This window comes from Dreissena polymorpha, chromosome 7 (genome assembly GCF_020536995.1).
Source record: "Dreissena polymorpha isolate Duluth1 chromosome 7, UMN_Dpol_1.0, whole genome shotgun sequence".
NCBI classification, from domain to species: domain Eukaryota; kingdom Metazoa; phylum Mollusca; class Bivalvia; order Myida; family Dreissenidae; genus Dreissena; species Dreissena polymorpha.
Genome location: NC_068361.1, coordinates 58,074,538 through 58,146,626, shown reverse-complemented (window position 1 = coordinate 58,146,626; position 72,089 = coordinate 58,074,538). Strand labels below are relative to the sequence as shown.

General features: G+C 33.1%; 2 protein-coding genes and 2 long non-coding RNA genes across 4 annotated transcripts in view; all 4 read right to left on the bottom strand.

The window, feature by feature from the left end:
• Positions 1-3,518, bottom strand: part of LOC127839734 (neuropeptide Y receptor type 2-like) — a 15,603-nt gene extending 12,085 nt beyond the window's left edge. Inside the window, exon 1 of the mRNA XM_052368121.1 lies at positions 3,185-3,518. Coding sequence (XP_052224081.1) covers positions 3,185-3,518 — 334 coding nt within the window. The remainder of the gene's footprint in view (positions 1-3,184) is intronic.
• Positions 3,519-16,748: 13,230 nt separating this feature from the next.
• On the bottom strand, positions 16,749-21,512 carry LOC127839733 (uncharacterized). Its single transcript, XM_052368120.1, has 7 exons — positions 21,402-21,512; positions 20,697-21,065; positions 20,237-20,284; positions 19,707-19,856; positions 17,186-17,293; positions 16,858-16,908; positions 16,749-16,771 (listed from the first exon to the last, which is right to left on the bottom strand). Exons 1-7 carry the CDS (start codon positions 21,439-21,441, stop codon positions 16,749-16,751), a joined length of 789 nt encoding a protein of 262 aa, XP_052224080.1. The 5' UTR covers positions 21,442-21,512.
• A 17,690-nt stretch (positions 21,513-39,202) lies between these two features.
• On the bottom strand, positions 39,203-43,648 carry LOC127837288 (uncharacterized). Its single transcript, XR_008029217.1, has 3 exons — positions 43,592-43,648; positions 40,684-40,786; positions 39,203-39,726 (listed from the first exon to the last, which is right to left on the bottom strand). It is a non-coding gene; the product is annotated as an uncharacterized LOC127837288 (long non-coding RNA).
• A 373-nt stretch (positions 43,649-44,021) lies between these two features.
• LOC127840145 (uncharacterized) lies at positions 44,022-49,611 on the bottom strand. Its single transcript, XR_008030442.1, has 6 exons — positions 49,530-49,611; positions 47,726-47,805; positions 46,510-46,573; positions 44,587-44,884; positions 44,235-44,267; positions 44,022-44,110 (listed from the first exon to the last, which is right to left on the bottom strand). It is a non-coding gene; the product is annotated as an uncharacterized LOC127840145 (long non-coding RNA).
• Between the last annotated feature and the right edge of the window lie 22,478 nt (positions 49,612-72,089).

Sequence of the window (72,089 nt, the reverse complement as noted above, 5' to 3'; positions counted from 1 at the left end):
ATACACAATTATATGAAACTGTAATGATCGATATTAATTTGAAAATAACGATTAAAACAATAAAAAATATATATATAACAACTCAGACGTTTATAATATTTAAACTCAGTATTTAAATGCGTCTCGTTATAACGTAATATAGCGAGCTTCGCAAATGCTAGTAATGTTATGTACATGTATATGATTTAATCACTCATTACTTCATTAATAACGCGTTTCTTCTTAAATTCAAATTACATTTTATATTGCCCTTCTTTTAATGAAGTCGTTTTAATCGTTAACGATTCAATTAAGGTATTTCATTAACTTATCATTGGTTTAAGCAGTTAGGCCACTGGTTTATTTACTTTTTTCTCCCACATTGTAAAATTATAGGACATTTTTTGTTCTGAAAGTCATATTTCCTTTTTATACTACATATTTATGTTTATTTCCTATAAATGATTTGTATCGATAGAAATAGAATGAGATTTGGGTATGCTAAATTTCTTTTTCTAAACCTAATGGATTCCAGTTTATTCCATATCATGTTTTGTACCAGAACTCGTTATGATCAGTTTTACTTACACATGATTTAAATATTGAAATAATATATAGACCGATAAAACGTATTATAAATCACTGAAAATATGACATGTTTGTGGAACGCTTATCATTTTGTCATACCCAACCCCGAGAACGGTCAGTACTAAGCAATTTGATTTTAAAGCTGTTTGAGGCAAGCCAAACATAACACATAGTCCACATTTCAATTAATAACATATCGCATGAACGAATTTAGACTTATTTCACATTTTGAATATTGTTTTAGCTCTGTTAACCTACATTATGTAGGCAGAGGCAGATATATCCACGATTATTTTCTGTGACGGTTCGTGAAAATCTGCATAGCGGTTTAGGAGACGTTGTTGCTGTAGCTTTAAGAGTAAAATGTTGTGGGAAGTTGTTTATATATTGTTTGTAGCTTCGATGACCGACAAGAGGAATGGCGTCTATCGATTTGAACCACTTCGTGAAAATATGCTAATAGGTATTCTACAAATAAAAGAGGAATGCCTGTTTTTTTGTACCAAAGGTGCATGATTTGAACAATTCTTTTGCGTACTTATATCTCATGTCTCATAAAATAGTTACGATCTGAGCCTTGAAGTTTTAGGTTTTTACAGTAATTTCGACATACAATATGTTATTATATCAATCGTGTCACCACCGCGGCCAGTACATTGTAGACGCGAGGGACATGATTCGAACAAACTTTGCATAGACTGATATAAAATATATATTTATGTATATTATATTATATATATTGTATATCTAATATACAAAAGTGAACCTGCTTGTGCAACATCCTTGGAAAAGCCTTATCAAACAAAGTAGTCCTTTATTTATTTATTTATTCACAAACCAAAAACTCAATGAAATGATCCCTGCTGTTTCATATGAGATAGTTTTAAAAGTTGTATTGCTTTAAAGTCAATGTACATCATGCGAACCTCTTCCTTTGGTCAGTTTTTACCCCAGTATAATGATTTTAAAAGAGCAATAAGCAATGCTAAATACAAAATATTAACTCACAGGATATTGTTTCGTCGGAAAAGAAATTGTAATTATTTTGATGTTTAAATCTGTGTACACGAATAAGTCCCTGGGTACCCCGTTTTTACCGCAGCAAAATGATTTGACAAATTGATTTATAAAAGCCATTGACTAAGGTTAATACCTATTATTCCACATCTGCGTCTTAACATTTCAGATGATTTTACTGCTATATAAGAGTGCAATTATTATGTGACATCAATGATTGAATTGAATAAACTTTGAATGAGGACTTCAATTATTATGTTACATATCAAACTAATGTGCTTTTAGAAGAGACTATATTTAGACCATAGATTTTATAACTCCATGAAAAAAATAATCCACGGACCGGAACGATTTGAACATTTTTTACATTGCATCATACAATTGATGTTCATAAGAAGCTTCATCAAAATTATAAGGTGGTTAAGGAAGAGATTCCGTTTAAAGATATTGTTGACGGACGAACGCGTAAACGGTCTAAAGGATGTTCGAACGACGGTCATTAGTTTAACTAGTTATCTAAAATGGCAACTTTTTCCGAATAAAAGATACACCATTCATAGCTAACAAATATATTGAATATAAACATCATTCAAACTATCAATTATTACAAAAAGCGTCTTAGACTCTTTATTCAACGACGTTGTTTCATATGCAATAACTTGTCTAGGCGCACCTAAACTTTTGTTATGTATTACAGTTTGAGTTTTTGATGAGTGTTGCTTCGTTCGATCATAGGCGCAAAATTAGTTTTTACATACAAAGTAGAGCAATTCTGCAAATGGACTAAAAACGATTTCTTTATTTGTATATTCTTATTAAATTGGCAAATTAGTTGTACATAGTAAACAACTAATAACAAAACATGTAGTGGAAACAACTTATTATTTTACCCTCATCATTATAATTACAATTACAATACGCAGTAAGTTTATATCTCCTAGATGTCTTAGTTGTAAATGTGGACGGAATTTTTTGTTAAATTTAACTTTTATTGTTGACATTATAATTAATGAAGATACAATAAATATTACGATTATCTCAGTAAATGTATTCAATGACTTTTTCAAGTACTAAGTCATTTTTTTAACAATCTATAGTTAGGGAAACGATTGTAAAGGTAATTTACATGTAAATTGTATTTGGCTTAATTTACGAATATAGTTTAAACTTTCTGCATCGAATCTTTGATGATTGAAAAATAATTTAAACATTTTCAATCGTTGAAAATTACTCTTTAATACCAAACATAAGATATGTAAAATTATATCCAAAATATCGTTTCTTTCATGGATAGTCGTTGATATAAAAAGCACATACTAAAGCGTTTTTAATGCTTTCCGCGGAATTTAGGGAACCACTCGTGTATATTTGAAGTTCTTTCACACAGTAAAAAATACGATCAAAAACCCTGATGACCGACCTCATGGAAGCGCAATACATATTGCTTTCAAAGATCAGGATTTGAATCCCGGCGCGGGCAATTTGTTAATTCAGCTTTTGTTTTTATTATTTAAGATTTCGCAAAGTATATAAACAACAGTTAATACATGACCATATTCAAAATTTATATTACAATTAAACTAGCTAAGAAATCGTTTACCTTGTGAGAAAGTGTTGAATTTGCAGAAAAATCGCCCAAGCACCCAGTCATTATTGTTGAGGTTATTCACCAAGTGTACCCATGTGCAGAATATAGTCACCAACAGGTCAGCAACCGCCAAGTTGACGATGTAAAAGTTCGTCGTCGTCTGCATTTGTTTTTGACGAATGACAGCCACAATTATAAGCAAATTGCCGACGAGCGCGATGATGATAATCACGGTGAATAGGATGACTTTGAGCACCACCTCATACACGGGCAGGGTGCGCTTCTCTCCTAGGTACGGGATAGTCTCATAATCCAGAAGGTCGCTCACGTTCAGCATCGGATCCATGCTACCGTTATCATAATTGGGACCCATTTTGCCAATTTTGTGTGCATGCGTTGTGACTTTATATTTGCAGAACAGTTTCCATATAGACGTGTAACCGAATATAAATTGTGCGTTTCTGCAACTGATTACTGTCAATTCCAGTAATGTTCAACATGACCTGTCGTTAGCACTTGATGTGTGTGTAGGTGTACATATCGATACTACTGCGTAAACACGGAGGCATTCGAAAACGGATAACATTTGAAATATGCTGATCCGAAACAATTGAATCAAATATGCATTTTAGCTTATGCAAATATTAATTTGATATAACTATTAATTGTTTGTCAAACTATGTAAGTATTGACCATAATACTGTTGTTTTTGCGGACAATAGCGATATTTAAACGTTAAATCACATTTCTCTGTGAAAAAAGTTGTTGTACAAGGCAACTGTGGATCAATGATCATTCGTTAATATATTTAATTCGGAACTCGCGCTGTGGGCTCCGATTTCTGAGCGCATGCGGGAGGTACAAACATTGCCATTAATACAGTAATGACCAGTAAGGTCGATATCCGAATTGCTTCCCATTCACGTGGCTACTAAGTATTTAAACGACAGTAGTGTTTCTTTTAGGAAATGTCAAAATTTAAGTATTGTGTTATTACTATTACAATTATTATTACACATAACATATCTAATACTGATATACCTCTTTGTCAAACGTTTAATACAGGATTAAAGTCTAAATACACCGCTCAGATGTACAGCCGCCTTTACGAATGGATCCAGTAGCTAACATCCTTAAAAGACATGAAACACAGACTTTGTCAGCTGTATGGTAATGAAGGAACCTATACAAACGACTTGACATTTGCAATATTTGTTCTAAAAAACATTATTCATATTCTTGTTTTTTGGGCATGCTTTATAGATATAGCAAATAAAAGTCATGTATGATAAAGCTCGTTAGTGTTGTGCCTTCTAATCTTAAGGTTTTAGTCTTTAGCAAATAATTTTGTTTACTTTTCAGATTAGATTAAAGAAAAGCATCACAATAGAGCTAAATCAATAGACATATAAATATCCAACTGATATGGCACTATATATTAGCTCTGATATTAGACTGAGGATAGTAAGGTTTTTGTTATTTAGTACTTGTCTGTATGACTTTAAATATATTTGAATAGTATAATATATATTCGATGGAGTCAATGTCTTGGTAGTTTCGTTGACAAACTGCCATTAAAACTGTATGCCCAGGCCTACGCACAGTAAATGCAATGGTATAGCCCTATACGTGCCTGAAGCTGTTTACATGAAAATCAGCATTATATCGTGTTACATAGTATTCTTACAAACTAAACACGATCGAGATTAGTTCATCTACAGTAAAATGATTAAAGCATGCTATTTTTATCAAATATAACGAACGTTTGAACAGAAAAAGTGGTGTTTACTATTCAGCGATAAGAGAAATTATTGATTCACTCTCTTTTAAAATATGCTTGTCAGCTTTTGTTTGTTCCTACCGCGCGCGCGCAAATATCGGAAAACCCTAGACTGGAGTTTTCCGAATAACAACTATTATGAGGCCTGTCAAAACCTGAAAATACCATTCAATGCAAGCACGCGTGCTGTATGTGGCTTTAGCAGCAATACAGATATTAGCTATCCCATATAACTACTGAATTTGCATAAGTACAAGAAGGTAATAATTTAAATGTTTAATCTAATATCTAATACGGAAAATAAGACAAATATTTGATCTACAAAGGAAACAGTTATCATAAGCATAACCATAAAAGCAACATCAAATACTTGTCACGGTTTTGCGCTAAAACTGTAAGAAAGTGTAGGTTTACACAAACAAATGAAACCGAGCATTACATTTAATATATAAAATAAAATTCTTGTGAAAAAATGAAAAATACTTGTGATAGTGAAGTCATGATTTACCTAACATGTTTTGTATAAGATTCGGTTCCTTATCATGAACAATCCGAGAACGAACAGGTTATTTGGTTTATTGTACCGTTTTGCGTCGTACGTGCTGATCATATCAACACATTAACAAAAACGCCATAGAGAATCTTTCGTGAAGACATTTAAATGCAAAAACACTTGCTACACTACGAGTATATTCGATTCACTCTTGTTTACTCGCAACACGTTTTAATGTATTCAGTGAGGTATATAGTGCTGTTTTTAAGTTAAGTGTGATTTTAGTATCAAAGCTTTGTTATTAATATAATATATGTGTTAGGCAAATCCCTCACTTCAGATCCGCAAAAAGGTCAAAATAGGAACTTCGTTCGCAAACGAGCCAAACAAACATGAATATTTTGCGTAAACAGCTCTTACCACCTTTGTTTATTTAGAGGCATCAAAAGCTAAACCTTCAAAAAAAATGTCTTCAGCTGATATACAATCAAACATTATTAATCAATGTCTAAGGATTTGCATGAGGTTGCAAATGAAACATCTTTGCCCACTATAATCGTGATTCATTTTCAGTTTATTATTGTACATATTGATAGACACTATGTCTTTTGTTAAACACATATCAGGTTTGAAATGGGGACTGAAAATAGACCGGGTGGCATATTTAAATTTTTGTTATTTTTTTTCAAATCGAAAAGATTGGTTGTCTTTAAAGCCCCATAAACACTAAAATCGATGAATAGTTCGTACAATATTTCATAAAATAAAGTTAACACATAAAAAATCGGTCTTTCTTATTGCAATCGCCACAATTTCAACAAATATGTGATCTGGTAACATAGATTTAACAAAAGATACACAGTTCTAGTTTATAATTTGTGTGTGACAATACATTACATGTGCAATACGTCGTGCTTTCGACGTTCGATCGTAAATGTTCAGATATCGTCGCGGAAAATTCACCTTGAATTAAAGAGTTCCAGTTTTAAACAAAATTAAAAGTAAAGAAAATATTTTGTATCCACACCTGGGCTCGAACCACTGACCATTGGAGTAAAAGTATATCGCTGAAACCACTCGACAAACCTTACTTTATATAAGCAAAATATGCAAAAAGTATAACGATAATCACATAATTTTCTAAATTATTCAATCGTTTTGCGTTTGTGACGCTTTATAATTTTCAAATGTTTAAATTGTAAAATAGTTACGATATTTTAGGGCCTAGTAAATGTTCAGTTTTACTGTTTTCTTGCCAAAAAAACATAACTAAAACGAACATTTGCAAAACTGAGACAATTTGTTTCAATGTTGTCAATTTATCAAAACGTGAAAAGATCCTTTTAAGGTGTAGTGTCCTCTTACAAATATTTGTCTTCGTTTGTTTATTGATAGTAAAACAAATTTTAGAAATTATAAATTTCTTATGTTGAAGGTACAAACTCATTTAAAAGTTGAACAAATAACATAATTTAACGCGTATCAGCCAGTGTCGAGAATCACCATATGGTAGTTAGCACTCATGCAAAACGCGAAGTGTAAAAAGCAAAATGTTCTTTAATACAATTACCACAGCAAGCAAGTCAGACAGATACAGTACTTTTTTTCATATGCTTCTATAGACAACAGTTAATGTCCAATGAATTATTTAAACATTCAGTACCCACACTAAGTAGTATTTAATTCGGAACTCGCGCTGTGGGCTCCGATTTCTGAGCGCATGCGGGAGGTACAAACATTGCCATTAATACAGTAATGACCAGTAAGGTCGATATCCGAATTGCTTCCCATTCACGTGGCTACTAAGTATTTAAACGACAGTAGTGTTTCTTTTAGGAAATGTCAAAATTTAAGTATTTTGTTATTACTATTACAATTATTATTACACATAACATATCTAATACTGATATACCTCTTTGTCAAACGTTTAATACAGGATTAAAGTCTAAATACACCGCTCAGATGTACAGCCGCCTTTACGAATGGATCCAGTAGCTAACATCCTTAAAAGACATGAAACACAGACTTTGTCAGCTGTATGGTAATGAAGGAACCTAAACAAACGACTTGACATTTGCAATATTTGTTCTAAAAAACATTATTCATATTCTTGTTTTTTGGGCATGCTTTATAGATATAGCAAATAAAAGTCATGTATGATAAAGCTCGTTAGTGTTGTGCCTTCTAATCTTAAGGTTTTAGTCTTTAGCGAATAATTTTGTTTACTTTTCAGATTAGATTAAAGAAAAGCATCACAATAGAGCTAAATCAATAGACATATAAATATCCAACTGATATGGCACTATATATTAGCTCTGATATTAGACTGAGGATAGTAAGGTTTTTGTTATTTAGTACTTGTCTGTATGACTTTAAATATATTTGAATAGTATAATATATATTCGATGGAGTCAATGTCTTGGTAGTTTCGTTGACCAACTGCCATTTAAACTGTATGCTCAGGCCTACGCACAGTAAATGCAATGGCATAGCCCTATACGTGCCTGAAGCTGTTTACATGAAAATCAGCATTATATCGTGTTACATAGTATTCTTACAAACGTAACACGATCGAGATTAGTTCATCTACAGTAAAATGATTAAAGCATGCTATTTTTATCAAATATAACGAACGTTTGAAAAGAAAAAGTGGTGTTTACTATTCAGCGATAAGAGAAATTATTGATTCACTCTCTTTTAAAATATGCTTGTCAGCTTTTGTTTGTTCCTAACGCGCGCGCGCAAATATCGGAAAACCCTAGACTGGAGTTTTCCGAATAACAACTAATATGAGGCCTGTCAAAACCTAAAAATACCATTCAATGCAAGCACGCGTGCTGTATGTGGCTTTAGCAGCAATACAGATATTAGCTATCCCATATAACTACTGAATTTGCATAAGTACAAGAAGGCATTAATTTAAATGTTTAATCTAATATCTAATACGGAAAATAAGACAAATATTTGATCTACAAAGGAAACAGTTATCATAAGCATTACCATAAAAGCAACATCAAATACTTGTCACGGTTTCGCGCTAAAACTGTAAGAAAGTGTAGGTTTACACAAACAAATGAAACCGAGCATTACATTTAATATATAAAATAAAATTCTTGTGAAAAAAACGAAAAATACTTGTGATAGTGAAGTCATGATTTACCTAACATGTTTTGTATAAGATTCGGTTCCTTATCATGAACAATCCGAGAACGAACAGGTTATTTGGTTTATTGTACAGTTTTGCGTCGTACGTGCTGATCATATCAACACATTAACAAAAACGCCATAGAGAATCTTTCGTGAAGACATTTAAATGCAAAAACACTTGCTACACTACGAGCATATTCGATTCACTCTTGTTTATTCGCAACACGTTTTAATGTATTCAGTGAGGTATATAGTGCTGTTTTTAAGTTAAGTGTGATTTTAGTATCAAAGCTTTGTTATTAATATAATATATGTGTTAGGCAAATCCCTCACTTCAGATCCGCAAAAAGGTCAAAATAGGAACTTCGTTCGCAAACGAGCCAAACAAACATGAATATTTTGCGTAAACAGCTCTTACCACCTTTGTTTATTTAGAGGCATCAAAAGCTAAACCTTCAAAAAAATGTCTTCAGCTGATATACAATCAAACATTATTAATCAATGTCTAAGGAATTGCATGAGGTTGCAAATGAAACATCTTTGCCCACTATAATCGGGATTCATTTTCAGTTTATTATTGTACATATTGATAGACACTATGTCTTTTGTTAAACACATATCAGGTTTGAAATGGGGACTGAAAATAGACCGGGTGGCATATTTAAATTTGTGTTATTTTTTTCAAATCGAAAATATTGGTTGTCTTTAAAGCCCCATAAACACTAAAATCGATGAATAGTTCGTACAATATTTCATAAAATAAAGTTAACACATAAAAAATCGGTCTTTCTTATTGCAATCGCCACAATTTCAACAAATATGTGTTCTGGTAACATAGATTTAACAAAAGATACAAAGTTTTAGTTTATAATTTGTGTGTGACAATACATTACATGTGCACTACGTCGTGCTTTCGACGTTCGATCGTAAATGTTCAGATATCGTCGCGGAAAATTCACCTTGAATTAAAGAGTTCCAGTTTTAAACAAAATTTAAAGTAAAGAAAATATTTTGTATCCACACCTTGGCTCGAACCACTGACCATTGGAATAAAAGTATATCGCTGAAACCACTCGGCAAACCTTACTTTATATAAGCAAAATATGCAAAAAGTATAACGATAATCACATAATTTTCTAAACTTTTCAATCGTTTTGCGTTTGTGACGCTTTATAATTTTCAGATGTTTAAATTGTAAAATAGTTTCGATATTTTAGGGCCTAGTAAATGTTCAGTTTTACTGTTTTCTTGCCAAAAAAACATAACTATAACGAACATTTGCAAAACTGAGACAATTTGTTTCAATGTTGTCAATTTATCAAAACGTGAAAAGATCCTTTTAAGGTGTAGTGTCCTCTTACAAATATTTGTCTTCGTTTGTTTATTGATAGTAAAACAAATTTTAGAAATTATAAATTTCTTATGTTGAAGGTACAAACTCATTTAAAAGTTGAACAAATAACATAATTTAACGCGTATCATTCAGTGTCGAGAATCACCATATGGTAGTTAGCACTCATGCAAAACGCGAAGTGTAAAAAGCAAAATGTTCTTTAATACAATTACCACAGCAAGCAAGTCAGACAGATACAGTACTTTTTTCCATATGCTTCTATAGACAACAGTTAATGTTCAATGAATTATTTAAACATTTAGTACCCACACTAAGTAGTAGGAACTAGTAGTTTCCCAGATTTGGATGTCAGTGTTAAAATTGTTAAATAAAGCACGAAAGTGCTGTTGATAAAATATTACTTTTTAAAATAAAAGTAAATGAATAATCTAACATCCGGATCATCATTTGAATTAATTCTTTATGTATTGTTCTATGCTATTTAAATAGTTTCTGGGCTCGCACAACATCTTGGGATGTTTATATCATACCCATATTGTAGCAAACACATTCTCGCAAACGTGGTGCTATATTTGACTTAAATAAAACAAGTAAAACATTATGTTCACGTCAAATCGACATTTATTCACGCATCTGCTTACAACATGAAGACAAAATGTTTCACACATAGTTGAAAACGACATGGTATCATTATAAGATAAATTTATTTAAGGATATAAGCGGCTTAATAGGAATGAATAGGTACAAGATGCTTATTAATATAGGTACTTGTATATAATAACAACTTATGCTATATATTGCAGAATCAATAATTAAACGTTATGAATTGATGTTGCTTGAAAGAGCATAGTAGGTTTCAAGACAGCACACCGTATAATTCAATTTATGTTAACAGTCGAACAATTAAACAACGGCATATTAATTCCATGCTTCCGTATATGCCCATGCCACAGCTTCTTAAATGAATTAACATCAAGAGTATGATGTTTTTACCTTCACTTCAAGAATATTTGAATCTATCCATGATAGGGAGAATCACCGTTTTTGATAAGAGCGAATACAGGTAAAAAAGACATTAGATAAATTTCTCTAAAGTCTGAACCTGGCCAACCAAGAATCGTTTAGTATATGGGACATAAAGATAATATTGATAATGCCAGGTAATACGCCCTAAACATTCAATAATGTTTCTACTTTATGATATTTTAGTGAATAGCGATATCTATTCGATGTGTCGTTTCAATAGCTAATGGTGTAATCATACCAACTTTCCCTGAGCATCACTCTGGATTTTAAAGTATTATGTAAACAAATGTACACTATATATTATTCAGTATGTACACATATTCAACCAACAATAAAAATACTCACACTACAACTATAACAATATTTACAAGAAAGAGATTTTCAATTCATAGAATTCCAAACTTTTACATCAATCTACACATATGTTAATATGGCTTATTCCACAACAAACAATATGGTAAATAATGGAATGTGACGCCAAGTTTATTAGACTGCGCACACGTTATTTCCCTTAAAGGGGTTCTACTCCGATTTCCAGTTTTTATTGTTTGCATGATTGTTTGTTCAAAATGTAATCTTTTTAAATAATATAATCACATTATTGCTTTGTAAGTAACTTCCATCATAAGAGCACTATTGTTTCAATAAGAGCGTTAGCGACTATTAACCGTAAATCATGACAACAATTTCATACCAAATATGTACTATTTTGAATAGAGGTCATACCTCTTGTCGATTTCAAAATTCGTGTGAACAGGTTTGTGTCTTGAACACATATCATGGAGTATTGATTTACACGTTTTATGCAACCTAAATTAAGCATTTTCATTGCTTTTTTATTTCCCTGAATTTTTATTTGAGTACAAGAATCTTGTATTTGTTCTTATTTTGCGTTATGACTACTTTTCTGTAAGTAATATATAAGTAACAATTATCGAAATTCAAAATATGTACAACTTTAACTTGTTAATGAATGCCTAGATAATTAAAACAAATATGTATGTATATATCGATATAAAGTCCCAATGAACAGGATCTTGCGTATACGAATGTTTTACAATAAGGGGAAAAAATCATTAAGATAACAATCCAGGTTGTGTTTGTTAAACGGTTTCAATTTAACCGTTAAGTTTGTTGAGCTGCACATACGTTCTGTGCAATTTATTTCTTTTATTATCATTTACACTGTAGTTATAAGGATTACCTCATATTTAGTTTCATGTTTAATTATTACAGAACATGAGGCAGTTGCAAGTACTAATCTGATATGTTCGTGTATGCTTATCACAATGGAATGTCCACCTCCTCTCCTCTTCAACGACTTACATATTTGTTAATGGTTTTAATACCCCATGTGCTGGCATAAGCAAGCGAGATATATCAAGTAAAAGGTAAGGACAATAGATGGAATATACTTTAAATGTAAACACAATGTGAGAGGATAACAAACTTGGACAGACCTGCTCCATGCAGTACCATACTGTATCAAATGCTAGGAAATACCGTGTCCAACGTGCATATAATATTTAATGACAAATGACAATCTTCTTAATGGATGTTGAGTGCATGTTACAAACTTGAATTTTGACTTGATGCCCTTTAAATAAATAGGCGTCTTCCTTTCCTCCTATATATACAGCATACCGATGTGATCGTAGGTGAATCCATTGTCATGCAATCGTGCGAAAACTAAACGGCCGATCACCTTACCATCCGATTGAGCTATCGACCGACCTATAGACAAGGGCAATGCAATTGATACCACCAATTGAAACTCCTTCAACATACCTTTAAGTGTTTAAACTTTCAAATCAAGTACTTTTTCGTTTACACTATACTAAAAAACCAAACCCTGATTATACGACTTCAGCAGAGATTCGACAATTAGTAAAATATTACTAGTTTTTTGTCATACCATAAGTTCAGAGGTCCGTCAACTGACGTTCGCTCAGGCGTAACAAAAAGCAGTTAAGCATGAAAACTAGCGTTGTAGATTGACGCTCGTTCGCGTCAATGCACTTTTTCGCGCCGTACCAAACCCAGTATCTGCTTGTTCGATATCGTCCAGGATTCCGAGATATATTTGCCTTACCCGAGTTTCCATTTGCGGATATATGTGCTGGGAGTCTCTTTGCGTTTCGTTGTCGATTTGCAGAGTGCGCAATTGCTTGGACGGATTTGAAATTTCGAAGTTGTATGTATGTATATATTAATGTCATGGATGAATGGTCACATGAATGAATGAATAAATTTATGGATGAATGGATTTGGGGATGAATCAGTACATCGATGACTGGATCGATATATAGATATGAGGATGAACTGACTGCTGCGTGGATGGATAGACGGATCGATTTATAAACGGATGAATTGATGAATGGATGGATTGTGAGACCATTTAATTTAAATAATTCATTTCATTAATTTTAATGTATATTCCAATCGCCCGACACCACCACTGTGGGGATATGTTTCAGAGCAAATGGACAGATCTAGGTCAGGTGTAATTAATATAGAGATCCAATAGAGTGCCTCTTTGGGATGATGTCCAAATTGTATGAGTCTTGTCTTTTCTCTACAGTTTTATTTCTAAAAAACATTTTTTTGATATTGACTCTTGGCTGCCGATGATGAACATTTTTTGACTGCCAGGCTGCCACATCTTGCTCCACCATCAACCGGAAATTCGTCGACGTACTCGACATTTTCAATGCAGAAGTATTAGCTTTGATAAGAGGACAAGCATAATCCATACTCATGGCCCTGTTTACCCGTGGTAATTTCATCCACTTTCCATCGATTGATGTCGCGATTGGACTGCGGGTCCTCAGGATGGGAAGACTTAGCCTTCGCGACGTAGATGTCCCGATTGTCTCCTGTAAGGGGAATGCTGATAGGCTCATTCTTCGCGAGCTCCATCTACGCATGTCTGTTTTGATTTTCACCATCGCTGCAAGAATAATAGTTTGCATCATTTCTGGAAATGTAGTAACGTCCTCAGTGTCAGAAAAATGAAGTTCACTTATACCGTAATTTATTCAATTACTTAGTTTCTATATAATGTAATATATGTGTATAAACAACGAATAGTGCGTATATATTAAGCCACGAGTGTGCTAGAATTGCGTTTATTAACCACGCATAAGATCTACAAAATGTTGTATTTTACACTTAATAACGACACTGCAAACAATTTTTTTTTATTCAAAATGATTTTATGAATAGTTTTGCAGTTATCTCCCGGTGCGATTGGATCTTAATGATGCGGTGTGAATTATGAAATTTGCATCGCTTACTTTGTGCACTGTAAAATGGAATTCAGTGTAATTTCAAAATGTCAGAAGCTCTGAACGCAATATTTTGTTATAAATGTGTTCAATATATACATTCTTAAATATACATTTCTTAGACAAAATAGGTAGACTAGCCAGATAGTTTGATTGAACAATTGTAATGTTGACACATTTTATTGATTATTATAACTCAAAAATTCGACAATTATTCTGCAGTCTGTGTGTTTGTGCAATTGGGGAACACATAATGCACATATTTCACAGGGTGTTGTTTAGTAATATGACAAATAAAACATTTGAGGAACATTGATAGATGGAGCGCAGTAAACTCACTTGTTTTGTATAATAGGAATCATATAGTACTGCATAGCTTAACGTCAATATAAGTATTATGGCATGCATGTTTTATAAAATGTATGTGATTTTAAAGTGCTTTTTTTACATTAAACTACCTGCTTAAAATAACAAACATCATTAAAAGCAATATTCGATAACTCCAACGGAAGACAAAAGAATATACCTTGCTTGAAATTCCGGGTGAACCCAGCAAATATCAATGGATTAAGCGCAGCATTCGAGTAGGCCAAACATCCGGCAATAAACTGCATCGTGAACCACCATTCTTCCAGCTGGAAGAGAGCCATTAAGTTATATAAGCACGTGGTGAACCACAATTTCTCCAGCTGGTGAGAGCCATTTAGTTATATAAGCACGTGGTGAACCACAATTCTTCCAGCTGCAAGAGAGCCATTAAGTTATATAAGTACGTGGTGAACCACCATTCTGCCAGCTAAAAAGAGTCATTAAGTTATATAAGCACGTGGCAAACCACCATTATGCAAGCTGCAAGAGAGCCATTAAGTTGTATAAGCACGTGGCAAACCACCATTCTGCCAGCTGCAAGAGAGCCGAGGTTTAATAAATCAAAGATGTTATGTAAGCATATAATGGTGAACCACAGTTCTCCGATGTACACGACACTAATGCAGTTATATAAGCACATTATGAACTACCATTATACGAGGCCACCGAAAGCAATGCAGATATGTAAGCACATGGTTACCAACCATTATTTTAGGCAAAATGAATCAATGCACATGGTACACAACCATTTTGAAAGCAATCAATACAGTCATGTTAGCTCAATGTGAACCACAATTTCACGAGATAAAACAAATCGATTCAGTTATATAAGCCAATAGTCAACCGAGGTAAATGAATGCTTGTTTAGTAATAGCGATCGGTATTCACCCTTAATCGTTTAATAATGACGGTCGTGTTTTTCCCCTCTTGTTTAATATTGGTGGTCGTGTATGTTACCCTTCTTGTTTAATTATGGCGGTCATGTATTTTTACCCTTGCTCATTTAATAATGGCGACCGTGTATTCATCCCTGCGAAGAGGTAAATGTTACCATCATTCGTTCAATAATGGCAGTCATGTATTTTCCCCTTTTTAATAGTGTCGGTCTTGTATTATAGTGATCGTGTGTTTGTCCTTGCTTGTTGAATAATGTCTATCGTGTTTCTGTCCTTGCAAGATAAATAATGGCGGTCGTGTATTTAATCATTCTCGTTAAATAATGGCGGTTGGATATGTAATCCTTCCTCATTTTATAATATAATTTTATAATTTTATAACTATATATCATAGTCACTTATACCCACACATATTTCCATTAATTTAAATACATTATCATATTTCATGTCATCAGATATATTTATATATGTTATACCAATTAAATTACATGTACTGCTTATTGCCATATACACATTATATTATTCGAAACATTATTTGAATGTTTTTGCTCCGGTCTGTTTTCCTCTTGTTTGAAAAATACATCAATTTAAAAATAATACATGAAAAGAAAAGCCCAACTAGATGTTGGTATTCAGGCCAATAAGAGATTTAGTACGACACTTTTTATCAATTATAGGCCTTAAATGAATCACAGTTGAAATTATCATTCCCTATAAGCGCTGTGCTGATAAGTGGCGATTCCCTCATACAACGTTTCACACCTAAGCTGCAACTGTTCGTATGTTGGTGTCACCACGGCGGCACTGCAAGGATATGTATATAGATGTAATTAACATTTATTTTAGATATTGCAATCGAATGAATCCGTGCATATTCATACATACATAATTATGATCTTTTTTTTAGTGTTCAAAGTCAAAACATACATACTTAGAAACTTAATATGTTGACTACTTATCATAAATTCAGAACAATTCATATGTTATAATTATATTACAATATCGGCGGAATAGATGTCCAAATTAATAATAGTTTCATATATATAGAAACTATATTTTCAACAATGTGCCCAAGACGTTTTACCTTGGCGGCTGGTTTTGTCTTTCAACAGTATTAATTTCTGTAAAATTTGAAAACAAAACAACTTGATGGTGGATTGAATCAGCAAACCGTATGAAATACACGAGTTTGATTTAATGTCAAGTTCATATAAGTATTCCTAGTTACAATGCATTCTTACCGAATGCTATAGCATAACTTCGTTAAAAATATATCATACAAGCCAAAACATCAAATATGTTTTTTGTTTACCTGGCAGAACTTCAGACTTACATGATTCAAGGTTTCTGTTGCTTGGCAATTCGTGGCTTTTTAATCTTCTACCTGTCATTCACAGTATAATAACAAAGCGTATTTTAGAACCATGTGTATTTTGTATAATGCACAATTGTAATACTTTTAAGATAAATAGTGGTAAACGAAAGCATTTATAGACATGCAAAATTTCAATAAACAAAGCCGGGTATGTCATTGTCAGTACTTTTGGAAATACATAAAACACATACTACTCAGTATGTTTTTCTTTTAATATTTCATTTCCTAAGGGTATATGTTTAATATGCGTTTTATAAGTGATGTGAACGCGTATGAATATGCTTACTATTTTTCATGTGAATAATAAGGTACGTTGCTCCCACGCCGATGATAATGCACACAAACGAGCAGGCTGATATACCGATAATTATGTACGTTTTCGTGCGTTGAGAGACTGAAATAATATTTGTTGAAGCCTTTTTTCCATAATTCATATAAACATACACGCATGCATATTATTTATGAAGATATCTTACAATTACTAATACATACCAAAATTGTATATAGCATTTAATTCTCATGAACAAAAGTACTATGGGTAGTTGTAACTGTGTATGCCTTAAAGGGGCCTTTTCACGTTTTGGTAAATTGACAAAATTAAACAAAGTTTAAGATTCGCAAATTGTCGTTGTAGTTATGATATTTGTGAGGAAACAGTAATACTGAACATGTGCCATGCTCTAAAATATCAATAATATGCTTCTTTTGACGATTTAAAAACCTGAAAATTATAAAGCGTTGACACGCGAAACGATTGAATAATTTGGAGAGTTCTGTTGTTGTCGAGAGATTTTATGACACTAAGAGGATTGCTTATATAAAGTATTAAATACATCATTCATTGTATGAGCACGGATGGCCGAGTAGTCTAAGCGATTGACTTTTACTCCAGGGGTCAGTGATTGGAGCCCAGTTTAGGGTTACTTTTTTCTTTCTTTAATGTTATCCTTGTTTTTTACTGGAGCTTTTAAGATCCTATGTTTACATTTATTAATCTAAAGCATTTGATGAAAAACTTCAATATCGGCCACAATATGTGACAAGGTCTTTTTAAATTTATTTCTTGACAAAAATGGAGAGCAATTCAAGAATTAAAAAAGAAAGAAAAGCTGCACAGTGACAAAAATAGACACAGAAGCAAGATAGTTTTGAAGTACTCAGCTTGACATTTGTTTGCAGTGACAAATATATAATTTTAGTATTAAGTCATTAGTTGTGTATGTGAACAAGGTCTGTAATCACTGATCACCGTTCTTTTTCCGTTTCTGTTAGTTATATATTGTTATATATTGAGTAAGCCCCCGATAAACTTTTAAGTAATCCACTATAATTTTGGTAAAGTTTTCTCTCTCCTAGAAGCAAATATATATGTTTAACATGTAATGTAAACGATTCGAACCAGAAGTAAGTTAATATTATATTTTACAACAGATGTTTTCCTGTGTTGAAAGTGTTCTTTTATTCAAAAGCGATTTAATTAAAATGACACATTTACTTTCACAACATGTATACAGTTTTTCAATCCATGCAAGTTTAATTTTTGAATATAAGCATATATGTTAACCTTATTTATTCAACATTTTCATACTTTTGTCCTAGAGTGGAGCTTCTTATTTTATATGGTTTGAAATCCCACGCATAATCGCATAAGTTTATTTCTTTTATAAAGGATTTCATTCATAGAGGTTGGTATACCATATAAACAGTGAGTAGTACTGAAAGTATTAAAAACTTTATAACAGTTATTCTACCTATAGATGTGAGTTGTCTTTTTTTAATTGATTTATAAGATTGATCGCTTTATCAAATTTTCCGTTAACGTTTAAATCACCCATATTCTGTAAGTTGAAATGAAATATAAGTCCTAATAATTTCAATCTGGTAACTCCCCATGTAAATTTGTATTGAGTTTTAATTGATTTAATTGATTTTAATTGATTTTGAGCTATACTAAATATGACTATTGCAATAATAAAATATGTGTTCATATCTAGAGACATATACTTTAAAATATTAAAATTATTATAGTAATACATGTATATGGAATGCATATGACAGCATGTTATTATTAAAATTTTGGTTGTAATCTAATTTCTTGTTATAGGTGAAATTCATTACGAACATGACCGCTATCGAACGTAGTTATTCTGTACTGCACTTTTATGTGAAGCTGATGTTGTTCCTTTAACGAAAGAATGTGTATCAAAACTGCAGTAAAAACTGAATAAACTCTGTATATATATACTTTCAAAACCCCGGAGCCTATGTTGATATAAGTAAACTTAGAAATAATGAAGCATATTTTCGTAAACAATTCTAAATAAACTATGTCAATTAATCTTGCATTGTGTGTTTTTCACAAAGCTTCCGTTCATATTATTAATAATATAAATAACGCTTAATTTATTTTATGCTTTCCGGTGGTTTATAGAGAAATATCAGTGAATTAAAACTGATAATTTCACTGTTAAAACAGTGATATGTGTTGCAATGTAAATACAAAAAAGTTATTGTTTAACGTTTGTTTTCTTGTGAACTATTTGCAACGCTTATTGTAAAAGCGGTAATGATATTTTGGGGCGCCCAAAGGGAAATTAATTTGAACGGATTGGCAAACGTATAAAAATATTAATTTGTGAGCATAAAATAAAAAGAAAATTTGTTGGATTGGGTGGAATATCGATTTTAATTCACTCGTGATCATAGAAAAATATATTTTCACTCGTGGCTGCTAACTACTAACTATTATAGAAAATAACTAATCACACAATATAATCACGGACCAGGTACATCAGAGTCAAACTTACTTTGTTCAATAGATATAGCAGATGATGTGTTTGAAACTAATATGGTTGTTTTCCATGCTGTGGAGGTGAAGATTGTGAAGTCGTTGGTTGAGAAAATCTCATTCGGTAAGTCGGCATTTGAGTCCGACACTTTCAAGTCCAAAGGTATGTCTGTAAATAAACGCATATCGTAAGGTATAAAAATAATATTCACACTTTTATGTAAATGGTACCCGAAAAACAATAAGAATAATTGCAAAGTACGCCATGTATTTGCTTATAGGAGTAAAAGCTGGTATAGGAACAAAACGATTCGCGTCATCCGAAAATAGATATGCCAAATGCGGCAAACGTAGCACCGGACCAGCCTGCGAATTCGCGTAGTCTGGTTAGGAGCTATTCTTTCCGAAACATTGTATGACTATTTAGCGCACAGAGCAGTTCCTAACTGTGCGAATAAATGCATATTGAACGGAAGTTTTACATGTTAAACTATAACGATTATGAAACAGATATTTCGTTACTTGTACTATCAAATGCGTTCGACAAACCTGTCGCCGAGCCAGTAACCGCTTGAAAAGTTTGATGGGTTGGATGATCTATAAGTAATAATCAATAATATAGATTAATGACAGAATAACAAATATATTTCTCACAGGCGTGCACAATTGCTCTTTAATGAACACAGAAGTAAACGTATTGTATAACTTTATATTGACAATTACGAATTTTTTCAAACTTATCTCTTAAGAGTCGTATTTTTAAACGCGTTCTAAAACTCAGGCAAGTCAGCGACTATCCTTAATTTGGTGGATTGATATATGCGGGAAATACAACAATTTTCAATATTATAGAAGTAATTTTCACGCGTTCAAAATTTTAAAAACATAACCTTTTCAGATGTCGTTGTATATGGTTTACTCTTTAGCAAATTTACAATGTTACAACTGAGTTCTAAATCTTCATATTTGTTATCAAAAACTTTTAGACCCAGCCTATATTAGTTCTTACCTATCACATTCAAGGTCACGTGTTCGCTGAGAGCCATATTGTTTTTCCCGACCATCTGCTCACATATCCATCGTGTTCCATTATTACCCTCTTGCGCATTGAAGATGGTCATTGAAAAAGCATTGTTGCCATGACAACCGTAACCATAATGATTACCATCAGGAAATGTCTTTATGCAGTTGGACTTATTGTACAACAAATACATTCGCGATATTGGATATTCAACGCCGCGTGGAATTTCGCTCCATTTGCAGACCGTCCCCGGATCGGACGGCTTCTCCTCAAATGAACATGTAAACGTCAGATTTTCACCTCGAGAAACGTTGACGGTACCTCCTGGAGATATTACTGGTTTGGAAAGCGTTAAGGCTGAAGAATAAATACGTAAAATGCCGACTTAGCATAAAGCGGGTGGATTGACCGTGCACATTTTAAATTAGGTTAGCATAGTAAAATGCAAACGAAATACACTCATGTTCGTATAATTTAAAAAATAACAATGATATCATTGTTTTCTTTAATATCATATTTTATTACGCCTCAATATAACAATGCATTTTCAACATTTAACGTTAGCTATGCACATGAGACCTGAACGACAGTCATCTTTCTTGCTTATATTGGATGTATTTAACATATTTCAATACAGAACATGGCAGACACAACACATGGATATAGATAGGCAGAACCCTTTAATTAGTGTACCTGATAAACTGCTAAAAACTCCCAATATCCAAACATGCATGTTTACCTTTTTTTTAAATAAATGTTACTTAGAGCATATATTCATAGCTTAGTGCGGACATTTATTGATATTTTATTCAAATGCATATCGAAAGTGTCGTGACTTTTCATATCGCGATTCAGTGCTGTACATAATTGTTACTTAATATGATTTATTGACCTACAGCGGAAAGAACTATGGGAAATCATTATTTTAACATTGTGTTCATATAATCAGATCTCCCCATGTATGAATTTCTAACAATTATCATTTATAATACAGAGTGTGTGACAAATCACAGCTGATATATAGGCGTTTATTCACGGATCCTATTGTGCAAACTTTTTAAATATTTGAAACCAACAAGTATTATGAAGGAGAACAACCATCAATGGATCTTTCTTATTTTAAGGTTAAATCTTGCAATGACATGTTTTTGAAAATATCTATGTCGCTTTATATTTAAATCAAATTGCATAATTAGTACAAATAACTCATCTAACTCGTCAAAGCACATTTACAAAAAAATATCAACACATGGCCGATCAGTATTAATTTTTTGACATTTGGTATATGTTTTCTTGTAATATTTTTATTTGAGCATTACTGGGGATGGTTACCTGGGAATAAGTTGTCTTTGTTGTATATGTAACAAAAAATTTATATGTTTAAAAAAAGATATATGGCGTTGATTGCGGTTGGTGTTGGTTAAGGATAAAGAGTTATATCAATAAGATCATAGATAGCGAATGCATTTTTCTGCGCAGTTCTTAGCTGCATCACACGCAAATCAATTTTGGGGTGTTGCGCCAAATTCTGTGGCTTATTTTGCATTAATAGTTATTATTGATCAAATATCTTTAGATACAGATTTGAAATGCAAAAATGAATGGACATGAAATTAAAACATACAAGTCAATCGGTCACATGCTTATCATCATACATATTTGAGTTATTTATACGCGCGTTCTTCAAACAGACCTGTGTTAGCGGTTTGCTGGAGATTGTTATTTGATTCGATACTTAGTTGTATCGTAAATCATCGCGCTCATACTTAATAAATTGGTTCAAATAATTCTTATTACATTAATCAACAAGAGGGCATGAAAGGTCCAAAATCGCTCATCTGAATTACAAAGAAACTCACCTGTTCCGTGCAGCCCAAGATATCTTTAAAACAAATGTTCTGACCAAGTTGCATGAAGATTGAACTATCAATGTGACTTGTAAATGTGTAAACAAGGTTTTACTATAGACATATAAGGAAAAATTACCTGCCCCATGTCGACCATGCATTCAAAGGACCGGAATCATTTTGGAACAAATCCAAGATATCATTACAGAAAATGTTCTGACCAAGTTCAATAAAGACTGGTCTATAAAAGTGACTTTTATAGTATTAACAAGGTTTTACTATAGCCATTTAAGGAAAACTTCTCCACCCCGTAGCGGCAATGTTTTTCAACACACCGGAACCATTTTCGAACCCATCCAAAATATAATTAGAAAAAATGTTACGACCAAGTGTCAAACAGATTAGACAATAAATTTGGCCTTTAGAGTGTTAAGAAGGCAAATACTGACTACGGACGACGCATGTCGGACAGAAGGCGATCACAAAAGCTCACCATGAGAACGTTGTGCTGAGGTGAGCTAAAAATAGTACTCATCAAAGAATTGTTGAAAACAAATTAAGCATTGATTATTAACATGTCATACTAATATCGCCATTTAAGATATGTCTGGTCAAATTAAATTCAAGTTCACCTAGATAATGCAACAGCGTTTATGTAACTTTCCTTTTAATCACCGCGAACTTACCCTTGATACATTTCGAGATCGAATTCAATTAATTTAAATGAGGTCACGATTCCACTGCTGGACCGACGGGTTCTTTTCAAACTTAATACTATTACGTATTTAACGGTAAATTTCGAAACCATTAAAAAATATGTTGGTCGAAACGAATATCAGGATAGGCTACCACTATACGTATACGATCTAAAATATACTTATGCACAGAATGCAATATGGTAGCAATTACTAAATACGACAAAAGAGCCTTTTAAGTACAAACGGTATGGCGCTGAAAATCTTCTTAATATATAGGAGCATACACAATCTGTATTGGTGTCGAGATTTGAGTGTGAAACTGTTGTATCTCTCAAGTTTTTTGTATTAAAGATACAATTGTTTCATGCTCAACGCGCACTTAATATCGTTTTAAAACACACTGGTGTATCCTTTTCATTCCCTTTATTTTACAGAAAATCAAATTGAATTAACTATTTATTTAAATGTTGCGGGAACTTTTATTCAAATTTCAATGGACGCTTACAAACGTAAGCTAAGATGAAAACCTGGATTAAACAGCTATGCCGAAAAATACTGAAACCGCTACTCCATATCAACATTTCAAAAGTTCATATTCAAGTGAACAGGTCAGATCATCAATGTAATTGTTTATTTAACATACATGTAAAAAGCATGATAAAAACCAATAGTTGAAATAATTCAAGTATACAACAAAGTTTTTATACATTCATTAATGTATTGAATATGTATCGACATACCGATTTATAGCAAAGCACACCGACATCAACTGAAATTCTTAGCTGGGAACAAATTATTAAGGGAGTGTTATAATCCTCAATGTTAAAGTATATAGCGAGAACAGGTTATCATTCTGTAACCGATAAGACAAGACCACGCGTCGATGCTTGGATATAAACTATGACATAAGAAACGCTGCAAAGTTAATAGTTAGTATATATATGATGATGAAAAACATATACGAGCTTATCGAGGATATGAAATTATACATGTTAAGTTAGACATTTTATTATGAATAATAATAATGATACAGCGATGCTTGGACATGCAAAACATGTTTATTCGCGATATTTATACATACACGTTTGAAAATAAAGCAAAATACGTTTAATGTATGGATTTGTGTGCATTATTATTTAACAAATGTATGCGTTGAATTGGATTCTAACGCATCACTATCCTATAACATTTACATTTGTGTACATGTATTTATTCACTAAACTCACATTTTCGCCCTTCAAAAATGTAAGTTCACGGCATTTATACTTTTTTTAAAAAGTGCTAAAACGCTCCGCTGATAGATTTTATATATTTACAATATGACTTTTAAAACTTACTGTGATATAAATATATTAATTTATGGAAAGAACAAGTGTGTGATGTATTTTTTTTCTAATACAGTTGTTTTGTGTCCCTCTGTCTAGCGGGTGGCTCTTTGCCATCAACAATCAAAGTACTGACAGTACTGGTGTGACGATGCTTTTGAAGAGGATGGATATAAAAGCATCAATTTACGCTTATCTACATCACCACAATTGTGTATGAGGGTACGAAAAAATTATGCCAAACAAACAAATTTGGGTACGAAAAAAAATTGGGTACGAAAAAAAATGGGTACGAAAAAAAAATTGGGTACGAACAGAATTGGGGTACGAAAAAATTTTTGGTACGAAACAAAATTTGGGTACGAAAGAAAATAGGGTACGACAACAAATTGGGTACGAACAATTTTGGGTACGGAAAAAAATGGGGGTACGGGGAAGAAGTACCGGTGGGGAACTTGACCCACAATCGCACATTCTAGGCCATTTCCGTCAAACAAAGGATAAATACCTCGAAGGCAATAGTATGAATACACATTTCGGAAGCGGTAATGCGTTCCTACCTACGCGCGTCAAAATCTTAGCGAAATATGTAAACAAAGCGGTAGCATGTCAGGAATGTTTGAATTAACGAAGAAAATCGTGTATTGATGTAAGTTTATTGAAGAAATGAACACAAAATATATTAAATAAGCAATGGCGATATTTTTCTCAGCCACATAATTGTTAATAGTTTGATTTCACAAAATGAAAGTGAAAGTAGAATCTGTCAAAAATGACAACCTGTCAAAGTGTTGCATTTGCTGGCACGAGAGGGCGATTACACTCAATGTGTTCACATTTTTACCATAGGCTTTGTCAATGAGCTTTATAGTATGGGTGGCTTTGTTTTTATTTAATGCTCTCATGTAACTGCATGATTGTGTATATGTTTACAATACACAAAGCATAAATAATGATATACCGGTAAATATACTGATTGAGCTTATAATACTCTGATAACTATAGCCAGGTCAATTAAGGACTTAAAATACATGTTGTTGTCCTGATTTCATGAAGACTTGAGATATTTATGCACATAGAGTATCAAGATATGGGGTGATCCACAAATAAAAAGTATTTTTGATCTGTGTTGTACATGATCTTTTTCCATGACTGTGAAAGTGAAATTTCAATGTGAATAGAATGTGAAAAGAATGTCAATTTTTTTCTGAAGTATTTCATTCAACCATTGCAAGTAATGAACTGCTGCATATAATTTGCCATTTTGATCAACAGGAGATGACCAGGGTGCCAGAGAAAAGGGATATACATTTGAAATCTGGTCAGGGCTCCATATAGAAGTTGTTAAATGGTATACATTTTATATCTGGCCAGTGCTTAAGAGAAAATGGGAATACATTTAAGAAAATTTTACCTTTTAGAAATGTTTAAAAAACCCTTGACTAAGGCTCTTAGTTCATCTAGCATGAACTTTTGTACTATATCTTTTTAACACTAATACTATCTAATGTGTAAATGTAATCAATCAATGTGTACAGATACTACTTAACATATATTTGACTGTATTGAATGTAGGAACAAGCTAAAATATCCATTAGAAAAAAATCAGGGGGTGAAATATTCATTGCCTGAAGCTCTGACCCTGGAGCTATGTTTTTATATTATCTTAAACACACTTTTAAAGAAGTAAAACAATACATTGATACAACAGAGGGAAAAATCAACCCCTCTTAACAACATGTACATAATTATGTATAATATTTTTGGATCTGGATCTGGATCTGGATAGGTACACAGCAGGACCTTTAGGTATGCGCACTGCGGGAGAGAGATGGGAGTGACTTACATTTTGAATTTAATTTAATTCACTGAAATTCATCACTGAAGTTACAGTAGGATCTCATTTGATATAGATTAACATGAATGTATCAAGCAACATGTATAAAATAATTATCAGTATAAATTACTGTCATGCTTTCAGTATCATTAAAAGGATTTCAGTCAATTTTATCATTCATATACATGATTTTGTAAATATTATCAGTATAAGTACAATAGATGCGGACATATTTGAAATAATACAGTTTGCTATACTGTATATAATGTAACTACACATCCAAGCAGTCCATCAAACTATTGCAACGGGGCCATCGGGTGTGCCAACGCACCAGCAGAAAAGACAAATGCCTTCTGACTTAGTGCATTTTACTATTAATAACATCTACATATACATGTTTACATTTGTATGTGTTTAAAAAATGTATAATCTTTAATGACATCATCTGACCATGCATTTCAAAATCAAGGCCTTGGTCTGACACATTGGTAACGTTAACGTTAAACAGTTACCAGGCTTCTGAAATTAGTTTTTATTGAACTATGTAAGGAAATCTAAATCAGGCACTGATTGTTCTTGTTTTAAAACAGTCATAGATCAGTTTTGGCCTCTCGGTAATGACCCATTTTTGCTTATTTGTCACACCCTTAAAACTTTCCACCTTTCTATAGCAAATCTGGATTTAGGTGATCTTCAATGGTACATTTTCACTTGAGCTCTGTCACAAGAGTGCTGGTAAAGTCAAGTCACATACATTTGTATTTAAATTTAGGCCATGTCAAACTCAAAGTGTAAAAGACAAAAGTAAGATGGTTCATTTATTATTGCCCCATTGTTTACTACTGATGTGAGTTTTTATATAATATAACTGATGACCATCATGTGAGAGAAAATTCACATTATCTTATATCGTATATCGTATATCAGGTTAATATAAAGAAGTGAAACTCCAGCTGCTGGAGCAGTATTGAAATTTCATTAAAAACAATTAGTTGGTCCTTTATTTAAGGCAAGTGACCGATTGCCCAAACAGCATTTTAGATAACAAAGTTGGCTACTTTTCAATGTCGCTTCTGGGGATCAAACCCGCAGCCCAACCTCCTGCAATCAAAGTCGACACTCTACCACAAGGCTTTTAGAACATTTTGAAATTTGTCGATCCTTCGAGAGCAGCCAAACCAAAAATTAAGTCAAATATTGCCGACTCGGTTTTATTGAGTCGGTTCATGAGAGATAATGGAAGGTGCAACATCTCTCACGCCCCCTAGCATCGCCTTAAGCAGTATTCAATTCTCAACACGAAAGTGCTTGAGTCATTGATCCCGAGGGACCAGAAAAAACAACACTCGATTTATGTTAGAAATAAAATCAATCTATTAATGACAATTCTGTTATTTGAGCCAGGTCACAGGAAAAGCGCAGACTAATCAGTATCCAATTTAACTATTTGTTATCGACAGAAAACCGCTTTTAAGCAAACAGCTTTCAAGCGACCGCAGGCTGATCTGGATCCAAACTGGCCACAATCCCCTTAATGTCTCGTTTACTGTGACTCAGTTAATTTAACTTTAAAATGATATCAAGTACTAAAATAGAAAGAAGAAAGAATACAAACCAGTAAAGAGTTTGTAATGTTGAATTTCAGGACACTTTGGTGATCTGCAAAGGTGTATGGACGTTTTTGTGCCACTACCTGTTCGTGCCACTGATATTTGTGTTGAAAAGGGGTTGAAGTTTCGTCCCACTGATAGTATATAGGCGGATAGGTGTGAATAATGCCGTATAGGTGTGAATAAAATTGGGGTGTTTATTTACAATTATATTATACAATTACAACAAGGTTAAAAATTATAATTATAAATAACAAAAATAAAATGATTTATTGTTAGTATACAAATATGTGTACATAGTTCATTATGTTTAATAAATATGTAACATAAAGTGTTGTTATTTTTATGAATCATGTGTATGTGCATGCAATAATAAAATAAAATGATTTATTGTTAGTATAAAAACATTTGTGCATAGTTCATTATGTTTAATAAATATAAAACATAAAGTGCTGTAATTGTGTATGCTTCATGTGTATGTACTATAAACAGAAATAATAATATAACATGAATGAACAATAATACAATTTATTCAATAAAAAACTTATAACATGAAGTTGGTCTTTTACCTTTCTCATCTTCGCATGTGGTCCCATCTGGGACATAGGCCGCCAACCAGCTTCCTCCAGGCGTCTCGGTTCTGGGCGAGTCTCTCAAGCTGCCCCCATGTTTGGCCCATCTGCTTAGCATCTGCATCACGGTCACGGCGCCAGGTGTTTCTAGGCCGCCCTCTCTTCCTTATCCCTTGGGGGTTCCACGTGAGGGATTGCCTTGTCGTATTGGATGCAGGCTTGCGAAGGGTTTGACCTATCCACCTCCAACGTCTCTGAAGGATGTCTTCTTTAACTGGCTGCTGGTTTGTTCTTATACATAATTCTTCGTTGAAGATATTGTCTGGCCAGCGGATCTTGAGGATCTTCCTGAGGCAGGTGTTGATGAAGACCTGTATTTTCTTTATGGTGGTGACAGTGGTTCTCCAGGCCTCTGCTCCATAGAGGAGTAGCGGCTTCACGATGGTATTTAAGAGCCTAATCTTGGTGGTGATGCCAATTACGCTGGATCCCCAGATGTTCTTCAGCTGTTGGAAGGCTGCTCGTGCTTTACCGATGCGGGTTCTGACATCTGCATCCGTTCCTCCCTGGTTGTCCAGAATGCTGCCGAGATAGGTGAAGCTGTCAACCTCTTCCAGCGCCTCGCCTTGGACTGTGATGGGTGTGTTGTTTGATGCGTTGGTCCTGAACACCTTGCTCTTCGCTTTGTGGATGGTGAGGCCCAGTCTAACTGAGTTGTCCGCTACCATGATTGTCTTTGAGTGTGGGAGAGAAGAGCCAAATCATCGGCAAAGTCAAGGTCTTCCAACTGTTCCCAGAGTGTCCACTGAATTCCATTCCGCTTCTACTCCGTTGATGTCTTCATACCTACACTCAGTCTATGGCCAGCAGGAACAGGAAAGGTGAGAGTAAACAGCCTTGCCTCACACCAGTTCTCACTTCAAAGGCAGCTGTCTGCCGTGAACAATTCTGCAGGTCATTCCCTCATAAGACTTTCTGATGATGTTGGTGATCTTTTCTGGCTATTCGTAATGTCTCAGAAGTCTCCAGAGGGACTCCCGGTCAACGCTGTCGAACGCCTTTTCATAGTCAATAAAGTTGGCATACAACGGCGAATTCCACTCCAGGGATTGTTCCAGAATGATGCGCAGGGTTGCGATCTGATCCGTGCACGATCTCTCCTTTCGGAAGCCTGCTTGTTGGTCACGGAGATGCGGGTCTACTGCGTCTTCCATTCGGTTCAGTAGAATGCGATTAATCACCTTTCCTGGGATGGACAACAGCGTGATTCCTCGGTAGTTGGAGCAGGAACTGAGGTCGCCTTTCTTGGAAAGCTTGATGAGGTAACCCTCTTTCCACTCTGTTGGGATTTCTTCTTCTTCCCATATCTTGCTGAAGAGCGGGTGTAGTAGGTCCACACTGGTCTCCACGTCAGCCTTAAGCGCTTCTGCCGGTATGCTGTCAGGTCCTGCAGATTTGCCGTTCTTCAATTATTTGATGGCGCTGCTGATCACTTCCTTTGTGGGAGTGCAGCATTTGATTGGCAGATCGCTTGTAGCTGGCAGAATCTCCGGTGGGTTCACAGGAGCAGGCCTGTTGAGTAGCTCCTTGAAGTGCTCAATCCACCTCTTCTTTTGCCCTTTATGATCTGGTATTACTCCTCCATTGTTGTCCCTTACTGGCCTCTCTGGCTTGGCAAACTCTCCTGCTAATCTCTTGGTGATGGAGTACAGATCTTTGGTTCTGTTCTGATAGGCTGCCTCTTCCGCCTCTGTTGCAAGCGTCTCTAGGTAGTTCCTATTGTCTTCTCCGATACTTCGCTTGACGCTCCTATTTGCTTCGGTGTACTCTTCTCGTGCTTTCACTTTTGCGGCGCGTGTTCTGCTGTTGTTTACACTTGCTTTTTTCTCGTCTTTCCTCAACTTTCTGAAGCGTCTCTGCTGTCATCCACTCCTTGTGGGTGTAAGACTTGGGGCCCAGTACTTCTTGGCATGTTGAAGTCACTGCTTCTTTCACGTTCTGCCACTTCTGCTCTATCGTCCCTTCTTGAAGCAGCTCCTCTAGGACCTGGAACTTGTTGGAGAGAGTAACCCTGAACTCTCCTTGCTTCCAGGTGTCTTTCAGAGTGGCAGTGTTGTACCGTTGGCGTTGGTTGGGCCCCCCTGTCCAACTCTTCTTCAGCTTTAGTTTCAATCGGGCGATAATGAGATGATGGTCCGAAGCCACGTCTGCTCCTCGCTTGACACGTACATCCTGAATAGAGCGACGAAAACTCCTTGCGATGCACAAGTGGTCAATCTAGTTTTCGTTGACAGATCTGGTGACACCCAAGTTGCATTATTTATCCTTTTGTGGTGGAAATCACTTCCTCCGATGACCAGGTTACTTGTGGCGCACAGGTCGGCGAATCTCTCCCCGTTGTCATTCATCTCGCCTAACCCTTGCTTTCCCATGATCACCTCATATCCTCGGTTGTAACTGTCGATCTTGGCGTTTAAGTCACCCATTAAAATAATGATGTTTCTCTTTGGTCTGTCTTGTATGATGGTTGACAGTCTATTGAAGAAGTTGTCCTTCTCATCCTCTGTACTGTCGTTTGTTGTGGCGTAGCACTGGATTATGTCCATGTTGATCCTCTTCTTCTTTGTAAGGAAAGAGACCGTCATGATCCGAGGTCCGTGTGCCTCCCACCCGATGAGCGCGCTCTATGCCGACTTGGAAAGCATTAGGGCTACGCCCTGGGTGTGTGCTGCATCCTCCTGCTAATGCCCCGAGAACAACAGTAACTCACCGGAAGTCAGTCGCTTCTGCCCAGAGCCAGTCCATCTTGATTCACTGATCCCTAGGATGGTGAGGTTGAACTGCCTCATCTCTACGACCACCTGTGCTGTCTTCCCGGTCTCATTCATGGTTCGGTCTTTTACCTTTAGGAAAATCTTATGCTTTACTATCGACTCACAAACTATCAATTAGCGACATGTGCCTTTAAGTAATTAACAAACAAATTAATTACCGACTCGGGCCTATAATGTACCGACACGGGCCTTTAATGGCCAATTAGTAAACAATATACCGTTTTAATTATGATACAAAATGTGTAATTAACACTGAAATGTGCTCATGTACATGCAACGGACGTGGATCCGCGGTGTCGATGTGGACACTAGACAATTGGAGCGTATATCGCCAGACAGAAAAAAACGAACAACGACGTTGAAGTTTTTTTTACATATACTATATATATATATATATATATATATATATTATTAAATATTATTTTATAAAAAATATTATATATCATATTTCACAACATATTTCTTTTTTTCAGGGTGGCATCGCAGAATCAACACTCGAGCAGGGCGTCCCGACCTAGGGTTTTACATGCTCGTCCCCCTTTGCGCCGTGAGGCAGATACAGTGGACCTGACAATCCGCCTAGTGTCGGAACACTCCCTGACTCGAGTACACCGGAAAATATTCAAAGAAATGCACTGGGCGACTCTTCGAGATCTGGGAGTAATACGAAGACGACGAGATGACATCGACTCAACTACTGAGAGCATACAGCATTATCACCGGGCTAGGACGGGGCACAACCCATGACAACATCCACGATGGGGACTTCTGTAATGCAATTCCTTGTATATCTGATTTGTGTGTGTATAGGATAGTATGTTGTTCTATATATATATATATATATATATATATATATATATATATATATATATATATATATATATATATATATATATATATATATATTTAAATGTATGTATGCATTCACTTTTGATATTATTAATGTATAATAGTAAAAGTATAGTAAATCTTGTTTCGTTTTTTGTTTCTTGCAATGAATATAATGTAAATTTATTGAAAATGTTAAAATATATTTATGTTATCAATCGAGATGTTGTTAATGTATAAGATGAAGCATGTAAATTGACTCTTAAACATTTTGTTAATGTATTATATTCACACCTATACGGTATAATTCACACCTTTCCGCCAATATATTATCAGTGAAACGAAACGTCCAATGCCCACCTACACATATATCAGTGGCACGAACTGGTAGTGGCACGAAAGGTCCATCACCCTCTGCAAATCTCATATGATATGCTGATATCGGATATCATAGTCATTCAATAAGTCGCAAAATGCTCGAATACAATTTATAAAGCAAAATGTGACTTAAATTGATAACTATAAATACCAGTATGCCAGTTTTGCCGTGTCAAGCTGTCAAGATCCGGAAAGTCATTCATTCACATCGAATATATCCTTCGAATTCCATCCATTGTTGTCATAAGCGGAGATTTAGTGAATATATAACTCATATATCCTAAATGACAGTTTCTTAATAGCCAAACAAGCCGATTTATGCTGTAAGAAAGTTTTGACAAGAGTGTCTCATGGGCGCGGCCATTGTTGTATGTTGAGGCACGAACAACTCTGCAAGGAGAATGTGATCAATGATAATCAGCGAGGTATGCCGATTGAGAAAATGTAGCTAACTCAATCGGACTGGCTCGGCTTTAACAAAGGTCGCCATTGTGAACAATTTTTTCATGGTATGATAATTTAGACGACAAGACAAGACAAGACATATTTATTCAGACTTGCACAGTGTACATCGTCTAAACACTAGATATTATACAATCAAATATGTCACAGAGATAAACATAGTAATAATATAAACATAAGCAGCATCGTATACGGTTATGAAAATACAAGGTAAAATACTTTTTTAAATATGGAGGATAACTTTTTGAAGTTAAGTAACAACATAAGAAATATTATTTTTTTAAATCAGAGCATCTTTTACAAATTTTGCTAATTTAATTAGTTCAAATTCATTCGTTGTATTCAACAAATGGTGGAATTTATAAACAGAAGGTCTAACAGAATAACATTTCTTTATGTAGTTTCTTTTAATATCAATGTATAAAGGACATTTACAAACAAAATGAAACTCGTCTTCGACATCTAATTCGTTACAGCAAAGGCAATAACGTTCGTTTCGTGGTATATTTTGACCAGCATATCTTCCAGTTTGAATTCTAAGTGGCAGACTCGAAGTTCGAAGCTTTGTGACGTAGTGTCTTAGTGATTTAGGTAATAAATCTAAATAATTTTCTTTTAAAAACATAGACTTAAACACACGACACATATCTAAAATAGAGCTATTTTCAACAGATCGAAACCACTCTTGTGTATAGGTATCAATAACAAGATTTTTAAAATGTGGTATAAATATTTTAACATCGACAGAGCTTGGATTATTAAACACGTATGACAAACCGTAGTTGTCTAACATTTTTTTATATTAGAAACCCAATTAGAACGACCATTTTGGCAATCATTTAGAGCTTGTATATAAATTGATTTTAAAATTATGTTATCGGTTTGAATAAGTTTAAACCAGTATTTAACATATCTATGAATAAATAGTGGGTATCTTCCTAACTTGCCGTACACTACAGCATTACATACATTTTGCTTAACGTTTAACAATCGTTTGCAGAACTTTAAATGTACCCTTTCTAATTCAAGTGACTTTGTTTTACCCCATATCTCACAAGCGTTATTCAGTATGGATCCGACAAAGCATCGAATAACTGACATTGTGTTTTGGGTTTTAAGTCAAGCTCTTTACATTTGTTACATATATTCATGGCTTAAAGTGCTTTTCCACATAAATGTTCTTGATTTAGCAGAAAAGTTCCAGTATAGTTAACAACACTTTCCAAATAATTAAAATCATTTACAAATTATATTTTCTGACCTTCAAAGGTCCATGTTTCAGATGAAAATTAATTACCCCGTTTGCGAAAAACCATTATTTTAGTTTTATCAGTGTTAACTTTAATCCCCAGCATTTACAGTAATTTGATAAAAGATCAACGTGTTTCTGCACTTCCCCGGGCGATTTACCGACTATGGCCATATCATCTGCGAAAAGCAACAATATCAATACAATGTCATCAATACTTAGACCGAAAGAGGGGTCATTCTGTAAAAACAATTCTAAGTCCACTACAAATAGAGAAAACAACAAAGGGGAAATAACTTCACCTTGCCGTAAACCTACAGCATAGTTAAAATATTCAGAGTATGAAGAACAATGCTTAACACATGACTTAACATTTTCATACATATTTTTTATTATTCTAAGTTATTTACCTTCTATGCCGGCTTTGTATATTTTTAAGCCACAATGCATTACGATAATCAGTATCAAAGCATTTCATCATATCAACGCATATAACATAAAGTCTTTTATTTTCATTAACATATTGTTGAACCAATGACATTAGAATGTATATAGCGTCAATTGTTGAGCGCACTTTTCTGAAACCGAATTGGGCGTCCGAAATTATATTAAAGTTACTACAAAAATGTTCTAATCTATTGTTTACAACTGAAGTAAATAACTTTGATAAACAACTAAGAAGAGTAATCCCCCTATAATTATTCACATCAGATTTATCGCCTTTCGTATGTAAAGGGATTATAATACCTTCCGTCCATTTCATTGGAAAATGACCAGAGTTCAACACAGCAGTAAACAAATCAAATATATGCAACGCTAAAATGTCAATACATTCAATTAAATATTCGTTTAAAATACAATCACTCCCATATGCTTCGTTGCGTTTCAATCGTTTTACAGACAATTTAATCTCATCAACGGTAAATGGCTGATCAAATTCGGGGAAACGCGAATTCGGCAAATTAAAATCATGAGTTCTGCAAAATTGTTCAGCCTCATCATTAACACAATCAAACAAACCATGACTAATAACAGACAAAAAGTTTTGAAAGTCTTCCAAAGGAATATTTTGGTTCTTTGTTTGATTTAAAATATTTCCAAAATTGTTTTGGTCTACGACTTTTTAAGCTTTCCATCTCATTGGCCTTATTCCTCAAATAGTGTTTTTTCTTTCTATTGATAATTGATTTGTATTCTTTTTTATATTGCAACAAAAGAAGTCCATTGTCTTCCGACTTATTACAATTAAACTATTTTAAAAGATAAACATAGCGACTGTGTGCCGTTTTGCATTCCACATCAAACCAGTTGGCATGTCTTACAGCGCTACATTGTTCAAATTTGGATGTATTTGTTATTAAATATTCTTTTAAAGATCGGCAACATTACGTATGACATCATTTAATTTATTTAACGCACTATTTATAGAGTAACAACTTGAATAATCTAAATCTTCTGCAATTTTGTTAAACATAGGTAGGTTGCTAATAATACCCGATCTAAATTGGTTACGCAATGAATCGTCCCATTTAAACTTCGTTTCAGTGTATGACAACTGATCAACGGTTTTGTTATTACAATATAATGAAAACGATAACGGTGCGTGGTCACTGAATTCATTAAAAGCGTTCACAACAAACCCTTTAATAAGTGCAAAATTTCGTTCATGGCAAATCAAAACATCAATTTCAGAAAACTATTGTGTGAAAAGTATGTAAACTGACTCGTACCTCCTATCCGATTTGGACCAAATCCTACTATAAAAGTCAGCACAAAGTAAAACACGTCCTTTATTTTCATAAATAGAAATATCGTTTTCGAGTAAATCAAAAAATCTACACTTATGATATTGTATGCAGGTGAATCTTCGCACCAAACATAACATTCGCAAAGATAAATTTCTTCTTTCAAACCAAAAAATCGATATAATTTTAACCATATAATGATGATTTTATATAATGTCAATACCATCTTTTAAATATTCTTTAAAAATATAAAACTACCTCACCACTACATCTACGAGCCTTATTGTTCCGGAATTTCCTATAAAAATTGTGAGAAATATATCTGTTTAAAGAAATGTCACGTGAAGAATTGGTCCAAGTTTCGAACAAAAAACTAATATCATATTTTAACAAAACATCAACAAATAAAGTATTATTAATCTTGGATTGTGACAGGTCATTCACATTCCACGACAGGATCGCAAGTTCTCCCCCATCGTGCCCCTATTCTTTGACCGGACGACCGTCAACGATGAGGGTATCGTAGGCTATCCAAGATCGTTTGCCTTGCCCCCTCGCCTCTTTTATTTTCGGTACCAGTCTTCTACGTTTGGCTTCCACTTCCGGTGGGAACTGCTCGAAGACTTTAAAGTTTGTACCGTTCAGTTGCTTCCACTGCCGACGAACCGCCTCGCGGTCCTTAAAGAAGGCGAACTTCGCCACTATTGAATGGGTCTTCCCTGGTGTTGGGTTGCCCGGAGAGTGGTGTACCCTCTCAAGAATCGGAGACCTCCTTGGCAATCTTCATGGTATTTTGTAGATGCACTCGGAGTTAAGTTTCTGTAACTTCCGGGTTTTCACCGTCAACTTCCGGTACACCAGTGAAAATGAGGTTGTTTCTCATTCATTGAGATTTGAGATAGGTCATATCGTCTCTTAAGTTTTCGCGCTCCTTCTCCAGGTGTTCCACACGACTCGTTACCTCGACAACGGCGATGCCCGCGCACTCTGTATCGTGCTCCAGTCGGTCGACACGCTGTTCGACTCCTTTAATGCGAGTCTCAAGGCCAGGCAGATGCATTTAATGTCTTTCTCGAAACTGGAAAATCGTTCCTCGAGTTTGGCAATAGATGATAGTTTTTTCTCAACAGTATCTAGACTACATTTAATGGCATTTAAACAATTCATAATGTCACGATTTGTAGGCTCACCTCCAGACTCAGCCATATTGTCCAACAGATTCACAGGCTCGTTCACAAAAACACTACTGTTTACATCCTCGGAATCATAAAGCACAGCACTAGCTTTATTTAGCACTTCGCTGAAGCAGCATCGTCAAAAACCACACAGAATCGAAATGATAGATTTCATACAACGGGTTAATCAGATTTATTTATTTATAACGCGATACATATGCAGAAAATTATGTTAACAGCATTTATACATATGTAAGCAGCGGCGACATATTTGCATTGGATTTGCATCTTAGAATTGTTGTAAAATTAGTCGTTTTAGTGTGTTATTGAAAACGTACGAAATCATTTTCGCACCGTTGCTTAAGCTGTTTTGAAAGCTTAATTGAGAAACGGAAACACAACGAAATAGCAAGAATATCTACGTTCTTATCAATCACAAACGTCTATGCGACTATTTGTAAGAATGAATTTTTTTATAATGTTTCTCTGATTGATTATTATTTGTTAAAAAGCAGACCGGCGTTAGAATCCCTACTCGAGTAGGAAAATGTGAAACGTTAACATGCTTGCATCTTGGGTTTTCTATTATTTTGTTTTTCGCTTTACGAAAATGTAACAGTACAAAATGCTTCCCTGTGATATAAATTTTTAATGGACGAATACAAAGATTTTCATCGTGTATCCCTGTGATATTATCGTTCGTTTATGGAAAACATATAAGGAACTTGGACGAAAGATACACTACATAAGAACATGTGTCATTGAAATTAAAAGTCACAAATTGTACACACGTGTACTATCTTTTAAGCGTCTTTGAATCGAATTCGTCGACACACGTCTATATGTGTGTACACTCGTTAATTGTTAATTGGTTAACGCAAGTTTATTATTCCAAAGAGGAAACCTGCGTATATTCGACTCGTGTTTTTTACCAAAATGACAAATTGATTGGTGAAAGACATCATTTTCATAATTGGTAGCCGTAGGTTTGATCTTCCATCCCATAAAAAGGCGTCAAATAAAAATTGCAATAACAATATGTTTCCAATAACAATTTAAAGTGAACAATCAAATCCGGAAAAATCTTTGAAGTACTTTCAAAACAAAGCGACAACATTTAAAGCAATAGAGAATATCGTGACATAAAACTATCATTAGGTTTTTATAAGTGTACACAGCGCGAAACTTAAGACAAAATCATACTATATTAGAAGGTGACATGTAAACTATGTATTTACATTTGCATTATCTGTATCAATGGATAAATACCGTGTGTTATACCTACGTTCTTTAAGACCTGCAATCAAACGACATACGCATTAAGAGCTAAAACCACGTTCGCAAATGCTTCTGTCTGTAAAATGGAAGCTGTTATTTGAACACGAATTATGCTATTTACATTTTTAAGTAATTGTACATAAGCACCATGATATTTGTTTTATCTACAATGTTTTGAATAGTTAAAATATGCAATAGTAAGAAAAAAAGAGTTTAAAAATAATAAATTATAATTGTCCCCGGGATTCGAAACCGAGGCCTCTTGATCCAAAAGCAAGTGCGATACCACAGCGCAAAATTTGTTAACATATTTATTAACGAATTATAAACGATATGTTAGTAATATATATGTATTTTCTAAAACTTATCGATAAAAAGCGTTAAAAATGGTTGATAATTTTACAGAAAACGTATGATGATCTTTCTTCAATAAACCAATAATTTTAATGTTGTATTTGTTTCTCAGTCAATAATGTTATTTTGATTAGTTAAAACATAATGTATACATCCTTTATTAATCTATGACATCTTTCTAAAAATAGTCTTTTAGCCCAACTTAAGCTTCGTTAAGTTCTTTAAGAATGCTAAACTGTATCATGACCAAAGAGCTAGGATAAATGATGGAACGACATTTGACGGCGATGTAATATATCGAGATTGGAGATCATGAAAACATTAAATAGCCGCAATCAACAATTAAGTTGAAAAACGTTGGATTATGAAAGTATGAAAGTAAATCTTAAATGTGCAAATACAGTTTAAAAAAAGAGTTGGTTAACCGATGATAATAACCGAATAAATGAACACGAAAGTATCCATGGCAATGTATTGTTTGTTTTTAAATACCAGCATCAAATATGACAACACTATCCAAGTAATGGTTTTAAACACGTCGATTTTGTGTAAACGTATACTGGGTAAGGAACATAACAAACACGTAGGTCATTTCTTTGAAAAATTCTGCATTATATAAGTATAAATATACATTTAATGAATATGTCATCCTTGAACGATTAATAACTTATAGGAACATTGCTGTCGATCAACAGTTGTAGCATTTTGTTTGTATTCATGCATGTCTATGACGTCGTCGAATTACTTCACGATGCTCGTTTCCGCTAATGATCGTGAATCAGAATGATGATCAATACTTCCTTCGTGGGTGAAAGGTTCTTGTGGTCTAAATAGAAAATAACACACATTCTTATAGTTATTGTTAAAGTTATGTTATATGTTTTGTTATTTTGATGAAAAATATTAGTGTCCATTTATTTTGAAACATACAGCATTGGTACAATCTTAAAAGATTTGAGAACTTAGAAAAATGAAACATGAAAAATGTATGTTTGTTTTTCAAACAGTAGCACCTTGTTTGCGCTGAGATGATAGAAAATTTATTTATTACCATGTTCTTAAGTGAAGGAGGTGAAGAGTCTTATTGATTTGACTGATTTGCGGAAATGAATTTAAATGACGTATACCGAATATTGACTTTTGAAAACATATTATAAACAGAAGACACATATAGATAATAATTAAAACTAAGAGTTTGTAATCATAACGATTAAAGACTCACTTCGATTCTTAATAGTGTGTTAACATTTAAACAATTAATAGTTTGCATCATATTTACTTAATAATTGCTTTTTATTTTCGGTATGCTCAACATAAGAATACTTTTCTTGTAGAAAATCCATTTTACTTTAATACTTGTTGTAAAGGAAACTCATTTACTTATTTTCGCTGTGCATATGCAAATAATTAAGTAGCACTGCTGTTGTAGTGTCATCAAATTGAAAAAAGTGAAAAGTGTGAATTTGTAAACGTTAATTTGTGTCTTATTTGAACGATCAATCGACATTGTATGTTGTATTTAGATATTTTATGTAGGAATCTATTTTCTTAAAGATTTCATCTGAAGAATTGGCACAATAAAACCTAATATTTTCAATTTAGAGCCAAGATTGGTATTACACGAAGAATATTGTTTACAGAAAAAGTGTCGAATAGGCTTTTTAATATAACAAAACAAATCACATGGATCACGTTCGATTGTATCAGTGTTCCGAGAATGAATTTAAGCTTACATGGTCACAATGAAAAATCGTTTTTCGCAATTAAGTTATTCACAACTTACCTTTTTAAATACGTGATAACAAAGACCACAAACACTGGTGGTACTAGGGGAACACTTATACCCAGAAACCACGTAAAAGCAGATCTTTTTTTACAGCATCTATCTAAAAAAATCAAATTACAATCATGAACCCGACAAGCCATAAGTTTCATCTGACATTATTCACATAACATCGCATCGACTGTGAGAGATAAATAGAATATATTATGTATATGTCATATTGTATTTTTTTTAATGAGATAGATATTTTAAAGACATGTAATATTGGCAATAAGGCATCTAATGTACTAAATACTTCCAACTGTCAATCGTATTTAACAAAGAAAGCTTAATTACAATGTAGCTGGTCACAATCAGGCCTGAAAAGGCTTAAGTCAAAGTTTGTTCCATAACGTGGGATATACAATGTTCTATATGTTATTAAAATCTGACAATAAGGTCGTCAAAAAAATAAGTCAAGCTTATTATGCAGTACACGTTCCCTACTTTTCATCTTTGTCAACACATTTTACTTGGCTTTAATGAATTAGGCAAACCAGACATGAAAAGGATAAATATGGTGTGTTTTGCTGCCCTTTTTCCTTGGTACAAGAGTTACTTTCTTATTAAAATCTGGCGTTTTGCTGTTAAAAATGCAAGTAAAAATTCTCATGTGACAAACTTTTTTTACTGTACATCTTATTAAAAAAATATATAGTTCACTTATGAAGTTTTTGTTTATAAGCAGTCATTAGAAAGAAAAAAACAATCTTTTTTGCATACTTTTGGTAAGAAAATCGTGATTTATAGGTGTAAAATAAGTCAATAAACGCATGTGCTTAACTTTCTTACTGTTCTCTTACGATCTTATTTTAAAATATATACCTTACTTATAAAGTTATTGCTTATAAACAGACACTAAAATGCTAAAAGACATTTTTATTGCATACTTTAGCATATAAAAATGGATTTACTTGTCAAATGTGATTTTTGCCCTAAAATATACAAATCAATATGTTGTATATGGTAAACTTTTCTATTTTTCATCTTGTTAAAAAGTATAGCTTTCTTATAACGCTATTGATTACAAACAGACATGCACATGCTTAAAGGAATGTTTCTTGCTTACTTCGGGTTAGTTTTTTTGCGTGTTAAATGTGGAGTTTTGCCCTTAAAATATTCAAGTCACTTTTCTCACGTGCTCAATTTTCAATTTGGTTATTTTATTCAACAAATATAGCTTACTTTTAATATTATTGTTTAGATACAGACACTTAAATGCTCAAATCAATGTATCTTGTATACTTTGGGTTAGACAATAGTGATTTTGTTTGGTTGAATTGGGGAAATAAGGCCGTAAAAAATAAAAGTCAACATTCTTATGTTCTAAATTTTCTAATTGGTCATTTTATACAACAGATATAGATTACTTATGTAATTGTTACCAGACAGTCCCTTTTATGCAAAAAGAAATGTGTCTCGCAGACGTTCGGTCAGAAAATAATACATTTTTTTGTTTAAATGAGCATTGTTTCTGTAAAATATGTATGTCAATGATCGAATGTGCTTATTTTCCTCACTAGTCATTTTATTCAACAAACATAGCTTGCTTATTATGTTATTGTTTTTGAATAGGCTGGCAAAGTCTAAAAGCAATGTTTCTTGCAAACTTTGAGGTAGAAAGCAGTAATATCCTGAATCTCGTGTAACAAAATATTGGTTACTTATAAGGTTATATTTACAAACAGATATGTCAAAGAATAAAAGCAATTTTTGTGCTTTCTTTGGGTTAGAAAATATTATGGTATTTTTTTAATTAAATGTTGATTTATGACCGTAAAAATGCAAGTCGCTATTCATATGTGCTAGATTTACTTACTGTTCATCTGTTCACCAATTATAGTTAAATTATAATGTTATTATTTACAAAAGGCACATAAATGCTAAAGTCAATGTTTATTGCATACTTTTGGTAAAAAAGAGTTATTTTATTGTTAAAATGTGCATTTGAGGTCGTAAAATATGCAAGACAATATAAATATGACATATGCACATGTATGTGCCAAATTTTCTTACAGTTCATCTTGTTCAACAAATATAGCTTTCTTATTATATATTTGTTTACAAGCATGCATGCAGATCAATGTTTCCTGCATACTTTAGGTTAGAAAATAGTGTTTTTTATTGAAATGGGGATTCGAGGCGGTAAAATATGCAATGGAAGATTCATGACTATGTGATTAATATACCAACTGTTAGCAAATATAGATTACTTATAAGGTAATTGTTTACAGGCATGAAAAATACTAAAAGCAATCATTTGTGCATACTTTGCGTGAAAAAATACGAAGTTGTTTTTTGTTAAATATGGATTTATAGCCGTTAAAAATGCAAGTTGACATTCTTATGTGCTACAATGTCCAACTGTTCATCTTGTTCAACAAATAAAGCTTTAATTATGTTTTAGTTTACAAACAAGTACTCGAAAGACTATTTTAGGCAATATGTCTTGCATACTTTGGGTTAAGAATAACTCAGTTGTCTCTATGATTTTAGTCTGCCTTGAAGGATTTCTTTAGAAGACGGTTAGGTTAGGTTAGGTGTTAGATTCAAGGACCTTGAATTGTTAATATATAGCACTTTCGACCCCAAATATGAATAAAATATGAAAATTGAATAAATAGATACACCTTAATAGTTTAACTAATTTTAATTAATGAATATTTTCTGCAACGAAACGTGTCGTAATGTGATACTAGTAATTGAACGGTTATTTTTTTATATTTCACCAACAAATAAGAACGGTGATATTGCAATTATAAATTTGAAAACGAAATATATTATGTTAGCAACAAAATCCCATGATGCTGCTAAAACAGAACTTCCAAACTATGTTAGTAAGTTAGCATAAGACTTTTAAAATTCTTACAGAGTGCAGAATTGTCATCCATATGGCATAACAATCTGTTCGTCCACATGATAAGATCTGAAAACATTACGAATGTATTCACAGAAATGGTACTTGTTTAATTTGAAAAAGAAAGCTGTTAATTTTTGCTCTAAGTGGCGTTGATAAAACAAATTAACCTGTACAATACAAATATATTGCAGTCAATATATTTGTAAATTTTCTGTAATTCTGTAATTTTCTGTTCCCTAGTTCCCATTTAAAACGGTATGCCTAATGTCGTTTGAATGATTAGTAAGAAAAAGTTGATCTAAAAATGCATTGATTGCATTTTAACATTTTAATGCGAGCCAATGAAATAATGGAATTTAGATTTTCTGTTATTAACAAACTTGTTGATTCTTCATGTATAGTTTACACGAATAGGAATTACAAATACCATCACACTTACATTTTTTTTTTTCAAAATCATGAATGGATACGAGACCAGAAAATAAACCAGGAGAGTAAGGCCAATCGGTACACCCAGCAAATTGTTGCCTAAAAACATAGAATAAACATTTATTTGCACAATTTAAGATATATTGCATAAATTATTAAATATTTTTTATATAATAACCGTACGTGCATGCTCTATCATCGACACTTAGGTAAGTATATATACCTTTGTTGTCGTCTGGAGTGTTACAGGATTCATCTGCAATTATGTTGATTATAAATTATTTACAAATGAATACGATTTACAATAAAAGGGTATAAATAGCCGTTAATTCTTATTGCCACGTAATATTATAGAAGATCCAATATTGTTATTTTTTTTTAATATTCCAGGGTAATGGTGTTTTGATATAAATTGAAAAATTATTTAACTTATTACCACACAGCAGACTTGATGCAAAGTTATAAAAATCCTTTATATACTTAAAATAAGCACAATAAAGATTGCTCACATTTGCGTAGTAAATGGAGAGGAGACATTTTTAATGATATTTAATAGTGTATGCATGAACTTTAACCAATAAATTCTATTGTCCAGTGATGACCTTTCCCCAGAGGATGTCGTACAGCTATATGTCAAATGTTCATCCGATTTGTTAGCTATCGTGAAGAACTCCAATACTCCTGTACTGCCGTTATAACTGTTATTGTAATTCTGCGTGTACGGATTGCACGTTGCGGAACTTGCTTTACAGATTGTTATCAGAATCTCATTCCGCCGTAGGGTGAAAGTACCGTTAAGCTCTGGCGGACAGGTGATTGCAAACAATTTATCACACTCGACTTTAAGTGTTGAATTCGTCAAGGCAGCGCTATCTAAAATAATCCAAACAATATTGATTTATATTCACATACGAGACAAAGAAATACACTACAAATATTTAATACAAACGGCCACCAGAAAAACTTTTCGAAACCGAAATTTCTCAAACTTGAGTATCCTTTCTTTAAGATTTGCCTCTTCGAGATAACGTCTGTGATAAAACTCTTATTTTTTATTAATAAATGATTACTTTGCTTAAAAATGAGTTATTTTCACTATGGAATTTATGTGCAAAGCTGGTCTTTCAATGGGATTTTTGCATTTGTAAATGGATTTTTCATGTTCAAATGCATTTTTCGTTTTTATTCATGGGCAGTGTTTTCATCAGCACAAATGCTTTTACAATGCTTAAAATCGATTAGAAAGCATACAGAAACGTAAACAAAACGTTCGAAAACCGCATGCAGAAAATATGGAAACACTTCCCATGGTTAAAAACAAAAATCCCATTGGAAAACCAAATATTCCATGCGAAAATGATAAAATCTCACGGGAAAGGCTATTTTGAACAAAACAAAATAATGAAAGAAAAATTGTATATAAACAAAAAAGGACCACACAGAAGCATTTAATCGCAAACTTTTTCTTAAATATAATCATCATCAAGTGAAAAGCACTAAAGTTTGCTAAATTTCGGTTTCGCCAAGTTTTTTTCCTCTTGCCGTTACAATTGATTCCAACACTTCGATCAAACTGGTCATTCCAATCCCATGCATACACCCATCAATCAATCAATTCATATAAATATCTCATATATCCCATCACATCCACCTCATACACTTAAAAGCAATTCAAATGTATAATTCTTATTTTTTAGAAACGTCCAAGGTAGCTCTATAAACTAAAAATAATTTCTGATCAATTGTTGTTTTTAAATCTGAAGGTTTGTATTTAAATTAATTATCCTTTACGCTCTGACACGTCTGCATCATGTGCGGATAAGGTTTCAACATACTGCACATGCACAATCAAGTATCCACACAGAATTGATTTTATTGTGCATAGTATTCTTTTTTTCGGATAATCTAACGCGCAAAACGGTTTCAATATACAGGTATATGTTTGCAAAAATACGTTTGCGGACAGGTCGAGCAACCCTGAAGTTAAAATCAAACTTGTGCCACAAGTGCAACACTTATAGCACACAACAATCACATCAAACATAACGCACGTTTGCACTACGATCTAAATTACTGCATCAAAATAGATCAACACATTGTTTTTGACAAGCTGAACATGGTTGTGAAGACAACTCTTCAACAGTTTGTAACTTACGGGAACTTGAATGTGTCAATATGTCAGCATTTACTTCCTGCAAATGATATTGGGCAACCAGAAACATATATTTATTTAGTACATGTTCGATTGCGATTTACTGTTATAACAATTGTTTTACAGAAAGTAAATATGTTTTGATAATATCATTGTGTGACATTTATTTTAAAGTGATATTGATCTTTAAATGATAATTCACCGCATTGTGAATCAATTGGAATATAATTTCTATCACATATTATGTTGAAGGAAGGCAAATATCGCCACGACTCGAAGTACATGACATCAAAATTGTTTATCGATACGTAACAACTGTATCGTAAAGTGTGCGGTGATATCTTACCTGATGTTAACACCGAAACGACCAAGATAAATGCAAAATCGTGTTTCATTCTCAGTGTGGTAATCTAGAAATTTAAAAAGCTTTGATACAAACACTACTAATATTATAAAGTGCAGTTACAATATATCATCGATTAACCATTAAACTTTAAATTGACAAATCACCAATACAAGTAAACAGTTTACAATTAAAATGTAATACAATGTTTTCATCGCATATGTGTAGCACTGTAACATAATTTGTTCCAGTTATTGTTATATGTGACCATGGTGAGAACTACATGGGTTTTACACTAAAATTAAATAAGGACGCTTACATGTTGATTGCCTGAAAGCAACACTCTGGTTGTTGGTGTACGACACAGCTTTATGAGTTTTTCGTTATACGAAAACAAACTATGACCTTTACCATCTGTCATCTCAAATATGTTTTAACTTTTAAATAATGCTTTGTAATGTAAATTTTTTATTTAATACAACCACTTGTTAAAGAAACTAAAACTACATTGCTTTGAAATACCTTCATGCATAATTATATTATGTAGCAAAATGAAAACAGAACGGACAGTCATGTTCGTGTACGAGACATTTCGTGTGTATAAGCAGTAGCATATAATTATATGTAAAGACGTCAATATTTTGTAGACATAAAAACAAAATAAGATAGTACTGACGTATCGACGAAACGCGTGATTCTTTTACATATATTTTTGTTTCAAAAAGTGAAGATATATTACATATTTGACAAATAAGATATTCATTGGGTCTTCACATGTTGCGATAATGAATGCATCGGTCAACATATATGCCATTTGAATCTTATTAATTTAGTTTATGGAATTCAATCTTTCATTTGTGTACATATATTTTTGAAAACTTTTGAGGTTACATATTAATATAAATGTACTCAAAATCGGTTGAAATACGTTTACACATCTACAGAAATAACATATTTTGACTAATATAAGCCAATGTATTGTTATATCAGGATTGACATATTAATTTTAAATAATACAAATTAAATGCATATTTATAATAGTTGTTGTCTCATCCTTGCTAGATGAAAAGCACATTTATCATCCAGAATTGCAATAGTACATTTTAAGATCATATTAATCTCTTATCGTTTTATTTTGTTGAATGTATCTTTGGAAAATTTCACGGTGCAAAATATATATCTTATAATTGAGTAAACTCGTATTATATAAAATACTCACCCGTTAAGCGAATGGCCGTACACGTATGCATCACGAGTTGATCAAGTTGATTTACTCAACACCGCTGGAATGCTTTTTACCTGTAACAAGGCTTCGTATTTTCCATTTTGTAAAATACATGCATATTTATTTCAATGTGCAATATACTTTTAACATGTTCATATATCCCTAAGCACACACAAATTATTGCAAATAAAATAAGCAACAGTTTAGGAAGAAACCACAAAAAATAACGAGTAAAAACATCATTTGTTAAATCTATTTTCTATTTAATACCGTATTGATTTACAATTAAGATATTATTATTTGTCCTTTAATATATATAAATAAAATATATTTACACTACTTTATCTCATGATTTTAAAAATATAATCCTGGAATAAAATGATCGATTAAATGGGCCGTCTAACAGATTTTCGCATGTATTGAAGCATGTCATTAAATGCTTTATATTGATAAATTTAAACATTTTACCTAAAAATCTCCAGTAAAAAACCAAGAATACATTTTTTTTTTAAGTAAAAAAGTAACTCTCAACAGGGTTCGAACCACTGACCCCTAGTATTTATAACCTATATAAGCAATCCTCGAAGTTTCACAAAAAGTAACTACAACAACAGAACTTTCCAAATTATTCAATCGTTTCGCGTCGCACGACGCTTTATAATTTTCAGGTTTTCAAATCGTCAAAAGATGCATATAATTGATATTTAAGAGCATGGTAAATGGTCAGTATTACTATTTCCTAAAAATTATCATAACAAAAACGAAAATTTGCGAACCTGAAACAACTTTTTTTTAATTTTGTCAATTTACCAATCTGTTCGACGGCCACTTTAAAAACAGTTATTGACTTCAACATTACTTCTCAGTTAGAATGTATATATGTAGTAGCGAACCGGCAGTTCGGTTTTCTCCGCGTTATAGACTTTATAGTTTTAGTCTATAAATGGCAGCAACAATATCAAGCTGGTTTTCCAATTTATAATATGATGTTTGTGCCAGGGAACAACCGTTACCACAACACAAACTCAATAAACAGTTGATGCGTTGCATACATTCAACTTTATTCTAACCCTTGTCACGCTTGTAATATTAATCATGTTAATTGTTATAGTTTCTTGTATGCATGTTTATTACAATATATTTAAATTGGAATAAGGTGCATCATAAGTGTCAATTTACTATACATATGTATATATAGACAGCCCGTGATCATATCATAAACAACTACTGACAAGAAGGAAATCTAGTGACCATTTAGTCAATAACTTTATAATAATTAATTGAACAAAAGCAAATTTATACGAATCATCTTTATATAACTCTTCTGTCATCTCAAAGAAGTCGAAACTATTACCGGTATGACTTTTATAGAATAAAAACTTTGTTCAATATGATTAACTAAACTATGATCTAACTAACTTAAACGTTTCAAACATCTATACTGTTTCCGAGGCTATTTGAACCTCCGGTGCCCCCCCCCCCCCACACACACAAAAGGTTTGATTTCATGTTCCTTTTCAGGAAGATGTTACAATATTTGTGCGTAATTTTATAACTTTGAATGGCAATGCCTCTCATGATTCTTCTTGTTGTTGCTCATTACTATTTATGTACGATCAAACTGCTTCCTTGTCATATATACCATAAACATATCGCTTATGTTTGAACTAATAAGCCAACAAATTGGCGCCGTTTACCCAGATTAACAATAAACCAGTGAACGTATGAACAGTTGAATGTAATAAACCTCGGTATAGAAAACGCTAACCTGTCTTATCTACAAAAGTAAATAATTTACCTTATTATCTTTATTCCGACTTTGTAAACAAATAAAAGAACTTGTACTTGGCAACGATAAAGTCTATTTTTGACAATAAGTATGGCAGGCTATAGGGTTTGTTTATAATTATTTCAAATGAAAATACATTTATTTATTGAATAACAAAAAACTTCAAAATAATATGATAAATGCGATTCGAAGAAAAGATAAACACATATATGTAAATTGTTTAATTATCACGAGTTTTGACTGAATTTTGTCAGATTACTTGTTCATGTGTTTGACATGTCTGGGAAATTAGAAAATACATACTATACTTTACGTTCACTGCAAGGTATTATGAAAGTTAATATATGATTCATAATTAAATCCTTAAATAAAATCTTTAATTGTACAAAAATATCAAGATTGTTGTAACAGATTAATCGCCGGTTTAAGCCGGTTTAAAAACATGTTATGCATCAACGCCTCTTCGCAAGTTGTGCGTTGAAAGTTTGTAATTATATCCAAAGAATATGTCGAGATATTGAAGAATGTGGTGTTATTTAAAATATTAATATTCAACTTAATTTGATATCACGAGCCATGCTTATTCATATCATCATTTTGCACTAATTTGTAAAAAGAATTTCCGATAATATTACATAAATTATTTTAGTTTTAACTGACAAACATACCCGAAGATTGACATTTACAAGCAGACAAATAACAAACCTGTTATGGCGTTATATGTATTTTAATGTTCATGTTTTGGTTTTAGTTATTAGATTATTACGTTGTGTTCCATTGTCACAACAACGAACGAACCTTGGACTTCTTTTGAAATTTAAACGATCGTCCATTACGTAAGGATTAACATTGGAAAATTAAACTATTAATCAATTAATGTCTTCAGATGCTGTAATTAACCAAATGAGAATATTTTATAATATAGTTTTAAATTTAAGTGCCAAAACATAAAATATGTCTTTGTTTCTGGAATATAACTTCAACAGATAAATAACTATATTACAGATTACACATATTAACAGTAACGACAATTAATAAGGTGTATTGTGCATGTGACTTTCTTTAGCTTATATCACTGTTTTCTAAAATACAAGCACTAGACGAATGTACCAATGCGCATGTTTTGTTGCACATTATTACTTGATGTTAGCATAACTTTAGTAATTGTCTATACATAAACAATTAATAACTGGACATAATATCACTGTCCATATAATCTTATACACAAACATGAACAGTGTACTAACATGTCGTAAGTAAAGAATGTCAAACAATATGTTATGTACTTAATATTCTGATGAGGTCTAAAAGAAGACCCCGATAGTGTTTCATAGATATTCGTTGGGATTCCAGGATTGCGTAAACCGAACGTGATTGTACAACCAAATTATGATTAATCATGTTTTGAACAGTGGCCAAAATCATAATAAGTTTATCTGTGAGCTTAACCGTATGATAACAATGGTCTATTTATAATTGGTAAATAAAGCAGTTCGTTTATTGTTAAGGGTTAACGTTTGTAATTCAATTTCGAGAGCTTTTAAAGTTTTAATGGGCAATAATTTTGCTAAGCGTTTATTGAATATGTAAAATGTGTTTCATTTGATTTTGATATTGAATTGAGACATTGTACCACTTATATTTTGCTAGAGAACTGATATATGTGGCAAACCGTCAAGGAACGGGTAATTATTATCTGACAAAAATATGGAAACACGAACGCAATACCAAGATATCAGGGAAAACCGTAGGGCTTATTTTCAAATGATGCGATGATTTCTTTACAGCACAGTGAACTGTTTTCTTGCTTTAAAGCAATCAATCATTAAACTTTCCAAACTATTAAATTGTGCATTTACGTGCAAACAATACAACTACACACTAGCGGGCTGAATTATTGATATTGTAACAAAACAATTCTTCACCGATCATTGAGTCGATACAAATTGTTCGTAGTTTATAATTATCAAGACTATTACACAATATTATACCTTTATCTATTCTAAATATAACATTAACTGGTATTTGATAGGATCAGATTAACTATCTTTCAATTGAGTAAACTACCAGTTTTACTTAGTGAAGCCCTTTTTCAAATGCTTGTTTAAATATTCAATGTATAGGGTATTTTAGGGGGAATTTTGGAAAAGATCAAATAACAGGAAATTTGCATCGTGCAACTCAACAAACTTAACACATTGGAGGAAACAACACTTTTATTAAAACCCGAATTATTGAGATGTACTGCGTGATCATTGCTGCTTGCCAGGAAAGGAGAAGCATAAGCATAAAGTGCAAAAATTGACTTTGAAAAATGTATCATTTTTTACTTCGATATGTCTGTCTAAGTGTTTTTTACAGCATTGGTAATAACTTTTAACATATACTACGTTTGAGAAAGAGAGGGATATGTCCAGTTTTAGAGGCTACAGAAGCAATTATAAAGAGATGCAAACTGCACATTAATGGAAAATTAGCGTAATTGAGCGAGGACAATTATCAAATTTGTTTAAGCAAATGTCTACGTTCCCACTGGTTAGTTTGTTACACACGTTATTAAAAGGGCTGTTCAGACGTCTTCACGAACACGTAGTATTTTCCATTACTATTTTCAAATGTTAGCTTAAATTTATTTGTTCTTGTATGTTTCAGACTTACTTATTATGGAAAAAAGTTACTGCAAACGTGTTGGACTTCTCGCCGCTTTTAAAGGTCTAACGGTGACGACATTTGAAAGATAATGACCCTTGCTTAATACAAATGCCAAATCAATTTGCAAAAAGCACACACATTTCGTTTTGATCTTTTTCTTGAATGTTCACATGACTTTTCGTGCTAAAGGATGGATATCACAACATCTAACCAACATTTCAAGTCAAAAAAGCGTTGGGCACCGCGACAAAGTGGTTCTTGTAAAAATGACAGGTTTATACAGTCTTCGACAAAAAACTCAAGAGAGAGCAACGGATAAATGGGCAAACATATCAAACGACGATGGAACATTATAAACAATAATGTATACACTTATCTTTCACAAATTGTTAGCTTCGTGTTTACTTAATTTTCAACTTTTAAAAATGTATAGCGATCGTTAAGGTTAAATTGGTACTTTTGGTTTGTACATAATCATCGCCTTTAAGCTGAAATAAAACTCGTCCACAATAACCGGAGTACCATGATACTTAGGGAATATATTGAACATTACGCGTCTGAACTATCTACCATATTCATACGTGTTTGTCTATCATATTCATACTCAACTTTGTTCGAACAGGTGTGTCAAAGGTATAATGACAACATGAACATTTACCGTGATATTCCTTCCTATTATTGACTCGATTTAATTATAGTTCATTCAACTAAACGATATAAAGAAAATGCCATGCATAAATGTCAGTGTCAGGCTTATGAATGGCAAGCTATATATGTACAATGTAACGAAACTCTGTTCTTGTTATATTTTTGTAAAAACAACTGCTATCATGCCTATCGCAAAGTATTTTTGCTAAATAACATATGCACACGTACAGTACCGCTTTAATGTTGTTTCAGGTTAATGTAGCTTTACTTAAAATGCAATACCATAAATTATAAATCAAACTAATCAAATCTTTAACTCGTTACTATGTTTAAATACATATATACTTTATTAGGCAAATCGGCATAATACATGTCTTTGGCCATTTACAAATACAATATTACAAAGAAATGGTCATAGCAAAACAACATGTTGAGTTTAAAGTGCATGATATCAAAATGTTTATGTACAAATACATATCAAAAAACAAACAAATACATGAACACCTCTGACAAATACATATTTATACAGGTTAAGAAGCAATACAATCTAGGGTTGGGGAGCGTCGTGTCTAGAAAAATATACAAATTTTGCCAGGCGTCTTAACACTCCTGTTTGAGTTGACGACATTAGCAAAATAAATTTATTCATTGTATCAAAGGCATTTGGGATATTATATTTTCGTCTTAAATCATGATACAAGGGACAACAAAGTACAAAGTGGAATTCCGTTTCAACTATATTTAGGTTACACAGTTTACAAAGTCTTCTTACTCTATCAACATTATTGAATCTACCTGTTTCGATCTCAAGCTGGTAGGAACACAGTCTCAGTTTTATTAATGCGATTCTATAATTATCATGATAGTCTACTGCATCTAGATATTTTTCATATTTAAAAAAAAAATGTTAAAATAGTATTATTTGCTTTGTGAGCTAACAATTTCGCACCAAGTCTGTATATATTGATCTCGGATTTTTGTTTTAACAAATACACATAGCTACAGTTATAATCGAACATTGACCATAAGTATCCATATCCAAGGTTATCTTATAAATTATTCATGGCCTTGCCCCAGCTATTTTTTAAATTTAATGAATTCACGAAATAGTTTGTTAGCAAGAGATTCAGAATTTTTCATAATTTTACACTTATACTTTAAGGACCTTTCCTTACAGATGACCGAAGGAGGAAATCTGCCTTATTCCCCAAGGACTGCAACTGTGGATGTTTGGGGACGAACGCCAAGGATATGTATACAAAATTTTACATGAAGTTTGTCTTCTTCCTTAAAGTCGTATACGCCCCATATCTCGCTACCATATAGAATAATCGGCGCAACTTTGGAGTCAAACAGTAGCAACTTGGTTTTAATATCAAATGATACTTTAGTAAACAATGATAAAATACCATTATATGTTTTGAGTGCCTGTTCATTAAGTGTTTTTATAGCTTGGTTAAAGTTTCTATTATAATAAACTTTTATGCCTTGTTAACTATCAACAATCTGGACATCGATATTGATGATACACCAAGTATAATTTTATCTACACTTTTTGCGTTCAAAAATACACATTTTTGATTTTCTAAATTTATTTTAAGGCCCCATTGCCAAGAAAATCTTATTATACAGTCAAGTTGAGTCTGGAGTATTTTGGATCCGTCGTAAATAATGCAATGTCATCAGCAAATAAAAGCATATATAGTGACAATTTTTCAATAATGTTTCCAGACAAATGAGTGAAGTCCATATAGTCCTTGATGTCATTTATAAATAATATAAACAAAAGAGGGGAAAGAGGCTCGCCCTGCTTTACACCAAGTGTTAGATCAAACAGTTCAGAATACGACATATTTTCATTATTTCTTGTACAGGTCTTTACATTCGAGTATAAGGATTTAAAGCCACTATCATGCTCACCAATACTACATACGTTCTGTATTATGCTATATAAAAACATTTCAACAACAAACAGTACCATACGATGGTTATTTACAATATGAAGACCCTAAAAACAAGTAACATTGGTGTAAAAAACGTTCAAATACAAACATTCTGCAACTTTTAAGCATCTAAATATCGTTCCACGATGTCATCTACTTTCGTTTTGTGGATGATATCGACTCAGGATCGGATTCATTCGGGTTGCGTTCATTTGCATAATTTAAACAAGCTATCCCAGAAATCTGCTGCCGAAGCTATCCGACGCTGACCGAATCCAATCTCGCGTTCGCCCGTAAATGTTCGGATATTTCGCGGGAAATAAAAATGGAATTATTTGTGACAAAAAAAACGAACATTTTGTATCTCGTAAAATCAATGTTATCAGACAACATCTAACATTGACATTTTGCATTTTGCTAAAAGGAACAATGATTTTTGTATGGGTTAGCTTTATTTTACGAAATATTCGATATTTTTGCGCGTGATCGTTACTTTAAGCATGTTTAACATCTTATTTGTGAATTAGTTTATTTCATCCATAGAGCGTTATGTATAACCGTGCCAAAAGCCTTTTGATAGTCAATAAATACACAATATCATTTTAGTTTATTAGCAAGTACTTTCTGCATTATGTTTCAATTTGGTTCGCGATGTATTCATTAGCATGAACTAGGGACATTTTATTTTAATTTAGATGTGAGGAAAAAAATGGACGCTGTCGTTATTGTATTTTTTGTGCTTATTTTTTTTATTGCAGAAGCATGCTAGAAAATCTAAGGAAATACAGCGTATTAAAAATTCACATTGCATCAAATTATAATAGCATACATAATATCAAAGACATACACACGTGATAGAGGTTTTAAACAAAACATCTGTTCAAATATTGAATTAATACAAGATCTAAATAAACAGAGACACATACGGCCAAACATTAACATTTTATTTTTTAATTGTTATCGACGAAGATTTAATACAAATAAAAACATATTTAATAAATATCATATTGATATCATTATACCACATTTGTAAGATGTCCAAAGGTTTCAATAACAGAGATTCAGTTGAAATATTACTCCTTGAAGTGATCGTTGTCTTAAATATGAAGAATTAGTTGTTGGCTATGATACTCAAATACAAAGCTTCGTCCCTTAGCTGCAACTGCTCATACCTAGGTGAGGAACTGCAAATATATGTACATGGACATATAAGACATACTCGGTCTTATGCAAGAGTCTAAGAGAGAAATGAAACCGTTTTCACAACTATGCTCGAAAATAATTAGACCGACTACATGTATTTATTGGAGTTGAATGTAAATTAAGTAAACACATTTACATTAATATACAACAAGTTGATGTTCACATTTTGAACAGGTTATAATGATGTATATTGATATATGAGGCTAGCTTGTGCATGAGAGCACTTTAATAAGTTGATTATTTAAAACGCCAAATGTCGAGTATTGTTACGTACGAGCTGTAACGCACAAAATGCATGTTATTTATTCGAACTACGTATTCCGCATCATTATATAAATGACTGCTTTTGTTGAACGCATCATTAGTTAACGCATTTACATACTTGCATATGTGCACAATAGCTAATTAAGTTAATTATTGAAATTAAGCTATATATAGTAATGCAAGTAATACGTATACGACTTTTGAACGTATCAATTTGCTATCAATTAAATTACATTTTATAAAAATAAGGCTTTACAGTCACAGCGCACCAATTACTTAACATTATTTTAATTATAAGGAAACTATATTTTCCAAAATATGCCTACAACGTTCTACCTTCGAAGCTGGTTTTGTCCTTCAACTGTATTAATATCTGTGAACGTTAAACATAGAAAATTGATGTTAGTTTGAATTAGAAAAGCCACTTGTGAACTGTACTCGTATGCAATACATTATGTTTGTTCAATGTTAAATTTCTTCGATAAATTGAAAGATGAAATCTATTTAAAACTAATATTATATAATGCTGTCAGTGCAATGACAAGAGCCAATATACAAGACAACTGACCTTTCTATGCCTTAAACATACCTGATTCAATGTTGGTGTTGGATACATGCCTTCTTGGTCCCCTACCTGTCATATGCAGTCGCACAATAAAGTATAGCTCAACAGATTTGTAGCCGTTGTGTAAATATAAAACATAAGACGTTTTAAAAGTAAAACTTAAATATTTATAGGCGGCTGGTAAGTCATAAAACGCTACGCACATGGCCGAGTATATCTTACCGAGTATGTATTTTTAAATAAGATGTTTTGTGCAATGACAATGACAATTGCAATTTTGGAAAATAAATTGAATCGGAAATGTGTGCATGTTCTTACTTGCTTTCAATCGAACAACGATGTACTGTGCTCCAATTCCGATGATGATGCACACAATGCAACAGGCTGCTATTCCGATAATAATGAACGTTTCCAAGCGACTGATATCTCGATGTGACACTTAAATAATAATGTTACATAATAATGTAAATATATTCACAAATATAAGTATGACTGTAAGACATGTGTCTTCATCATAGCATCCCAATATTGTTAATGATTTAATTGATCTTAAAGAAACATCACTGAATGGGTTAACATGAAAAAACCTGTATTCAAGACATATGCAATCTATGTGTATATTTTTTGTCTATTTTTGTTCTGTTTGTGTAAGAATGCATACCAACAACGAATAAAACAGAATAAATTGTATAGTTTAATAATAAAACAACCCAATATTGATACTTTAATTGTTTAGCATACTTGTAACGGACACTTTCGATGTAAAATCAGGTTTGTGCCACGATGATACCACGTTTTTGTAAAATACAAATAGATTAACGCATTTATATTACTCAAAGTATGTTATAACAATAAAAGAATCACAAAATGTTACCACCAGGCGTATCAGAGTCGACCTCACTCTGTTCAGTAATTGTATCAGACGATGTGTTTGAAACCCATGTAATGGTTACACTTTCATTTAACGCGGGGGTTATCGAAAAGTCTTTTGTGGTGAAAAACTCCTTCGATGAGTTGATACTCGAGTCTGGTAAATTTATGACGTTCATTTCTGTGTCTGTAATTCAAGTGTATCTTCTATAGTTGTTCTTAAACAAATAAAGTAAATACAGAAATAAATGTACACACTGTTCGTGGAACGTAATTGGAAATGCGTTTTTATAAGAACAATACAAAGACGATTCCTTAATACGTTATACATGTACCTTACTTGTTTTTATTTAGAACGGGAACAACATACATAAATGAAAGTTTTACTTTAATAAAACGCGCTGACGTGAAAAACAATTCAGTTTTAAGTTTGTTTGGTTTGGATTTAGCTTTTAGTTGGATTGTACAACTGCCTATTTGTATTGCAGGTCATTACTCATAGGATTGTTTACATTATATTAGCGTTTTCAATAACACAGTCATCGTCATCTTCCGGAATCATGTTATATTATTTAGCTTTAATAATTTCCGGTTAACACTTGTTTATGTCCTTATTAAACGGAAACGTTTGTATGCAGGATACTTATTTCAAAGGCTATAAACAAACAGCATTTTAACACCGAAAACTATAAAAAAAAAAAAAACATAGAAAAAGCAAAACCGAACAATTCGTAATCATGTATGGACAGAACTCATAATCGAATCAGTATACATGTTGCCTAAATATTAAGATTAAGACAGGTATTCCTCAATTAGGTCATGCATATAATTCTTCAGAATAAGAATCGCAATTGTTCATTCAATTTGATGTAACATGGATATTAAATATATAACACATGTATACTGAACCTTCCATTGTGATTAATATAATCAAAACGGAACACAAGTTGTCAAAGATCAATGCACAAATGATATTTTTGGCGCTAAAACCTTAAAATTAAACGCATGTAAAAGTAATTAATAAAACAGTGCGTACTCTGCTACTGCTGAGATAATTACGGCGTACGACCTAAAGAAGCTGATAATTCTGTACTGTCGTGTCAGCTCGAAAATACTTTTGGCAAGCCAGTTATCACTTAAACATGTGTATTAACTGGATGATCTTTAAATGAGAATACGTTTAAACTACGACAACTTAGCCGCAATCCTTTACTTGGTTGCTAAACTTTGGCATCATTGTGTAGGATTATTCACATTCTGTATGATGTTTTAACTCTCAAATGTGAACAGATATGGGGAACAAACCATTCAATTAATAATATATTGAACTTATGTGGTATATTGTTGTGTAAACAATTCAACGTTGGCTCAAGTTGTCGTGATGTGCACTAGTTATGATGTTCAGCATTTCTATGAAAGTAAACTACATGAAAGTTTGACCGCCTTTTCTTCTTATTGAAATTTACTTTTAATTTGTATGACACAGCTAAGGACTTTAAGTGTCAAGTAATAAGGGTTTTATTCATGTAAATGTTCGTTAAGTTCACGAATTGACATTTTTAACATGCTGGTTAAATGAATGATAAATGTTAAACCGGTAAGCATTTGGTTACTGTTGGTTTTGTCTTGCTTATAATTCTGTTAAGCGTAAATGCGTTTCAAATATGCAACCAAACCTGCCTATATGAAACACATAATAAAACAAGAGACAAAATTGTCACAAAACCAGGTTTTCAAAAAAAAAGTCTGATAATGGGAGAAAACTACAACTCAAAATGTGCATTCTACTGATTGTTCATCACAGTTACCACCCTTGTTTCAATATCAATCTATTTTAAGTCGTGGCAACCTTGACCTTGGAGATATCTACGTAATTCTTTCGCGAGACACACTGTCCAATAATGGTGAACAAATGTGCCAAATGACTTTAAAAATCTGATAATGAATGACATAGTTATGGCCCGCACAAGCTCATTTATGGCCATTCTTGACCTTTGAACTCAAAGTGTGACCTTGACCTTGGAAATATCGACGAAATTCTTTCACGCGACACACCGTCCAATGATGGTGAACAAATGTGCCAAATGATTTTAAAATCTGACAATGAACAACATAGTTATGGCCCGGACAAGCTTGTTCCGCTCGCCCGCCCGCATTCGCCAATCTAATAACCAGTTTTTTCCTTCGGAAAACCTGGTTAATAAATGACTTGAAATTCAAGGCATTAAGAATAGAAAATTAATAACGATTAAAAATTGTTAACACATATGTTTTTGCTGTTTTAGCTAATATATTGAATGTCATAATCTCAATTGATCGTTAACTGAAAATCTGATTTCGCAAAAGAAATTAAGACCAAAGCACTGTAAGTATTATTTCAATTAATGTGCTCTGATGTGTTTTCCTTCCAATTTTATTTAAAAAAATGTAATTGTACCTTTAACAAGCAAGGTAACGATGTTGCTTGGTGTCGTTGCTTCTCCAACACACATCATTTCACGGATCCTCTGCGAACCATTGTTTTCCCTACTCACATGGTAGAGAGTGATGGTGAAAACGCTGTTACCAAAGAATTGTTACCCATATCGAGCCCTCTTGCTTCCCTTGTATGTGAAGTCTCAACTTTAAAATGTTGCTGTAAAACGTTTCTTTATTATTCAATCGTTGATTTGTCATATTGACATACAATTCTCAAAGTTTTCAAATTCCTTCCGTGTGTTTTGAACATCATTATTAAAACGACGAGTTAGAGTCAAGATTTGTCGTAAGGGGGATGACAACACGTGAGTGCTCATATTCTTTCAATCCACGTGTTACAGCTTATGTACTCTCATATACAAGTATATAATGCATTATTAATATGCATATTTGCAAACCAAAAAGTATTGCTTGATCAAAATAACGTTTACAATAGTGAAATTAAAAAAAATAAATGACCTAGATAAAAATTGTTACACTTATTCTCCTTCACTTTTAATTCTTCGTTCGAGTTACGCGTTATTCGTTTTCTGTCTAGTATAATTCCAAATATCATTTGTTTTCATACACGTGTTCATTCAAATATAAACAAACTAACATGGGACATAAACAGGCATGTGTGTATTTTTGTGAAATAGACACGGTATTAAGCACAAGTGGTTAGCGTGTGGCTATGATATTAATTCGTGAAAACATCATTTTTAATGAAAAATAATCAAATTGTAACGAAAATTCAACATTTCTGGAAAAATTTTCCATCCACCTGTCCGAGTGCTTAAAAAGACATCGCGCCCATGGAAGAGACTAGAGATACTTTTACTCTGAAAGTCGTTTAAATTCTCAATTTTAAAGTATACGCATGCACGACGAAATTCCATTTCTACGGACGACGCAATTTTGACAACAAACCCGAAGTCTCTATAGTACGAGTTGTATCATTGGTCAAAAATATCCTCATGAAACCGTGAGGGATCCAATGAAATTACTGCATCTGACACACCCTAAAACGGTGAAAAGAGCTCGTAATGTCCAACGGTCGATAAATGGAGAGTAACGGAATGGGTCGAACGTGGGTATCAGACGATGAAGATGTGTAGCCATTGTGTAAATATAAAACATAAGACGTTTTCAAAGTAAAACATACATATTTAAAAGCTGCTGGTAAGTATTAGGTTATAAAACGCTACGCACATGGCCGAGTATATCTTACCGAATATGTATTTTTAAATAATATGTTTTGTGCAATGACAATGGCCATGATTGCAATTTTGGAAAATAAATTGAATCGGAAATGTGTGCATGTTCTTACTTGCTTTCAATCGAACAACGATGTACTTTGCTCCAATTCCGATGATGATGCACACGATGGAACAGGCTGCTATACCGATAATAATGAACGTTTCCAAGCGACTGCTATATCGATGTGACACTGTAATAATAATGTTACTACATTCAAAAATATAATTATAACTGGAAGACATGTGTCATCATCAATATGTATAATTATTTAATTGATCTAAAAGAAACAGCACTGAATGCGTTAACCTTTAAATATATATATATAAGACATATGCAATGTATGTGAACATTGATTTTGTATTTTTATTCTGTTTGTGTAAGAATACATACCAACCATGAATAAAACAGAACAAATTGTATATGTTTATAATAAAACACAATAATATTGGTACTATAATTGTTTAGCATATTTGTAACGTACACTTTCGATGTAAAAGCAGGTTTGTACCACGATGATACCACATTTTTGGAAAATGCAAATAAATTAACGTATTTATATAACTAAGAGTATGTTATAACAATAACTAAATCATAAAATATTACCACCAGGTGTATCAGAGTCGACCTCAATCTGTTCAGAAAATGTAGCAAACGACGTGTTTAAAACCAATATACTTGTTACACTTAAATAAACGCGGTGGTGATCGAAAAGTCTTTTGTAGTGTAAAATTTCTTCGGTGATTTGATACTCGAGTCTGGTAAATTTATTATGTCCCTTGATGTGTCTGTAATTAAATTGTATCATCTATAGTTGTTCTTAAACAAATAAAGCATTGTATTCATGCAAATGTTCGTAAAGGTACCAAAGTGACATTTTTTTAACATGCTGGTTAGTTGGTACTGTCTTGCTTATAATACCGTTTTAACACCGATTCAAAATTGTTAACAAATATGTTTTGCTGTTTTAGCTAATATAGCGAATGTCTTAATCATAATTTTGCGGTAGCTGAAATATTAATTGTGCTTAAGACAATAAGAGCAATGCTCTGTAAGTATTGTTTCAATTTAAGTGCTCTGATGTGTTCTCCGCACAAATTTTATTCAAAACATGTAATTTTACCTTTAACAAGCAATGTAACGATGTTGCTTTGCGTCGCGGCTTCTCCAACAAACATCATTTCACAAATCCACTGTGTTCCATTATTTTCCCTACTCACATTGTAGAGAGTGATGGTGAAAACGCTGTTCTCAAAGCATTGGTACCCATACAGTTTTTTGTAGTGAACAAACTCCGTGCATATTGATCCACGAGGTTTCGTCAATTGAAGCCTCGTTATGAGATGGTATTTCCCAATTGGTATCTCAATCCATACACAAATTGTGTCTGTGTCTACGGGCTTTCCTTTATAGGAACAGGTCAATGTGAGGTTCGACCTTTCTTTAACAACGACGGAACCTTTTGGGGATATTACTGGTTGCGTGCTTGTCAACACTAAACATGCATACCAGAAAGTTAAGAAGGAGAACTATTTATCCCTAATACGATGTAAAAAATATCTGCCCTTTACAATGTTTGTAAATTAATTATAAATGTTTAACTAATAAAACAGCCAAAATTATTATCGGAAGTAGAAGAAGTAGAAATAGTTGTTATAGCAGTAGAAGCATAAAAAGTAGTAGTAGCGGCGGAGGTAGTGCTGGTGTCGGTGGTGGTGGTGTCTGCTGTGGTGGCAGTGGTGATAGCGGTGGTGGAGGCGGCGTGGTGTCTTTTGAGGTTGGCGGTGGTGGCCTAGGCTGGCAGTGGTGGTAGTAGGAGTATTTGAGCATTTGAGAAAAGTATTTTAGAATTTGAGATTGTATTTTTAGAGAATTAAAAAAAGTATATGGTACGATCACAAGATCTAGACAGAAAATGTCAATGTTCAACGGCCTTTTCATCTTAACATGATTTTGTATCTTATCGGTCTGAGTCATTAAGAGACTATTGAAGGAGTTTTTTTTTCTTTTCTCTTCAATGTTTTACATTTTAGCAGAATAAATAAATATTAGTCACATAATGTCTGGACCAAGATATATTACGAATATTCAAATTAAAAAATAATAGCTTGTAGGTTATATGTTCTTTACGTTAGTAAAATTTATAATTTTCAATCATGAAAGACAATTTGTTGGAAGGAACTATAGCAAAGTTCAAAACAAATAAGAGATCATTAGTAATCTAAACAAACTCTTCGTAGTATGTCATTTGTATTACACACTGTTAGAGCAAATGTTTAAAAAAGGCTCTTTTGCTAACTTTTTCTGTCACAATTATTCCTCTAGATTGATTCGGTACATGTTAATTAATGTTCGCCCCAGCCTGATAGCTGCTGCATAACGGTTTTTGTAAATTAAAGCAGAATTGTGTTTAATTGTATGTAAGACCTAAGATTACATGTACCGAATAGCAATAGTATAAGTTTAAAGACTTTAATGTTGTGTGTATGTATAATTGAAATAATAACTTTCTCAGATCAAACTTTTCTGAAGGATAAAGTCGTGCTGAAAGAAGCTGTGTTTTTATTTTTCGAATTTACCCTGGCGGTCTTTACTGAGGCCAGTTGTTATACTGTTAAGTTCGGATTCAGACAAATTATATGAATGGCAGGTACAACGATAAAAAGATAAGATAGTGTTTTAAACCTTGTTTTACTAGCGCGTTTGAAAGTTTTGTAACACAATATTGATTTTAATATAAAACAATAACCATCTTAATAATGATAATGCAACACAACATGTTTAACAATCATTATTCGTATAATCTTGACTTTCTGCTAAAAGCATTTCAGTTTATAAATCGATATACAAATCGAAATAGGCATTGAAATTAATATTTAAGATTTCGTTCAATAATTCTGAATAACGGGCATGATGACAACTGGCATTCGATAAAAAAGAAAAAGTAAAAGGCGATAACAGTTTAACGACGAGGGAAAAAAAAGTAAACAAAAGATTATTACCTATACCGCGCATTAAAACAATCCAAATAAAAGTGGACATATTCAGATTTGCATAGGTGTTAATGATGACGTTGTTAAAAACGTTAATTAGTGATAACAACGTGATATTCATGATTCATTACGGAAATAGAAATATATTGTCAATACAGAAACTACATGACAATGACAAAGTGTAATTGTTCGATGACACTGGCAATACGTTCAGATTGCTATCAAATAAAACCACAGTCTTGTATGTATAAACAATACAAATCTACCACTGCAACAGCAGAGAGAAGCTCTCTTTTTGCAGAAAAAAACAACTTTTTTCACCGTTCTCTTTTTAGTTGGTCGCGTTAGCGGCAAGGTAAATTTACAGAGCATATTTTTCAAATCAGTATGTGCTTAGAAGCCTAAAGTACGGTAAGAACCGCAACTCACTCTGCTAGGGACGATTACCGCTGCCTGTCTACAGCAGACGACAAATGATTCTGTTCTAGCAGTGAGTGTATATACCCTCTAACAGTGAGTGTATATACTACCTTGTAAGCCGACATTGGCCAGTCTAGTGTTTATCATTGAAATATGTACACATTGGCTACTTTCAGGGAAAACGGGACTTAATGCACGTCAAATAAGTTTAGCCTGTGCACACTGATTAGCCTGTGCAATGGACAACAACAGCGAACAACTTCAGTGCCTTCAGCGTTTTTTTATTACAACCACTGTCAAAGACGTAAATAACATGGTGAACTTCTTAGAAAAAATTCAGGATTCAATTTTAAGGATTCTCTCAAGTAGAGAAGTAAATTGTTTATTCTTTTAACAGTCTGCAATATCATGGAAGAATATCGATGATATCCAACAAACAGCTCCGTTTGTTATTAAATTTAACATAAAATCGGGACGCAGGAAAATAACCATGCATCGGCGTAACCACGGAATGTTACGGTTAATGCAGTTCTACAGAACGTTTGGGTGTGTTAGTTAGAAACTTTACTTGTAATAATTCGAAATATTTGACGGTGGTCATTGTTAATGATAAGCCGTTTATACAACTCAAAATATTTGTCAAATAATTCGTCCGTTTGAGCTGCTATAAGCGGGTAAAATATGAAGAAAATGGACTGTTGAAAGAACGCAATCGAACACGATGTGTTTTCTTTTATCTTAAAGCAGTGTTAAATTGTTTCAACAACATACGCAAAAAGTTATTATACAAACGGTACAATTTTATTAAAAGGACTTGTTTATAAATTGACGTATTGATTATTTTTCACTTACAAATAAAACAATACTATAAAATCGTACTCCCTGAGCCCCGTCGTAAGAAACATCGTTTGAAAGATTAATGTTACCAAGGGGAGAACGTCTCCAAGGTTATGAACTGTAAGACCACGTTGATAATCAACGCGCTGAAGCATTAATGATAATGATTAATGCTAATCCGGCGTATACACATAAAGTGTAATAGGATCAAATATTTACTAAATTATGTCATGAAAGCAATAGTCAATAAAATCATTACATGATAATTTCGTATTAACGTTATTCTTAATTTTCAAGTGAATTACTATTCACTTTCTTTGTTTTGTATTTTTGTATTTGTTATATGGTAATGGAAAATATATTCAAATAGCGTATTTTATTCCAAATATGATTTATTACTCTTTGTCTTGCGTTTGAAAAGAATATTTCTATTTTTAAAACATCACATAACTATTAAGTAGCAACCATAAAATATTGTACAAACTTATGAATATTAGCTTACTGTTATGGTAGCTCGATTATGTGTGTGACCACTGGCCTGAGCGTTTTGGCTGCGTTCCATTAAACACCTGACTGATTTTTCCTGTCATGCTTTCGTAACGTCTTCCCCGTCGCAAACACAGGAATATGACTAACTCTATTCGAAAATAAAGAATGGTATTTCATGCGTTGGCATGTGAAGCAACTTTAATTGAAAATACTTAATGACTGGAACAACTTTGTTTAAAAGGGAATTATTTGTGCAGTTGGCACCGCATTTAAAAATCTAATCTTATCTTATTCTAGAAATTGTAAAAGTATTAGGTGTCATCAAAACTTCATCGCTTGAGAATTGTCGTCAAAAGATTTAAAATGTAAATTGTACTGTGTTTAAGATCCATAAGTATTGTTTGAAACAAAAGATAAACCATTTTGGGCATGAATAATGTGTTAAGTTAACGGTTCTCCTGTGATAAAGTGTGTATCACGTATGAGTTACAATCTGTATTATTCCCTTAACTCAAACTTTAAGTATCACTAGTCACTAGTTGTACTTCTGTATAAGATTTGTCCATACTGAGTGTAGTTTTAAGATGTTTTAATCAATAAAATAATTTATAACGCAATTCGATGTTCTTATTTTAAAAGACATTTGAAAGCGATATACATAAGAACAACGTACATTTATACCAAAACCTGCTAAGTATGTATGCTATACGTATTTTATACTTTATATAAGCAATCTTCGTAGTTTCACAAAATTAAACGACTACAGCAGAACTCTCCAAATTATTCAATCGTTTCGCGTTGCAACGATTTATAATTTTCAGGCTTTTAAATCGTCAAAAGATGCATATAATGGCTTTAGACCATGGTAAATGTTCAGTATTACTGTTTCCTCACAAATATCATAACTAAAACGAAAACTTGCGACTCTGAAACACCTTTTTTCAATTTTGTCAATTTACCAAAACGTAAAAAGATCCCTTTTAGAAACTGAATATAACAGAATGCTGTATGACACTTAAGTTTAAATCTAGTTCACTGTTAAACTCTATACATGGGCGTGTTGGAATTTGAGAGATTTGTATTTGGGAGTTTATTGATAAGGGCGCTACGACTTATATTCTACGACCATATACTTTACAACTCTATTTCAAATTTATAAACAAACAACCTTATTCAATGAATGAACATGTCAAACCCGTCATACTTTATTGGCAGACTATAGAGCGGAGTCATCAGCATGTTAAGTTTTAGTAAGTTTATGAATTTAGCACATAATAACAAATGATACAGATTGTTTAAAAAACTTAGAAATAAGGACATTTTTTTTTAACTTTCCATGGTCTATCAAAAATGTGTTAAAGTAAATTGTTAAACAAGTTTAAATATTCTTCAACTAACCATATTAGGTAAGCCGAGCAGAACTAACGAATTTATGCCAGAATATTTGGAAATTTATAAGATTTTACAATTTAATAACATTTGTACGTGAAAAGGTATAACTTGCATTTTGCCTTGTTAAATGTCTTCGAACTTATGTTAAAAAATGTAATAAAAAAATAGTAAGAATCAAACATGGAAGATAGAATACGCGATATGTCATTTCCTTTAACCTTCGATTTTTATTTTATCGTAAAGCATGTCGCTCATCTCTATTTAAGTTTCACATTAATTCTTAAGTTGGTGAGAGCAAAAACTTTTTATTGCTGGGATTCAAATGTCAAGACATGAAAGCAAAACTGCTGTTACAGTCGTTATCGTTTCATGAAAAGATCAGCTTTCCGTCACAAGCAAAAGTTTGCGTTTACAACAATGGGAGAATTTATATAGATGTCGACATCATCCCACCAGACGGCCATACATTTTTTTTTTCGGGTAATATTAAAAAGAAAATGTACAAAATAAAATGATAATATCACTTGTCTAATGGACTTTCTCAGTATCATTATGGAGAAAAATGCTTTATTTTATGGATTTGTTAAAATGTTTATTTTCCTTACGGCACCTTGAGTTTTTCTTTAACTGTAAATGGAATTTAAATCGCAATCTTTACTTCTCTGTTGATGCAACTTGTGTGCAGTTCATTGTTATACGTTTCCTCTCTCCACCACGAATTGTAATTTTGCAAATGTTCTAACGGGTCATGCACATTTTAGGAGGCAATGTTGCGCAGCAAGACCATGTGGTAAAATTAATATATTCATATTGAGTTTTCATCGTCAGCATTTAAAACGGCAGCGTTATTTTCATAAGCGTCACCATCACCATCATCGAAATTATCATCAACATCACAAGCAACAGTAGCGTTTACCTCTTTACCGTTATCATTGCCAGCATCTGAAGCAGCAGTAACATCACCATGCTCATTTTCAATTAGTCAATTATTATCATCATCTAAATCGCCATTATAAAAATCGACAAATACTTTTTCTCTCAGTAACGAGATATACAAACTGTCGTTCGGTAATGTTGGTTGCATTTAAAATGGAAGTGTGGCCTTATCAACCACCTGAATAAAAATAAGCGTTCATGATTACATCGTTAAATAAAATTTATCATCATCATCATCAACAACAACATTGTCGTCGTCATCAACGCCGTCGTCGTCGCCGCCGCCGCCATCACCCCCACCACCATCATCATCATCATCATCAACATCATCATCATCATCATCATTATCGTCATCATCATAACCAAAACCAACGACAACAGCATCAAAAACAACGACAACATCATCAGCAGAATCAACACCATGTATTTTATACCTAATATTGCATCAAAATAATCACACTGGTCATTATTTACTTTAGTTTTTTCAACATATAGTTGAACATATATGTTCATGTTGATTCTGAAACTTAAAAAAAATGTCGATGTGTCAAAAGCGATGATGTGTCACTTATTTTTGACGATGCTGCGAAGCATCGTCTAAGTTATCATATCGTGAACAATTCTTCACAATGGCAACCTATGTAAAATACCGAGCCAGTCCGATTGAGATAGCTCGATTTTTCTAATCGGCATACCTCGCTGATTATCATTGATAAAGGTATTAGAAGCTCAGCTATAAATAGGACAGCATATTCTGGGAAAAGATTTAATAAAAGTTTGAAAACGTTAATTTTAAATCAGTTATTTTCAATCCATTATATGTTTATAGATCAATGAAACAACTATGCATTTTCTGTATTGTATTTGACTTTTGTCGTGATTCAGTAAATAAATTGCGAATTAACACGTGTATAAAATAAACTTTCTACGCGATCATGAGTGTAAAGAAAACGAATTATTTCGAACCTGCCATTTGTAAACGTTGTGGCGACTATGGTATATAAACAGCATAATAGCCCTAACATATCTGTGATACTCGCTCTTCTGCATGCTTTCTCAGTTGCACATTTTATAAACTTTTCAAACATAAATTACAGAGCCACATCAGTGCACATACTATGTTTGACAATTCATTCGTTTGTTGGATATTGTTTGCTGTTTTAAACACATGTTAGGTCATATCGCGGAGATTTAGTTAACCTTACCATGTGTTCCTGGGCGAACTCATGTATTCAAGTGCTCTTACGACTATGTGCTCATACCCACTTTCGATCGGGAATCATCATGAAATTATTGCCGTACTCAACGAACAAACATGCCTAAGCTTATTGAATTAGAGAAAAAGAACGATAATCAAAAGAGAAAAAGTATATGTTCATGCACATGGGATTGTGAAATCACGTCCGTACACATAGCATCATTAACTAAGGAAAGGAAACAACGAAATATAAAGTTTGGTATGATATACATGTGAAATTAAAGAGCATGGTGTAATTAAAGAGCATGTCAAGTTTTGAATTTATATGCTGAAACGTAATGTTATAACCCACAAACGTTTTACTGTAACAGACAGATTTTTAAGATAAGTGGTACAGAAAATACACGTCGAATACCTTTTTCAAGATATTTCTTGTTATATTTGATCGAGAATGTAACCCGCCTCCCAGTTTCGCTGAAAGGATCAAGTTCCCCACGGGTACTACTATCCCCGTACCCCCAATTTTTTTTCGTAACCTACATTTTCGTACCAAATTTTTTTCGTACCCAATTTTTTTTTCGTACCCAAATTTTTGCTCGTAACCAAATTTTTTTTCGTACCCAATTTTTTTCGTACCCAAATTTTTTTCGTAACCAAATCTTTTAACGTACTTATTTTATTTTATTTTGGCATTATTGTTGTACCCAAAATTTTCGGAAGCATTTTTTTCCTACCCAAAATTTTCGTACCCACATACACAATTGTGGTGATGTAGATAAACTTAAATAGATGCTTTTATATCAATCCTCTTCAAAAGCATCGTCACACCAGTACTGTCAGTACTTTGATTAATAAATAGGAACATTTTAGGGACCACTCTGTTTACATGTTAATAGACGGCTTCAGCCTTAATATTTTAGTTTAATACTCAGCATCATTCTTAATATTTTAGTTATATGTCATTCTGGTAAATATAGTGCTAAGAACTCTTAGCATGTAAAATGGAAATTCTGGTCGCAATCGTGCATAATGATAACATGAACAATATCAAAAGTCGTTGTATATTTTCAAGAAGTCGTAAAATTTGGATGATTTGATTTGTCTTTAGAAGGAGCATTTTGGCCGCAACAGGTTATGTGCGGATTTGCAACAACAATTAATCAGTATTACGGCAAAAGTATTGCTTATATAATATTTCTGGTTATTGGCCATTTTTGGAACGCAACCCAGTCTACAAGTACTTGGACAATGTCAATACACATACTCATAAGTACTTGGTCATTTCACGAAGCGCTTATGTGTAATTGTTGACATGGCGAAATATTCTGGACCCCCATCCAGTAGACAGGTATGTAGACATACTTTGAGGCTTAGTCTTAATCATTGGCTATGACAGTACAATTAGTTCTAACATTAAAAAAGTCAATAAATATAAGGATTTCGGATGCCATCCAGTAAAATTGTTTGAATCGTTAGAAATGATATCGATCACTGGATTCTTTAGTAAACGGTGTGATGTCAATAAAAAGGATCAGATTGGACGCCGTAAAAGTAGAAAGTTAATTGAATTACCTATTAATCTAACTGTGATAATTGTTTATAGAGTGCCCATTTTCTATTCCGAAAAGTTTTTGGACTACTGGCGGGAAACGTGTATTGAAATTTCATTGGACGCTTACACAGGTCATTTGAGGCAGCAGCAGACTCGAATGAATACCATTCGAATATTTGATTGGCTGAATCGCGAGAAAGTCCATAGAACTTGGTCACATCACTGCGTGTGCTTATTGATAAACATGAACACACATTTTGGCCCAGTTACAGATCGGGAATAGACGGTCGATATCGCCGTATTCGGAAAGCGTTTCGACTATAAGCAGTAGTGCGTTCAGTTACAGCGAACGTTCGCTATAGTTCGCGAACGGTCGCGAACGTTCGCTACTGAACGCTCGGTTCGCCGCGAACGTTCGCGAACCGAAGCGAACCCTCTTGGGAGGTAGTTCGCTATAGTTCGCTAGCGAAACCAAGATGGCGGACAAATAAATATGTTGTATTTGTTCAGTGTAACTTCGATATTGTTTCCTTTTTTTGTAGTACAAAAATGAATTGAACAATAAACAAAGTGTATAGGAGGTTTTGGGGATTCCGATAATGACGTCACGTTTGCGCATCCTCAAATTTTGGCCGTCAACAAATACTCAGAAATTGACATTCTTACAGATTAAATAGAATCCAATGAATGAACACAAATAAGGACGAAAACAAACAACAAATTGATTGATTTTATGTAATCAACATAAAGAAACTATTTGAACCTTTATGTCCGTACAAACTTACCTTGTTACAGATTAACTAAATCCTCTTGATACATATAAATGTTTTTATTTAATTGTTCACAACAATTTTGTCACTCCTTATTTCAGCATTTAACCACCCATTGTTTAA

Excerpts from the sequence above, each read along its gene's own strand:
- LOC127839733 (XM_052368120.1), bottom strand. The coding sequence starts at position 21,441 with ATGCATGTTTGGATATTGGGAGTTTTTAGCAGTTTATCAG. Across the intron at positions 20,285-20,696 it reads CGTGACCTTGAATGTGATAG|ATCATCCAACCCATCAAACT; the intron begins GTAAGAACTAAT and ends TATTACTTATAG. Across the intron at positions 19,857-20,236 it reads GGTTACTGGCTCGGCGACAG|ACATACCTTTGGACTTGAAA; the intron begins GTTTGTCGAACG and ends GTTTATTTACAG.